The sequence below is a fragment of the Folsomia candida genome, unplaced genomic scaffold (assembly GCF_002217175.1).
Source record: "Folsomia candida strain VU population unplaced genomic scaffold, ASM221717v1 Fcan01_Sc013, whole genome shotgun sequence".
NCBI lineage: Eukaryota > Metazoa > Arthropoda > Collembola > Entomobryomorpha > Isotomidae > Folsomia > Folsomia candida.
This window is the reverse complement of record NW_019091205.1, coordinates 2,048,908-2,120,996: the sequence shown is the minus strand read 5'-3', so window position 1 is coordinate 2,120,996 and position 72,089 is coordinate 2,048,908. Positions and strand designations below refer to the sequence as shown.

Genomic DNA, 72,089 nt, shown 5'->3' with positions numbered 1-72,089 from the left:
TTTGGTAAAATTTATCAAACCGTTAATCGATTGTTGTGTCATCCTATCTTTTTTTACTCAATTTTGGGTAAACTAAGCATAATTTTTATTCAAAGAGTGGCACAGTTTAATACAATATTAGGCTAAGTATTCACCTTGTGTTTTTCACGTGAAACCACACTTATCGGGTGAAAAGTGAAAAAATTTCACCACCATTTCCCCTCACGGTATTCACCTCGGAAAATATTTCCGGTAAAAACTTTGGACGTTTTTTTGCCAGACCGAAATGTAGTTGGTGTTTTTTCGGCTGAAGTGAGCAGGAAAATCTTTCGCCTGAAAATCGTTTTCGGCCAATTAGTTTTAAAAATCGTTTATTAAACGTTTTAATCAATGTGTTTATAATTAAAGTAATTAAATGGTTTAATTCCCAGCTGGGATCGTGTCTGCTGAAAATTTCCGAAAGGTGAATACCGTGGCATTTACAGGCAGAAATTATTCAGGGAAGTGTTTTGGTTTTCTTTCGCCCCAATCTTAATTCTCCCGTCGAAATATCCCCGTTAAAATTTTTTCGGCCGAAAAAACTAAGGTGAATACTAGGCTTTAGGGTGAAAATTTATAGGAAATATACATACGGTTCTTTTCTGAACTTAAAAATTGGAAACAATGTGATTTATTTATCAGCCATAATTTAACACGCCCTATCCAGTATGGTGGCTGGAAGTACATACTTCTTGTCCCTTGTACATATGTACAGAGGGTAGAGCGTCCCGCTGATAACGATTTTGACCATTAATATCTTTGGCACTGGCGGTAATTTCAACTTGAAACTTCGCGAATTGATAGACACTAGAGTTGGCATTATAGGTGCAAAATTTCAATTCTCTAGTGTGAGAAGCAGACCTTGCAAAAAACCTAAAGTACAACAGTGATGATTTTTTGTGTTCCAGACATAAATTACCCGATGGAAGCACATTGAGCAGTTTTTGATAAGCTAAAAATATCAGGAAATAGAAAATTATGTGACCCCATGTCTGTAGTACACAATACAGTTTAAATTTTGATTGAAATATAACTGTGTAGAGTTTCAGAGTAAAAGTTATAGCAGCCCCCAAACTCTAAAAATGTCGCTAATTATTTCCAACTAACTCCATAACACGAAATTAAATATTTGTACTCCAAAATCTGTTTGTATTTCCATCAGTAATGTCTCCTCTAACTGCAAAAATAATAAACATGAAAATATTTCAACTATTGAGATTTATAAAATTCCATTTAACACAAAAAAACACTTTTCTCACGCTTTTTTTATACAAATCCACCTGGTATGGAATGAATTTAAAAAAATTTGGGAGATTTATGAGTTATTTACGAAAGCCCCATAGATGCCAAAAATTTTCATAACACCTACATAAAATTCAATGAACAATTCACAATTCTAGAGTGTTTCAAAAATATTCTGAAATTTGAAAAAATGCAGTTTTGGAAACGCTTTGGAACAGAAACATTTTTTCGTATGCATATATCTCTGGTGCTATTTACACTAGCGAATTGAAATTTTACACCCATAATGCTGACTATAAGGTGAACAAATTATAAAAATTTCAATTGAAAATTTCCAATAGCGCCAAAGAAATTAATGGTCAAAATCGCTATCAGCGGGACGCCCTCACCTCAGTACTTCTTGCAGGTCAACATAGAAAACACTTTCTTGTGGTTAATTCTAGCAAGTGGTTCCTTATGTATGCATGAAACATTAATTATAGAATTGCATTTCGAATACTTCACGATTTAAAGTATTCCAATATGATTTTACTTCCAGTTCTTGGAAGTCTCTGTAACTACCCGTCAGTTAACAAAATTTTGGAATTTGGTCTGCTCAACTTGATCAAAATGTTGCCCATCAGCTGTTGGTTGCTAGATCTTCTCCTCGTCTGGCTAGACATCGACCCACATTGTGTCCTTCATAAATTTAATATTCTTCACGCCGAAGTTCAGTCTTGTAATAATTCGCATACTAATTTTAATCCTCGTTTCTGGTGAAGTTGGAAAAGCGATGATCGGTCTACCTTTCTAGTTTCTTTAGAGAAACGCCAGTTTTTACACATTTTGTAAGCTAATTTGGTACTTTGTAGAAATTACGAGGTGTTTTTTGTCAAATACTTTGCTAAGCTAGGACTGGTTGGGAAAACAAACTTCGTAGGACGAAACATGTATTTTTACATATAGATTAAGTACATATGCACACGAATATCATTTTATTCTCTGGTTGACCTAATTAAATCCATTATTTCTTGTGCAATATCAAATTAAAGTTTTATAGCAATAATGTGGGCCTGATTTTAAAAGTTTTTATCCTAATTACAATAATTTCTGCGATCCTGGGCAGGGTAGCCAATGGCTACTAGCCATGTATGTAATCTGCTAAATACTTGCTCAGTGTATCGTACCCATGTTAGATTCTAGTATTTAAGTGCCTCAAACATAAATACCTACATTTCATAAATATTCATGTAGCATTGTTTAGGAATTATCTTCAGGAATAAAAATATAATGAAGCTTTATAGCTTTGAACTTGATACATATCCATAAATTAGTTTATATATAGATATATTTATGTATGTATGTACATATGTACGTATTTACATGCTTGTCACACGATCAGCTATGTATGTATGCATAGCGGAATACATAGCTGATCGTGTGCATGCTTGCATGTATGTATTTATGTATATATTTGAATGAACCTGATCATGTACATACGAGGATTGGGGTAAAAAGTGGAAATTTGCAATTTCAAAATCCAATTGATGTCATACTTCGTAGAAGTGAAGATTCATAAATGAATAAAAGGACTTATCCCTTCGGATCCGACGGTGCTCGGAAATTGTTTTTTGGGATGCGATGATTATCCGATGTAATCGATCGGATATTTTCGGATCGGATCGATCAACTCTATTGGTAAATCATTCTACCATTTCCAAAATGTGTTGATAAAATCCAGAACCTTTCTTACGTTTTCTCCCGCAAAATGTCACATTTGATTGATGTGATTAGCTTGATTCAATCTATCCACGCTATAAATTTTACAGCTCTGCAGCTAAGTGCGGTCAAAATTAAAATCTTCATATTTAAATAAACCGTAGTAACGTTAGAAGTAGCTCACCCTGTCATAATGATTTGCATATAACTTTCCACCAAAGGTACGGAATAAGGCGACAAAATAGATTATCACTCTCATAGATTCTTGCACCAATGGTGCAATAGAAACGGAAAAATATAGTTTAAAAATCAGGAATTAGTTTGTACCACTAGTGCAACATTAGCGACCAACGCACATTGTAATATTAGGCCAGGTCAAGTCCCAAAAGTCCTAGGGGGCGTAACTATGTAAATGTATACATATTTGTAATTCATGGGAGGCAGGGAAAACACTTTTTAAAAAATTTGGGGACCACACCCCCTGTGGGGGTGGTTGGCCCCCCAGGGGGTGTGGTCCAAATTTTTTTATATTTTTGCAATCAGCAACTCATATGGACTTTAGGTGCAAAATTTTGTGGACTTAAAAAAATATCTGACCAAAATATACCCTTTTATATGCCAAAAAACATGGGTTTTGGGGCAACTTTGAGGGGGTGTGGCGCATTCGGTCGGGACTTCCTGACCTAGTTCTTCCGGTTCCTGATAGTCATAGTGGAGTTCTATAGGCACCATAAAAAAGTCCGTCGGGAACCACCGACCAAGGAAGTTATTAGGTGTCAAACTTCTCAAAAACCTGTTCTGCGATTTTACAAAAAACGACAGTTGCTCTCAACGTTTAAGAGTTTCAGTGGCATATATAATTATTCTAAGCATGTACAAGCTTAAAAAACCCTAAATTCATCAAAGTCTTACATCACCCCAAAACCTTTGAAAGAAGTTTGTTACCATTTCAGTGCAAATCAATTATTTCAGGAAATAATTTTTTAGCGTTATTTTGTTTAAGCCCGCAGGGGAAATATGCGACGCCACCTATCCGTCCATACCGCTGCATGTTATGCAACGTATTCACAAGAAAGTTTTGAGGGTCATACGCTACCGATTTGGTTTTGGTCTAAAAAAAGCTCCAGAATGTTCTTCGTCTACTCCCGGCTATAAGTTAAGGCTGAAAATGTTTGAAGTAATGTATCAAAGTTTTCAAAAAAATTAATATGCATTTCGACCAACTTTAAAAAAATGTTTATGGCCGGGATTAGAAGAAGAATTTTCTGAAGCTTATTTTGAGACCAAAACCAGGTCTGTAGAGCCAGTGAGTGTGGCGCTCAAAATTTTATTGTGACCTAGGTCCTAGTTTTTATTTTTTAAACAACCGGCATTTCATCAATTGTGGATGAATTTTATTCATTGTTTTCGAAAAATGAACTGAATGAGTTACATTCTCAAACTTGCGGTTGTTTTAAAGTTAAAAAAATTTAATTAGCAAACGGCAAAGGTCGCAAGGTCAAATCTCACATAGCCCCATAAATGGGGTATGGTTGGAAAGGTCTTGGCAAGAGGATTTAGAATATATATACTTTATGGGGTCTGGGACCACCCTCTGATTATTTAGAGACCGATCAGCATTATTGAGTTTTTCTCGATCTAGTGCCATGTTAGCTCTCAATCTGCTCCTGTGTTAACGTCTATGTATCTGCAAAACTAAAACTCAAAAATGTTCACCGGCCTCTAAATAATCAGGGGGTGGTCCCAGACCCAACAAAGTATATATATTCTGAATCCTCTCATCAAGACCTTTCTCATGATACCCCATTTGTGGGGCTGTGAGCCTTGATCTTGTGACCTTTGTCCTTGATGCATTCAATTTTTTGACGTTCGAAAAAATTAATAATTCTCAATGGATCTGAAAATACAACTCATTCAGATCATTTTTCAACAAAAACGATGAATATTCATCTAAGATTGTTGAAATGTCAGTGATTTAAAAAATTATTAACTTTGCTCAGTCCTCTTAATTCAAAACACAGATAAGTAAATATGTAAAGGGTTCGCATTTATTTTCTTCCCAGTAAGTTTTCACTGCCCGCGCGGAGAAAAATTCAGGTACTATTTCTGAACCTGTTAATTTTGAAAATTTTACCATAAGTAGTTCAATACCATAGGTCGATCATAGAACACTGATAAAAAGTTTAGTTCTACAGCACTTCAACATTTTTTAAAAGTCTGAAAAATTTTGATGCATCCGAAAAACTGTATGACTACGGACGAGCACAAATTTTGCCATATACAAAAAACGGTCTAAGCGACGTAGTATGATGTCACCAACTATAAAAAACATTGATTAAGCTCAAGATTCACCAGGAAGAAGAAGTTGGGTACTTAATTGCTTGAAAGAGTAAAGTGACTGAAAACTAGCATCTGAATTTGTCTCCGCGCGGGCAGTGAAAACTTACTGGGGAGAAAATAAATGCGAACCTTTTACATACTTATGTATGTGCTTTGAATTAACCTCTTTTCACGTAAATACGCGATATGACGTATTTCAAAACATGTCCCTAAGAGACCAAATCCGTCATATCACGTATCGAAAAAAAATCCGTTTTATACCAAATTCATCATATGAGGTACCATGACGAATGTCCCTTGAGGACCAAATATGCCATATCACGTATTAAGGCACGAGGCATAAAAATGCAGATTTCTCAAATTTTCTCAAAATCCGAGTATTTCTTTGGTATTTTGTGGAAAACTCGATGGTAAAAAGTTGACTTTTTGGGATATTTTTCTTCACAAATTCTGGAATTTTCTCTATACCGACCAATGTTAAAAAGTGCAGTTTTCGTGATTTTCGCCAAAAAAACTCGAAACTTGGAAACTGGTATTAATAAATATTGGGATTTTACAGAAAATCATGGAAATTCAATTGGTTGCTACCAAATGTAGTTATGAATTCAATAGCGTACTCAACGGAAATTTTAATCGAGATAAATAAAGTTGAAAGAGGTTAAACAAAATGACGCTTAAAATTATTTCCTGCACACTGAAATGGTAACAAACTGTTTCCAAAGGTTCTGGGGTGATGTAAGACTTTGATGAATTTAGGGTTTTTTAAGCTTGTACATGCTTAGAATAATTATATATGCCACTGAAACTCTTAAACGTTGAGAGCAACTGTCGTTTTTTGTAAAATCGCAGAACAGGTTTTTGAGAAGTTTGACACCTAATAACTTCCTTGGTCGGTGGTTCCCGACGGACTTTTTTATGGTGCCTATAGAACTCCACTATGACTATCAGGAACCGGAAGAACTAGGTCAGGAAGTCCCGACCGAATGCGCCACACCCCCTCAAAGTTGCCCCAAAACCCATGTTTTTTGGCATATAAAAGGGTATATTTTGGTCAGATATTTTTTTAAGTCCACAAAATTTTGCACCTAAAGTCCATATGAGTTGCTGATTGCAAAAATATAAAAAAATTTGGACCACACCCCCTGGGGGGCCAACCACCCCCACAGGGGGTGTGGTCCCCAAATTTTTTAAAAAGTGTTTTCCCTGCCTCCCATGAATTACAAATATGTATACATTTACATAGTTACGCCCCCTAGGACTTTTGGGACTTGACCTGGCCTAATATTACAATGTGCAACGGGATACAAAATTTTGAAAACTTTGAAAAAATTGTATGGTTTTTTCTCCCGATATTCTGCATCATTGGTGCATAGGGCATCCCTTTCCCACTTATTTATTATAAAGTGTATATATTTTAGCGTCAATGGTGCAGAATAATCGAACAAATGGACGTGATTTTTGGGGGGAAATAGGCGGCCCAATTGTTATGCATCATTAATTTTTGGGGGGAAATAGATGGCCCAATTGTTACGCATCATTTTTAATAACCAATTGCTCGGTACTAACGGTGCTACTTATTCCAAAATTATAGTCCTATCTCGATGTATTTGCTGAATTAACTTGCACCATTTGCGTCAACGATTGTTTGATACCAGCCCTAGCTGCCAAATCCTAGTACCGAAAAACTAACGAAATTGAACACCATAATGTAACGATTCGGCGCCGAAATTTATCAATGGTACCGATCAGGTACCGATCTGGTTGGGTATCAACGTTCACTAACGAGCACCGATTATACACCTACATTTCGGTGCCAAATGCGCACGGAATATTCAGTACCAATGAGTAGGCAGTGAAATAGCGTTGATTTGGTGCTAACTGCGAAATTTCGGTACCTTTTCATTAACGAAGTAGCGTTGCATTTCGGTACCTTTTCGTCGGCGCCTAATCGTTACATACTGTGTAGCTCGGGAGTGGTGCTACTAAGTCCTGTAATAATGGAGCAGGGACTTATTAATTTGCACCAATTGATGCAAAAAACTCGTGAACACACAGACAGACGGACGGACGGACGGACGGACGGACAAGAGGAATTCAATAGCTCCCGGGCTACGCAGGGTGAGCTAATAAATGGATCAATTGTGTCGCCTAGGGGTCGTCCATAAATTACGTAACGCTAAAATCCCGATTTTCAAGACCCCCCTCCCCCCTATAACATGTGTAACAACATGTGTAGACACGATATAATTGGAACCTTAAACCCCATTCCCCCCCTCTCGCGTTACATAATCTATGGACGGCCCGTAAAATATTACTTGTTATGGCTGGCATCCAATTATTTGTTTAACAGGTTTATCCTGAAGACATACATATTCAAGACGTACCTGGTTAATTTATTTTTAATGGCCCAATGAGAAATTTTATTATGTATATAGTGGAAAATATTTACATGTGAAAACCCTTGTTATTTTCTTCCTTTTAAGCAAATAAACTAATGCAAATAAAATTAATAATGACCCAAAATACCTTTCGCATACAGACATTCATGTGTTTCTTTGGTTCAGTATCTCTCCCAATGTTCTACATGGTTTAAAAAACCATACTTTAGTTGAAATCCGGGGATTTTCAAGGTACCGGAACTTCTCTTGCTCCGAGGCGAATTTAAAAAAATATGCGAGACTGTCGAAATTTTTGTAGACAGCGAGATTTAGAAATGTCCTGTTATATGTAAATATACATTGACGTCGAGTGGATTTTGCGTGATGCCGAATCTAACAGAGAGCAAAAGGGATCGATTTTTCGGCTTTGTATTATCATGATTTGGATTAAAACCGCATGGATTATGGCGTTACTCCGCTGACGCTGGTAAATAGGTTCCGAATAAGAGGTCGACGCCAACATATTTTCGGCGGCGGCGACGCCAGTTTTTTATGGTTTTTCGGCGGCGCGGCGCGGCGTCGCAATGTAGAAGTAATAAGAAAACGATTTTTTCGGCGGCGTTCGGCGGCGCGGCGGCATACGACCGGCTGCGTCGACCTCTGTTCCGAATCAATCGATCCATATACAACAAGACAACTTGATTAAACCAGAACTTGTTGTTTTCAACATTGTATATACGTAAGTACTTGGCTTTATCTGATGCCACGCGTCAAGCTAAATTATTTTCGAATGGCAGAAGATTATTGACGCCAACACAATTTCGAGCTGCTCAGTAATCTCGCGTTGATTTTATGGAGCTGTCGTGGAAGTTTCTTAATTGCATTTTATTTACATCATCTGCTACGTATAACACTCCTGATATAATTGAATGTTGACTTAATTAAGAAACTATAAGCGTGTTGATCGTCGCAAGTTAATTATCGAATTCCTTCTAGAACAACACACTTAAAAATAATCTTACGCTTTTGGGTATTAAATACAGTCCATATTTTATATTAATTATTTGCGCGTAAACTATACTAAACTTAGAGTTAGGTTAACTTGTTACATACGGACATATGTACATAGTTGAACCCTGACTCGTGGTAGAGAGTCGTGTGGAAAGGTTTCAAACTAGTATTTAAGTTTTCCTGACTAAATCATCCCCACGGTTGACAGAGTAGAAATATAAAATTTATTTGAAATATGAAATGCCCAGCATAAATTGCATTTCGTGTATTACTATGCTTTTGTATTATGTATCATACATAATACAAAAGCATACATACATAATGTATGTATGCATTGTCGTGCATTTTTATGGGTTTTTATGTATTACTGTGAATATTTATACACATTCATATGTACAAATAATTTCGTGCGTAAATATTCCCAGCTATATTTCAACTAATTATGTACAGTTAAAGTCCAGTCAGGATTTTTTTTATCTCAAGCTCACATTCCATTTTTTCAAGAATAGGTAAGTAAATATTTCAAAATTATTTTTATTCCACTTACTAACAATATATCAGACTATATATGTACATAGTGGAAAATTGTAGAAAGAGTTACGACGAATAAGTCTACCACACATAACGGACGCAAGTTTGCTCGTTTATCGAACTTTTTTAGTATAATATGTAATTCGAAATTATAATAATTTGTTTTCGTATGATTTTAAATATCAAAACCGATGGTTTTATTCTCATGAGGACATTTATGCCACACATTTTTATTACCTTGTTTATTAGTGTATTTTATTGGAAGCCTGCCTATTTTACTAAAGCGTTGTTCCATTTGATAATTAATATCACGAAATATTGTTCTCGGGTGAGAATATATCCTACTCTTTGTGCGGAAACCGTGCAAACGTACTTGGGGCTTCACCCCATTCCCAGGGACAAACGTCCCCACACTCCTAGGTAAATATAATGTATACCACCCAATTTTCTCCCTTTCTAAAGCGACACTTAGCTATTTGCCGCTATGTAAAAACTTTCCCGTATGACTTCAATCCCAAAACACGGCGTTTGTTTAAAGTGCACGATCCAAAACTTGGCAAGCGTCATCAGATGATGTGCCTAATTAGTTTAGCATATATTTCCACCCTGTTTCTGGGCTTGATATTGGGAAACCATACGGCAGCAATGAAGGTGATAGGAGTAATCTTCATCATGGCGTACTGTTTACCTTTATCGGGACATTGGAACTTCAACTTGGAATTGACACCGATTCAAGTACTTAATTCATTTATGGACTTTGAAGCTAAGGTTTTGAGAGGCACGGCTTACAAACATACCTAGTTTAATGATTCAGTTTTATAATTCAAAGAGCTTGGTAGAACGTTACCAGATGCAGACTTAGTGCGCCTAGCGAAGCGACCTGGCATAAGAATTTGGATCTCTGGAAATATAGCAGACCAAGTTTATTAAAACCTTAGACTATTTAATAATAATATCTAGAGTGGAAAAGCCCATGGTAAATTTTGAAAATAACAACTTTTTTTGTTCCAATACAGACTAAAATAAGGGTGCAATAATTTTTGTGTAACAACTATAAGGTCAAATACTTATTTTCCAAAATAAATCATTTTCTCTCCACTTTGAGCGAAAAAAATGGTGACCGAAAATGTGCAAAAAATGTACACTTGGAGAATTTCATCTAAAATCCTAATTTTTGCATGATTTTTTTATGAAACTATGTAACATTGTTGTTATACAAAAGATTATTGCACCCTTATTTTTATCTGTATCGGAACAGAAAAATTTGCTGATTCTGGTAGCTTTTCTACTCTAATTATTATTGTTAAATACTCTAAGATCCTATCTATCCCTACTGGGATAAAGTAATAGTTTGCTCCACCTCCACTTTCTTCCTGTGAACTCCAAAAACCTTTTTTCTACATATGCACCTGGAGCTAGCGTGCTGCCACATTCTCTTGAATCCAGTCTACCTATTCGATATTTCTGACTCACTAGGATATTAGCTTTTAAATTTGTCCCGATTTCTGCAATTGGACAACATCGGGGATAATTTGGGGCATTTTTCTCCCGGTAGAAAAATATTTTTTTAGAAATTTTTACCAATTTTCACGTATTGACAGCGAGTTAAGTCTAACCAAAAAATAATTTTCTTTGGAGGATGGTGTTCAGGATTCCAAAATTCATTTGATAGAGTTTTTCAATTTTCATCACTGGAGTCATTTATGTATAATGAAGAGTTCAGGTTACCTTGTTACTCTTTGAGCTGCAACGTCGCTTAGAGAATCTGATTTAATATTCAGAAATTTCTTGACAAATATTTACACCAGTTGAGATGATAATCTCCGATCTGATGTTTAACACTATTTAAATTATCCATAACGAGTAACAATGTTAAACATATTTTTAAGTACGTTCAACTAATAAGTTGCATTCTTATCAACCTTGTCGTTCCTGCAGATCTTCACAAAATGAAAATGTCCCTTACCGCGAAAGCAATGGTGCTCTTCATGCATATGGGTCATTTCAGTATGTTTGCAGTTCCTCTTGCACCATTCGCTCTGACTCTTATACGACCGTGCACGCCTCCCTTTCTCCTATCAATCTCACAAAAGTGTGAAGAAATAAGCTGGTTTGGTCCTGCCATCTTTGTTCCATTATTCGAACTTTGGGTCTCTTTCCAAATTTTTCTCACAGGCACTCTGTGGATTTATTTTGGGATATTTGTCAGTGTCGTTACATTGCAAAACTATTTCCGGATATTGGACAGGTATGAACTATATATTTTAAAACATTTTTCGTGTCAGTTTTTCGTCTATTTCCACCCATGTCTTTTTATAATTAGTGGCCGATGATGGCATTTGATGTATTAGCACAATCATAAGCTTCCTCATTTTCCCCTAAAACTTTCCCCTAAACCATATACCTAAATTACCATACTTACTGCCAGATATTATTACATAATAAATTTTCCCATGCAACTCAATTTCAGCGAAATAGCAGTCTCGGTTACAACGGAAGACATAATGGCGGTTGTCAAAAAATATCGAGGAATACAGATCTTGGAAAAATATCTTAACGAATGGCTCAAGAAAGTACTCGTACCTACTCTAATTACATTCGTCCCAGCACTTCAAATTCTTTGTCAGTATGTCTGCATCCAGATGCACAATGTGATCCCTATGCCTGGCTTTCCTGTCGTGCCTCTGATTATAGTAGATACCATAGTGGTCAACATCCTCGTCTTCACCTTGGCATCATACGTATGCAGCTCATCAACCAGAGTACTCCTAAATATCAAAGGGAATACCCGGAAAGAGCTGCGACGGTCTGCAATCAAGAAAGATCTGAAGGCATGTTCTATCATGAAGATTAAGTTTGGTACAAATTTCGTCGACCGGGGGACTCCATTAGTAATTCAAGATTTTTGCTTGAGTCAAACCATGCAACTTCTTCTGATAAAAAGGGGAACACGCTAAAGGATCATCTGCAGGAATTTTAAATAAAGCCTTTTACAAACAAATATAACAAGTAGCGTCAGAATTACCGAAATTTCCTTTAAAATGACGCCATATATAACAATAATATATTCATTGACCTCGTCCTCAAGGTCACGAGGTCAAAAATATTAACGTGCTTGAACTCGCGCTCAAATTTCCCTCAAAATGACACCCCGTATGAAAATTAAAGTCGAACTTAATTTTGACCACACCCCCTCGTGCTCTGGGGCGTGGTCCGACTGACCGTATTTTCGATGTAGATCGAGAACAAAAAATTAGAAGCACAATGGCGAATACCGCGTTTGATTATATTGACTCGTTCTGGAGATATCCTGCTGATGGACTGACGGACGGACGGACAAAACGATCACAATAAGCAGTTGAAGCTACTTAATAATTATTTTAGTAAATATCTAGTTTGCTACGAATTCTTTTGACAAACGTTTTTTAGTATGTAAGAATAAACCAAATCGAAACCAAAAGTTTTGACATTTTTGGTTTTTTTAACTTCTTCTCATTATGTGAAGTATATTTTTCTTGGCTGCGCGCCGAATGGTTTGCGGCGGCGGCGGAGCCTCAAATAGGCCCGGCGTATAATCGGCGGCGTGGGGCTCTGGTCTGGTCATGCTTATGGTAACCGTCGATGACAGTGGAATTTATGGATCTGTATCTGTATTTACATAAATATGATAAATATCAAAAGCTAACATGGGTATGTATGAACATTCACGCATTCTTAGATAAAATTCAGCCAGCGCTTCGCTCTCATGGCGTGCACTGGGTAAAATTATGACAAAGTAGCCAAATTAACACGAAAATTTGTTATAAAACGTTGTAAAATATTTTACGATGACTAAGTTGTAATGGAAATAGAACAAATTTATTGTGAAAGTTCTATATTTAATAAAACCTAGCTTGGGCTATGCAATAGCATTAATAGGTACATGCATATTAAAATTTATGAATTATGTGCACTCTAAATACCTAATCCAATAACAAAGTACCGCCAGCGGTAATCATACATACGTATGTATGTGACTCCACCACCATGGTAATAATTTATTATGGGCTGTCTAATAAGTGTAAACATATTACCATACATATTACATATTACATATATGTACATATTATACATATTACATATATTTATCAATAGTCGTGACCAAATTTTTTACCATTCTGGTAGAGTAACACAGGGCCCTTACGAGGGGCTGCCAGGTGGGGGTTTTCCCCAGGGCCGGGCCCCGAAGGGGGCCGGGCCCTGGTGTCCATCAAAAAAATTGCACAGGCGATTATTTAAGTGTTTAGAAGATTTTGAGCAGTGGCGTAGCGTGCTAATGTTGAACCTAAAATAAACAATAACTGAGAACACAAAATATAAATTTATGCGCATATCAGTATCAAAATGGTTAAATAACAATTGCGTCAATTTGTGCACTAGATCATGTAAAATGTTTTGCAAAATATACATCTATCGATACATTCTGTTTCATTAGAAATTTTTCGTGTATATGTTTCATACCACTTCCATACTACTACAGGAAAACTCGAGCTGGCTCGGCCCAGCTGGTTAACTTTGGACCTCGAGCCAAGCAAATACTTTAGTCCGGTTCGAGATAATTCAGCTCGACTCGGTTATTATCGAGCCGAGTCCAGCACACCAAAAGCTCTCTTGGCCCTGCTAGTTAAGAGCACTGATTTCAAGGCCTCATAATTTCTGTCCAAACCTCAGATCGTGAACCTAAAGCCACGGCGCCGATCGGCCTTGACCTTACCGAAGCCTTTGGTTAACGATTAGTTTTAAAGATTTTCATTTTCAAAATAATAGTCGACCTCATGTCTTACTGAGGTCGACCTCAAAATCCTAAAACAGGCAGAGGCCTGAGGCCATCCTTCACTGTTCAGGCATATTGTGGCCTATTATGTAGGCTATTTCATTTTTACACGAGTGGCAACAATGGATAATTATGTATGCATGCATTTTTTAGCTGAAAGAATTAGAAAATATTCAGACTGCAGTTGATTTTAAAATGAATAAGAATAGTTTTTCAGTAACCAACACCAAACATAAAACCTAAACATTGACACTAATATACCTATCCTAAGTGCGCATCGATAGTTAACACACTAAGCAAACACCTGAAAAAATTGTGTGTGCTTTCTACTTAGGAAGCCTAAGTAATTTGTGTAAAAAAGTAGTTAGAAGTTTGTATGTTAACAATTGCACATGTTCTCATTTTCCATCTTTTCATTTACTCTGCACAGTATAACCAAAATTTTTTTGAGACGCTTCTCAACTTTCCCAGTCCGACAAACTTATTGCGGGAATTTATTGCCAGGTTTCTTTTCACCATCAAAATCCAAGCTTAAATTTGTTACAATTAAATTTCACAAATTCTATCGGTACTACTATCCCGCAATGACGAGGAAACATAAACTGGATAACCAGAAACCGATTAGTGATGTGTCGAAAGAACCCTCCGGAGCTCAAAAACGTAAGAAACAGAAAGAAATAGAAGATAAGGATAAAAAATTAAGGAAGCAGGCCGAGCGGTTTTTTAAGTCACCTACACAGCCTCATTCGGATATCTCAGTGGTAAGTTGTGACACTTTCTGAACGATTATTTATTGTAAATATTGTGGTAAAATTCATTCAAATTAGAATCGCTAAATTGAAAATTAATGAAATTATTAAGCAGACGGATTCGCCGGCAACAACTTCAACATCATTGCAAATTTCTGTAGATGATGTACGTTCGGATGGTTCACGTAATCAGGAAGCAATCGTGTCTGCTCAGGTTCTGAACTTTAAAAAAATTATGCCAAGCTCATTTTTTATTGAGCAAAATTAATTTGGCATCAAAGCTGACCAATAAATAATACTGTTCAAATGTATTTAATGAAGATTGATTTGGAAACGTCTTCTCTACCCGTTAAAATTCCTAATGAAAATATTGAAAATAAAGAATTTCTGGCGACCTCCGAAGTCGAAATGGATGCTGATGACGACGCTGCAATTTCATTGTTTGATCCGAGTAGTTGGCCCCAAATCCTGAACGAGGAAAATCGGAACAGAATCTTGCAGTCAGTGCCAAATTTTGAGTCTACCTTTACTTTCGTCCCAGTTAACAGTCACAAATTTTCGGGAAGATATTTTTCTGGATCAAAGAAGAATGGCGAATCATATTTTCGTGATTGGCTGAGATTCAGCAAGATTTCTAATAGCGCATTTTGTCTTCCATGTTGCTTTTTCTCCTCCAAATCTGGAAACAAATCACCATGGAGTAATTGGGGGGTTGGAAATATCGGTTTCCAGGATTTCAAACACGCGAAGCGGGGAGTTGAAGACCACGAGGACAGCCTTAGCCATTTCGACGCGACGCGGACATGGAAATGTTTCCTAAAAAATGTCAAGGATCCCACATCGCTAACAGGCACTTGTGTGAAAACCTATGATGAAAACATCAATCATTGGAGATTGGTTTTGCGTGGAATAGTAGACGCCGTACTATTCTTAGGTGGGTAGTCCTCTATCATTATATTTTACGTCCTAATAATTGATCCTAATATTTTTTTAGCCAAGAATAATTTGGCCTTCCAAGGTGGAAGTCAAAAAATAACCGATCCAAATTGTGGAAATTTTCTGAACCTCATCAAGCTGCTTTCGAAGTATTATGCCCCCTTGGCCGCCCACGTCGATCACTTACAAAAAAACAGCCCAAGTTATCTTAGTGCCATCTCCCAAAATGAATTTATTTTGCTCTGTGGCCAAAGAATTCGAACATAACTTGTCAATGACATTAAGGAACGAAAATATTTTTCCATTTTATTCGACAGCACTCCGGATTCCTCTCGACAAGATCAAATTTCTCAAGTTATTCGCACAGTGGAATGCAAAGAAATGGGTTGCCGAGTTGTTGAAAGCTTTATAGACTTTATCACTACGACCAATAAAACCGGGCTTGGACTCTCTAAAGTCATCCAGGAGAAGCTGGAAATGGATGGATTGGACCTGATGGATTGCAGAGGACAAGGCTACGACAATGGAGCAAACATGGCGGGCATCTATTCTGGAGTCCAAGCAAGAATTTTGGAAATAAATGACAAGGCAAAATTTTTACCATGTGCGGCACATAGCCTGAACTTGGTGGGGGTTAATGCAGCGGAGAAAGTTCCTCCCGCAAAGCTGATTCTTGGCGACGTCCAAAATATTTACTTATTTTTTTCCGGATCAGCATCAAGATGGGATGTTCTTCAATCCAAAGTCAAGCTAACCCTGAAATATCAAAGTAACACAAGATGGTCATCAAAAACCGCCGCCGTCTCTGCATTATATGACCAGTACCCAGAAATCGTTGACGCCCTTACCGAAATTTCAACCTCAGAGTCTTTCACTTCGGATGTGAATGCCAATGCCCTTAGCAGATTGCGGGACATGCTAAACTATAAATTTTTACTTGGAATCACTATTTGGAACCAGATTTTGTTCCAAATAAACATCTGTAATCTCAACCTGCAAGATAAAACAATTGATGTGAGTATAGCCAAGAAGAAATTAAATGTCCTCAAAACTTGGTTGGAGAATTTCAAGGAAACCGGATTTCAGTCATCCGAAGTCTTGGCGCAACAAATTGCCGAAAACATGGGAATAGAGATGTCAAGTGGATTTGAAAATATTCGTCAGGGAAGAGGGATAAATCCACGTTATATGGACCGTTCGGATGCTCTGGTTGCGCAAAAGCAAACCAACCATGAACGATTTGAAGCCGATTTTTTTGACAAATTAATGGAGAAGCTCATTTCCGAAATCTCCCGCAGATTCGACGCCTTTAAGAAGTGCACGGAGACTTTTGAATTTTTGTGGGGTCGCAACCTTAAAGAGATGGAAATTCAAGAGAAACAAAAATGCATGCAGGATTTGTGTCATGAATATCCTTCCGATTTTTCCGGTCCTACATTTTTAAATGAAGTTCAGAGTCTGGAGACCACCATATCTGCATTTAACGAAACTGGCAGAGACCTTCCTCAATTGGGACCCATGGATGTCCTTAACATTCTTTACGCCAATGGCTTAGCGTCTGCCTACCCAAACTGCGAGACAGCACTTAGGATATTTCTGACTCTGCCCGTCTCTGTTGCGTCAAATGAGAGGTCGTTTTCGAAGATGAAAATAGTCAAGAATTACCTAAGGTCGACAATGGGTCAGGAGAGGCTTAACGCCCTTGCGTTAATTTCTATTGAAAGAGAGGTTGCAGATGATATTGACTTCGATGAGGTGATTAATGATTTCGCTTCCCAAAAATGTCGCAAAATTAAGATTGTATAACCTTGAAGTACGAGATAGAGTGGTCGAAGTAGTAAATATTCTTTAATAAAGTCATACCTTTACTAATTTGGACGTCATTAATAAGCTTATCATCATATTGATCTGATTTAGCACACAAGTTTAGAATTAGAATGTTATGCATAAACTCATAGTAAATTATCAATGATCATGGTATCCTATAGAGATAAACAGTTCCAATGTTAGTTATTCAGTATAGGACGGGGCTGGAATGATGGGATTGGCTGGTTCACAGTTCAAATATCCCCATGTATTTGTGAAACCGCGCAGGTGAAGCCGTAGCCACTTACTCCACGTCGTCAGCTGCCCTACATCTCACTCCATTCTTCAACATCTCCTCTCCCAATAATATTTTAATTGACGTTGCGAAATTAAGTTTAATGACAGTGATAAGGTCACACCAAACCAAGCATCACCACCGTCATCATCGTTGTTATTAGGTGAGTTGGTTGGAGGCAAGATTGTTTGACAATTTATCATAATCCATTTTTATTTTTGCAGTGCTTACAAATACACTGTACCTGCCCGTGGTTCCTGTATGGTCAAGACGGACATTCAAATTAAACTTCCGTCCGGATATTATGGTCGAGTCGCACCACGATCAGGTCTTGCTTTAAAGAACAAGCTTGATGTTGGAGGTAATAATCAAGTTGATGAATGATAGGTTGATTAAAGGAGTGTTAGCAACTAAATTTATTTCATCTACTAGCTGGAGTGATTGATGAAGACTACCGTGGAGATGTGGGAGTAATCTTGTTCAATTTTGGGGACGCCGATTTCGAAATTAATGAAGGTGATCGCGTCGCACAATTGATCTGTGAGAAGATCTACCCTGAAATTGTAGAGTTGGAGGTAATATATAATTCAATACGTTTAAAATAACAACAAAATGCATTTTAAGAACGGCTTATAATCCTTAAATTTTGATTGTTACAGAGTTTGGACGAAACCAAGATTGTTTGACAGTTTATCATAATACAAGGTTACGACAATTGCTTCGAGAGCTTCAAAAACCTTCATTTTTGAAGCGCTAATTATTTGGGCCGTCGCTAACGGTAATTAAAGCACATAAATTTCTGCCAGAACGCCGAAATTTCCGATTTCACATTTTCTATCGGTATTTTTATATTCGATACATTTTAAAAAATTATGGGTCAAATTTTGTCCTCCTTTGCAATGGTATTTTTTATTAATTGCTTAAATTATTTGTAATTATTTTTTAAGCCTTGACCAACCACCTTGTCGAAATCATGGGAGACTGGACGGTACAAGATGAGGCGGTGGCTTGGGCATCGACTGCACGAGGAGAATAAAGAGTCGGCCTCATCAAACGCCTGCTCCACATTTGTGACCTTGACGAGCTGGAGAATGTGAAAACGGTTTTGCATCACAAAACTAGAAGGAGGGCCCGTCAACGCGACCAGGACGCGAAGAAATCAAAGTCTGACGATGGCGTACTGTTGGCCACCATTCCTCAAGCTGCGTCTTCACCGCTCTGGCTGGAGTTTAATAAGGTTCTGGTCCTTCTTCTTCCTCCTGTAGTAAAGCTTATTTCTTATACTCTTAATCTTCTTCTTCACCTCGGGGGAAAGCTTCTGATGATTCACCCCACCCCCCATCGGTGGAGACACAAACGATGGTGAAGACACGAAGGGAGGTGGAGCAATCGGCAAAGCTCCTTTAACAAGTCTGCAATGTTTTGGAGGTGGATGAAAATGTTTGCTGCATACAATCGTTTTAGGTGACACGTTTTCCTTATCGATGTCGAGAATGTCACACCACTCCTGACACCTTTAAAAATACTCAAATTAACGATCAGACGAATAAGTTATTTTGCATGGGAAACTATACCTCTTCGGGCACTTTGGCAGACTGAAAAAGTACGAATTGTGATCTTCTTCATTTAATGAATTATGACAGTTAGGAACGCAGCATTTTTTATTTCGGACCATGTTGAAAAGATGATTTGTTACATCCAAATAAATATTCTGACCATCTTGGTAGCCTGCGAAAAATAACAAGCGAATATTAATTTAAAGCCTGCTTGCAACATATATGAACGTGTGTCCACCATATTTATGTGTCTCCACCGTTCATTATTGTCTTAGTTCTAGATACACACTGATAGATTGGATAAATTGACTGGCGAAGACACGGATTTCTGGTGGATGCAGGGGTAAAAGATCACAAAATTGGGAAACAATCTGCACAAATGTTATATCTGCAATTCACAAAAATAAATTTGGTGGCAATTCATTTCCAGCCATGAGCGTGTTTTCACCATACATTATGTATATGTATGTGTTTCCACCGTTCATTATATAAGTTATTGTTTAATATTATGGCCGAACCTGGTAAACTTTAAAGAAGTTTCCGACAATTTCACACTGTTACCAGGTCACGAGCAACATCTCATGGTAATTGAGTCTATAATTAAACAAAATATAGTGCATTACAAAATACAAATTCCTTGGTCCTTATTTTTGGAGAGTTAAAGTTTGCATTTACCAGTTTGGCCGGCGATGACACAGATTTCTGGTGAGGGCACAGCAGAGAGGTCGCAAAATTAATCGATGAAAAATTGTCGTTAGCAGTTACCTATACCAATAAACCACAATAAATTAACATCGAAATCACTCGTAAAAATGAACGTGTCACCACCATATTTGCGTCCCCACCGTTCATTGCTAAAAGAAAATAGTAATTACTTGAGTTGAAGTTTAGAGCTGAACTTGTGGTGAGTTGAAGCGATTTATGTAATTGAGTGGATGTCAGAAAATTAATTTGTAGGATATTAAATAATCTTTTAATTACTCAGCTTTTGCGAGTTTGGCAGCAAGAATGATGGTAAAGGAGACACCTGATTTTGGTGCCAAGAAAGGAGTGAGATTTCCAAGTAATGGGGACATTGAGATTGGGAAAAATTGAGTTGTGCCACGGCCCTGTTTTTATGGGCGGATGCCCATAAAAACCGTCAGCCAATCACAGCATTTGGAACCCCATTTCCCTATACTGAAACAATAACCATATCTTCATCCTTCTTTAAGTGATCTGTATTCACTGGTAAATTATTAAATGGGGCCGGGCCAGGAAAAGTTCCCAGGGCCGGGCCAGGCAAGTTTGGGCACTGGAGTAACATACATACACAGGTATAAATACCACATAGTAATACATTTTAAACGGACTGTTTAGAATGCATCTTCGTTTACATATTTGTTTTAAGTATTTTGGTGCGTGATTGTCTTATGTGGATGGACTTATCGTAACCCTAGTGTTGCCCCAGCGAGTTTTCTTGCAAACAATTTCAAACGAGGTCGTTGTAGGGTTACCAGTCACTGCAATATATTTATCCGACCTCAAGAATGTCTGAAATCTTTCCAACCCTTGTTGGTTTTCTGCCTTGGTCCAAATTCCCCTCTCTTCTGCAGTTCTAGCAATTTCAGGTGTACTGTAAAACTCCATAGTTTTAATGACAAAGTTGCTGGTAGTGATTGGTCCTGCTTGTCCTGATCGGTCCGTTTCTTCTTCTTGCACTATCGCAGAGACTGCCGTATTCAATCCTGAGAGTAGTGCTTTGCAATAAATCTCTTTCAGCTTGTACCTATACATATATTTATTTCAAAAAAGTGCTAAAATTTATCATTTAGTCGAGGGAAAGCTTTTGGAAATTTAAAATCTTAATTATCATAATACACACTTAAATCTTAAGTTTCCATTCTGAAATGTGCAAATAAATGCACTCTGAATTCGATATTAAATACTAAATCCAGAGTAATTGTACAGTAAATCAAGCCATCGTAATTAATTTAGAATTGAGAGTGCATTTATTTTTTTTAAATGTGACATTATTTTCAAGGGTGTACCTGTAAAACCAACTCGATTCCAAAAAATTGCCTTGTTTTTCTTTTTCATTCAAATAAAACGTCTTCGTCTTGAATTCAATTCCAACTTGGGCACAGTTCTGACCATAGTCTATCTCGGAATGGTAGAGATATCTAAATCTATATTATAAGCTAGAAATGTTTGTCTGCAACGGAAGTGAAAGTAATTTTCCGTGACGGGAGTGAAAGTGGAGAAAAATTCCCTTGCCAATAGTCGTTTCCAGCTAATAATATAGATAAAATAAAAATAATAATTCGGTGGAATTATGAACAAGCCGGTTAATTTTCACAAAAATCAAATAAGCCGGTCGCCCGGCGGGAGACGTGCTTATTCGCTAGTATAAAATATGTGTAAGATACAATTAGTCACGTTGAACTTCAATATTTCGAAAGCTATACACTCTAAATAAAATTGCATTAAAACTAGTTAGCTGAGAAATTAAAAATAACTAATGACACAACATTTCTTCAAATTATATCCAGCCCTTGGGCAAATTTCATCCAATTGTTATTTCATGCTCTACTTTGCTAAACTTTGCGTAAATTTTACCCAACTTTATTCAAAGTGTAGCCATGATAAGCAATGATAAATATTATGGTTTGCATTTTTGACCACTCTAAGATAAATAAATAGTCTTTAAATATGTATGTATATATGTATATCTGAAGGTGCCCGTTAATACATATGTATATGTATATATGTACATAAATAATATGATATTGTTTCCGAGACATTACCGAATGTTGGATGTAAGATCGATATAAAATATCCCGTAAATTTTTACTCGCATGGCATTCTCTCCTAGGTAAAAATATCCAACAGATTAACTAAAATATTCCCTATTTTGTAACCGACAAAGGACTAGGATTCATTGGTCACCGGGGCCCTCTCTTCTGTGCTAGGATGGCTCTGCGTTCTCTTTTTGTGTGTGCGTGACCAATCTACGGTCAGAGAGATGGACGTATGAATAAATACGTCAGTTGCGCCGTCGTACAGAGCAGAAGGGGCACTTGTTACTTCCGGTCGTGCGCCAGGTTACACTCATGTCATAACTGGGTTATCTACACTGCAAGAAATAGGATTTAGGCAGGCAGGTTTTAAAGCTGCTACCGCTTGGTAATACCGGATTTCTACGTAAGAGTGTACAGTGTCGCAACCACCACCAACCCATCCAACGAAGAATTTGCCCGAGTATGTCAAGCCATGACCAAAGTTTCACCATAGACGCGCATCACCGCCCACGTGGTCCGTCATGTCGAACTTACCATAATTATTTTTATTTTTGAAATTTGTGCCCTCCTCTGACCTGAGTTACATTGGAGGACTTTGTCCTCTGTGATTTTTTCAAGAGCGGTACGCTCCTGATACTCTTGGTCGTCAGAATAGTAAATATCTTCAGGTGGGATAAACATGTCGGAAATTTGTGAGGAAACCCGTCTCCATCGGATTTTATACTCGGGTTGCCGCATGATGATGTTTAAGGGTCGCTGGGAGCCACGAAATAAGCTGTAAAAAATATATATTTGTAAGTGTAACACGCAATATTAATCTGAATGAAATATCAATCTGAATTCACGCAATCCTTTGTAACCTTGTCAAATCAGGGAAATCCGTAAACACACAAACTCTAAAAGACATTTCAAATATTTCTGAGGAAAATGAGTTTACGAGTTTTTGTAAACTTACATCAATAGCATCTTTATATTATGAAAAACATTATTTTACAAAGCGATTGAAATAGTTTTGTAAAATGACAAGTCACCAATGACTGCGTGAACTGCCTTAATATTCATTTAGTACATTTTTATATGTACATAGGTATACACAAACGGAAACACTTACGTTTTTCCACTGTTTAACCATTCCTGAATTTCAGTTCGGTTCATCGCTTCTTCCATAATTTCCCAAGGCTCTCGATGTTCCGAGACGGTTGCAATGTAATTTTTCTCTTCCTTAATTGCATCATGTACTTCTTGCCCCGTAATTTTGATTGGTTGTGTTAGATGATAAGTCCAAGTTTTTATTGGAGATATGTCATAATCTGAGTACAATTTGGCTTGTTGCTCCCTGTCATGCACAAATTTGTTAAGTTTCCTTCCAAATTGCGACTGACCTTCCAGGGATGGAATAAATTTCTGCTGAATTCCCCACGTGATCGGATTAAAGGATGAGTTTTCACGTTCCTCTAAAGGAATTGTTCTCCATGCCCACTCCCGCTCCTCGGGTGGTGGGGTTAATTTTACATATATACCGACACACTTGGCCATTTCGTTTTGATATTGGTTATCTAATTTTTAATGTTTTCAATAATGATTCAGATAAATATGTGTTACTAAAACATGTAGTGTTGCTAGCTAAGTGTTGTTTAAAACCATTTGTTCTCGGTTTATATAGTTTGCTGCATTACGTAATATGAAATAAGTTAGTGAAGTAAAATTCATTACATGATACATATCGACAGATTCACTGCAATGTGTAACCATCTCCAAAAAAATTTCGATGGCATGGCAATGAATGAGCCAACCAGTTTGGCATGGACTTATGTATATGAGTAAGAATTGCATGGTTTAATATTACGTATTACATACATACATACGTGTGTAATCTGTCCATAAACTACGTTACATATTACGCTTCTTCTTTATAGTTGCATGGATTTTACGCAGTCATGTTCACATTCATTTAACCTTAGCTTTTGCTGGAAAACGCTTCAGGCTGGAAATAATTTGAGTCATACAGGAGGAATCATGCGTCTGTGTTAATATAAATTAGCATGCAGAATTTGCCAACCTGTATAAACTATGTATGCAGTTTGAGATTAAACTGAAAAAGAAAACTTATGTGGAAAGATATATTGAAGGGTTTTGTATTTCCTTGAATTTCTAAGATTTTGGATAACTTCTATTTGCATAAGTTTGAATTTTATTTCATTCAAGTTTATTTAAATACAGGTTATGCAAATATTTAAATATGTAAATATTTATATACCTGTGTCCCATAAATTGTTTTACATACATATTGATAAATCGATATGTACATATATACATAAAATTTGCTTACTTAAACATACATAAATCCAACTGGAACTCAAACTAATTTTTACATACTTACAATGCAAGTCTTTTACGTGTACAACTCAGATCTGGTTGGGACCAATTTTATTTTGTTCGCCACAAAAAATAAGCATACCCGTATCTTTGCATTTTTCATAATGCGCTAATTTGAGCGCGGGGCGCGAAGTTTATTTTTCAGCCAAAACCTAGGTTTTTAAAAATTCTATAAATTTTCGAATTTTAGCCCGAATCCAAAAATTCGAAAACATGTCTCTTCAGAATGACTTACCTGACTTATGAAAAATCCAATTGTCTCGAAATTTGATTTTCAAAATTTTTTGCCAGTTTTTGAAATTAATTGAAATTATAAACTCTTTCAAATTTTTAATTTTTCAAAAAATAATGTATGTGGATTTTTCATTAGTCAAGTAAGTCATTCTGAAGACAGATGTTTTCGAATTTTTGGATTCGCGCTAAAATTGGAAAATTTACAGAATTTTTAAAAACCGAGGTTTTGGCTGAAAAATGTTTTAAAATTCGCGCCTCGCGCTCAAATTAGCGCATTATGAAAATTGAAAAAATACGGGCATGCTTATTTTTTGTGGTGAACAAAATAAAATTGGTCCCATTGAGATCTGAGTTGTACAAGTAAAAGACTTGCATTGTTAGTAGCTTTATGTGCAATTCCAACACCATTTCATTGCTGCTTAGACTGTAAATTATTAAGATACTGCGTTCAAAAAAAGACAAGCTCAAAATTTTATAAAATAAAAAAAAATGTATGCACATGTATTTACATGTACAACTTTCTTCTATACACTCATCACGGTGGTTACATTTAGTGCTATTTCTTTTCCGCAAACCGGACCCTCCAATCCAACAATAATAATCCGTAATTTTCAGCTCCCTCATATTGCTATAAACCTTCTCACTAAAACGTTAGCAGTGCATTTATAGTGTAATACAGAATATTCCAAACAATTTCCACCATCCAAGACTTCGAAAAGGTGCCAAAGGGTCCTTCCTTTATTCCCACGGGAATCAGTGACCGGACAAGCTTTTTCACATATTTTGAGCAACCCTCAAACACCTCAATAAACTGACCGATTTCTCATGTATTTCTGTCCCATGTGGCAACATCGTCACCACAATAGCAAACCCGATTAAACTTGTTCCCGGAAGTAGTACATACAACGCGAACGGAATCCTTCCTTGTCTTCGGATAGTTATATAATTCGCCAAAATGATGATACTCATACCAAGAAAGATAAGTGGCGCAACGGCGGAGTAACAAAAATTTCGGTTACAGGTACCAATCCAAAGTTGCAATTCTTTATACACTTCGATTACTCTGGTTTCAGATGCTTCAAACTTTTCGATGATTTTTCGGCACCGCGCTATGATTTGGGTTGACGCGATCAAACATATTAACGCCAAGGTGGCCAGAGCACAAAGTGATTTCAGAACTTCTCCACCAACGTGGGTTAAAATTCCTATGCGAATCCTGATTAAGACAAATCTGAGACTAGATGTCTGCCAAGATTGAACTTGACTGATAACATAAAGCGGATCTATATCTAGCCAAACGACGAGAGGAATTAAGAAGGGCGGGATGAATGGCGACATCTTTATGAAGGTCAGCAGGCCGAACTCCAAAACCCGATTGGTCGGGGGATGATGTTGAATTTTTCCCAAAACTGAAACACGTATATAAGACAAATTAGTTTTCGAAAAATAAAAAAAAATCAAACCAGAAACCCAGATATTAAATCCCGCTCTGGGATTAAATGCATTAAATATTACAAATGCGTGTGGAGATTACAGTAATTAAGCGTACAGCCTTAATTTGGAGTTTTCTACACGCCTACAGACAAATAATCCTACCTTTTTGAAAATTAAATAAACTTCAAATTCTATATTAAGAAAATTAAACTAGATTAAGAGCAACCTTACCTTGATGATGAGAATAGTTTACCCGAAAATTAGTTTAGCCGGTAGTTTAAATACTCCATAAAAATTGAGGGTGCAATTACTTCTTAAAAACAGTAGCATTGTTTTTAAGTAAGGTTGTACAACAAGAAGTATTTAAAAGTCCTTTGACCCACATAATTTACTATGCGAAACACTAACGATTATGTGGATTAATAAAAAAAAAACGGTGTTTTAATCAACGGTTGCTCCTTACCCGCAATTCTCAGCTGAAACAAGTTAATAGGATTAAACATCGGACAAACTAATTTCCCCCGAAAAGCGAATAGGAAACTGGTCGGGATGAAGATGGGGAAGAGACAGACGATATAAAACATGGTGAAAATCCTTCGAGTCTCCATATTACTTGTCATAAGATTAACATTATCGGAGAATACGATTTTGTGTGTTAGAATCAGAAAAGTTATGAGAGCATACGCAACATATAGAACACAGGAAAACTTGAGAATTACACGTTTTACAAAGGATTCTCGGACAAAGTATAGTTTTCTTTCTGTCACAGAGAAATGCAAGGGAAGAACGGAGAAGCGTTGAAATATGGAAATATATTTTCCCAAAATTGCCCATAGTCCGGGTGAAAGCAAATCATTCTCCGTGAGTGGGAGGGGTTTATGTAGATTGAACAATTTTTTAATTTCTGAAGAATGATGAAAACGTAAAAAATTACGAGGCATTTTTCGGTTAGGATTATTGGCTTGGTAGAATTGTCGAACTGTTAGAAACGTTTGTCAAAAAATATTGAGATACTTTGAGACGAAAGAAATACATTTATTATTCAAGGCTAAAATATTCATATGTATGTACATACATACATAGAGGGGTCGCCCCGGGAAGTGTTGATGTGGAACTTTGACCTACAAATGGTCAAAAAATGATTCCAAAAGTCTCAAATTTTGGTATAATATGTCGAATACATCTGACGTAATATATCCGTAAACAAACGAGACTTTAATCCATTATCCACTTCGTATTTAGCCTTTTTAGTCGCGGCCGCCATTAATACTTTTCTGGAAGACTTTGCAACTTCATTGCTAATTTTTTCCAACCGGAACTGAAATTTTCTTAAAATATCGACTGTTTCACAAAGCAGGGAATATTACTTCTTACAAAGAGTCCAAAATGTTTCGATGGGGCGAAGATAAGAGATATTTGGAAGGTTTTCATTTTTCAAAATAAAACTACCATTTGATCACCATACATTTTGACGCCAACCAAATCGGAAATTTCTTGAGAAATTTTTAAAAACATTTTTATTTCGCGTCGGTTTTCACTTGAGAGATATATTTGCCATGAAAAAATTCCCTTCCCGGAGTTTCTGGAACGTTTTTAAGGACGTAGGACTCGTCGTCAGTGACCAATTTTTTTGAGAAATTTTGTTGTAAAGCTTGGGACGTTTTGCTTTTACCATTTTCCTACGACCTTCCGTATGTTTTGTATACGGAAGAGAGATTTGTTTGTACACGCTTTGACCGAGAACTTATGTGCCTTAACATGATGGAAGTAGTTTGTATTTATCTTTGACCTTTGGGCCGCATCAGGCATGAACGTGGCACGACATTTTCCAAAAATAAATGCAATCGTTTTTTACTTTCAAGTTGTGATTTGGATGGTTTTTTCTCATGGTGCGTATTTAGCGTTGACATTTTCGGATTCTCCATACTTTTTTATGTAAGTCTTAATTTTTTCACGCCCACCCCCTTCTCCGTTGAAATATAGTCTTCTTCGAGTAGTTGTCGCTCAAATTATGGTACTTACAAAAACTCGATTCGCGAGTTCGTCGCTTTGAAATGGTGTAGGAAATTTGTGTTTCATAGAAAATTTATGAAATTTTGGGGGTGTGCGGGTAGATATATTTAGCACATTCTGCACAAAAATCAGATTTCTAAACCTATTTTTGACGACTCCGCTGTCAACCTTCGTAGTGATCGAGTTCCAATAGGACCCACTCTATTACGTATTACGGGATGAATTTGTTGTTAACGATGTAAATAATAAGGTTAAATCGTTACACATATGTATCTACAATACATAAATTGATTTTAGTTATTTACTTCAGAAGACTAATAAAGAAAGAAATTTGGTGTAGAAATCTAGTTTTTAATTTTATTCGGGCTTTACTCAATTGTATACCTATTTGTTATTTCAAAAATAAGTTGGCTATTTTCAACCGGTGGACATTTTGCACTAAATATGAATTTACATATAGGGATGTACATAAGTTCTATCAGGACAAATTCTAAATGCATTTGTCCTTATGGACAAATTATGGTAAGGAAATTAGCTATGCATGATACTGAGTATCATGCACAGCTAATTTGACGCAGTTGGACAAAACACATCAGTTTCATTTTCACCCTTATTTAGCCACTTTTCTACAGAATTTCATGTTTGAATAATTAGTCAAATTTTGTAAGCAATTTGCCTTTGTCCTGTACGTTAAGTTCTTTTAAATAATTCGTTGCATTTTTCTACATACATATGTAATTACTTGCCAGTTACTGAAAAGCATCCGTTAGCAAGTTTGGTACAAGGGTCATCAGGCTTATAAAACCAGTTCGAGCCTGTCATAATTAGAATTGTTTCCGAGTTTGTCAAAATTTGGTACACATATTCATTAAACATTTGTAATAGTTTTAGAAGATGTTGGAAAACAGGCAAATTAATCACACTGTAAGCAAAGGTCTCACACAAGGCTTTTTTAAAGCTGACATCTCGAAAAGGTTTTATGTTTCAATATCAAATATACTTTCATATATTAATATATAACTCGTACCTGTCAAATTTGCGCAAATTTAGAACAAGCATTATACATAGTTCTACATAATAAGAGGCATTTAAGTCTAAAATAATTCAAACTGACACAGTTTGGTTAATCTTGAACGGTTGCAAATATGTATACATAGTGGGGTCATAAGTTCTCGTGAATGCATTTCCGGTAATAAATCCCAAAGTATTAAAGCTATCTGTTCGAAATTTTTATGGATTAACAAGGTATTAATATTGTTTAGAAATCATAACTTCTTTGTGAAGATTTCGTCCACGGGCAATTAGACAAGACATAACTCGTGACGGCCACAGGTCGATCGAGGTACGCGCCAATTTTCGTGCAAAAAGTATTTCAGACTTTTCACCGTTGGCAGAAAATTTAATAGAAAAAGGCCAGATATTTGTTGTACAGAAGTCTGACATCCGTTTAAGTATGCGGAAGTCAATACGAAGTCATCACCGTGGTGTGAATGGGAGCAAGTTGGCTGGAGAAATGAAATCTCTGTTTTTTACCGCAAAGGGTACAAGTTGAAGCCAAGAATTATTTTCAGAGTATCCTAGAGACAAACGTTAATAGCCTGAACCCTGGACCCTCCGAAAATCGCCATTGGACCTTTCAACAAGACTCTGCTCATGCGCAAGGTGCAAAATTGTCCAAAACTGGCTTCAGACGAATTTTCATGACTTTTTTTCATCCGTAGAACGGTGCTCAGTATCTGCAGACCTTAATCCCCTAAATTATGACTGGTGGTGAAAATTATAGGTACAAGTATGCTCTAAATTTCACCCAAGTGTGGAAGGGCTGAGGTCGCACTTACTGAAGATCTGGCGCTTTTCCCTGGAAATCCGTGCGTGCCGCGATCGAGCAGTTTTCGCCACGACTTATGTCTTGTGTACAAGCCCATGGAGGAAATTGTGAAAACGAAGTTATGATTTCTAAACAAGATTAATACCTTGTTCATCCACAAAAATTTCTATCAGATAGCTCTAATACTTTGGGCTTTATCACCGGAAATGCATTCACGGGAACTTATGGTCGGACTATGTACTCACATATTTTAAGAAGTCAATTGACAGTGTATCCAAAAACTGTTTACAAAAAGTTCCAATTTTCCATGTTCTTACTTTTAGAGGAACGCAATGAGTTGAATTTTTCCGGCTATTTGCCATGGGTAAATGGATCTAAAATGGCATCCTAGATTTTCGTCCATAAGAAATCGCACATATTAATTAATGACTGTATTTATTACAACCTAAAATTCCAAATCTAACAAGGGACACTCACGACCTGTCGTTTGAGTCCAGGCTACCCACTATGTTTTTTAGAATCTACTAGGACCCCACATGAAGGATTCATTTATATTTCCGTGTAAAACTCATATTTGGCGTCGTGCCGTGGCGCCAAACTTAAAAATTTGCATTGTCGACCAACTTCAAACCCCCATAACTTTTGCAGTTTATGTCGGATTTTCAAAATTGTATGCTTAAAATGATCACAAAAGTCGAAATTTTTGACAAAAAAATAAAAATAAAAAATTTCTAATTTTTGAAATATTTTTAGCATTTTTTCGACGAACCCCCATTTCTAAGAAAATTACGAAATTTTGCGAAAAGTTAAAAGCGATAATTTCGGGAAAAAAATCATGGGATAAGAAAATTGAACTCCTTGTCATGATTTTTGCCAAAAATTTTGAAAATCCGTCCAGGATTTCAAAAGTTATGGCGGTTTAAAAAATAAAAACATTCAAATTTGGCGCCACCGCACGACGCTAAATATGAGTTTTACACGGAAATATGAATGAATCCTTCATCTTGGGTCCTAGTAGATTCTAAAAAACATAGTGGGTACCCTGGACTCAAACGACAGGTGGTGAGTGTCCCTTGTAAGTACAACAGTCGTAACATTGATGCTACCTACAATTAGTCCAGCCTTGCTCCGTGTGTCTACAAAACTTAAACTCCAGACCAGAATAAACTTAAACATGAAACACTGTGTTACATTTCCATTATTCAAAAGCACTTACGAATTTATTTAACTCCGAACCTCACCCTGAAACTGAGCTAGTTTCACCCGGATTGTGGGAGATTTTCGGAGAGTTTTTAATCGTTTTCGGACGAGTCTCGCCTGTCCCTTGGGATTTTTCCCTGGCCCACAGAAAATTGTCCATAGCGAAAATGTCCTTTTGGAAACGTCGAATTCTGAAATTTTCAGCACTCGTCCTGATCGCCTATACTTTGACTACATTCAGCCTCTTGATCCACAAGCTACTATTTAGCAAAACAGATAATCATAACACGCAGGAAACTGCTGCACGGACATTCATGATGTTTTACATCGTCTGTCTATTCCCAGCCTTCATAACGATGAGTTTTATAATCGCTTTTCGTGGGGAACAAATATGTCCAATAATCAATTCGATTACATAATTTCAACCAGCAATATCAGGTAAGAAATTACGCATGCAGTTTTTAAGCAAATTTAAATTTCAGTGAGAATTGTTTTCTATTCTGGATCCCGTGAAACATTCCGTTTAAATTTGATAAATTCTAAGTTTGATAAGTGATCTGTGTGAAAACACTGCCAAAAATGCGCTCATACAATCAGGCGTAAAACCTTACAGCCACCCTACTATATATTCGTCACCAATTCCAGTCGCGGCACCAAAAAATGATCAAAATTTTCCATGCTGCGTACAACCTGACCTGCTAGGAGACATTATACGACTAGTGCGAAGCTAAGGATTTAGTGCTCCACTCATTGTAGCCAAATTCGATAATTTGTCGATCATGTGACTGGAATTGGTGACGACAAACAGGATGGTAGTAAGATTTGGAACCTGACGGTATTTATATAGTTCTTCATTAATTTGCAGCTTTAGGAAGAATCCGACAGACATGTTTAAAGCTTTTGCATACTCTTGCATTTCCTGGATTTTTCTTTACTTCTATGTATTTATAGGTACATAAGTTTGAATTTTATTTTATTCAGGTTTATTTAAGTAAATATAGGTTATGGCTATATTTAGCTACATATTTATATACCTGTGTTCATAAATTATTTTAAATATTGATCAATCGATACGTGTATCCATAAAATTTGCTTATCTATGTAGGCATACATACGTACATAAATCCAAGTATTACTCAAACTAATCTTGAATTGTTTTCTTAATCGTTTCATGTGCAATTTGAAGGGATTGTTGTTAAGGGTCGTGGTCCTCGGGGGATTATGCCTCTGGGGGACGGGGGATGACTCCTCGTACAGGAACCTCCGGAGATCCCACGATTCCCTTAATCAAGTCCTTCTATTTATTTTAGGGATGAGGGGATGATTGATGATGCTGCTGAGAGAGGGCCGGATGATGATGATGAGGAAGTGGGCAGAATTGGCCACTTTTGGGGTGTGGTGGGGGTCGCTACAGGGATCCCACGGTGAGAACACCAATAAGGTCGGATAGGGGACCTCTTCAGCTCTGCTGGGGCCGATGGTGGGAGCACCACCACAAAAGGGGGAGACAGGGGGAGTGGTTCCGTCGGGCACTTTGTCGGAACTCTCCAACACTGTTCAATGATGCACCAAGATAGTTAGCGTGTTCAGAATTGCGTACGTGCACTACAATGAATCGAGGATGAAGATTCACTATCACCCAATAAATGTTAATGTTCCCAATGCACGGTTTCCGAATCTTTTCTTGAACACTATTTATTGTTACTAACTTTATAACACTATCAAAATCTTAACAAAACTAACTACTAAATGTGTAATTGTGTGTGTACTTTAGTGTGTATATAATTGTTACAAAAAGAGAGAGATATATAAAAATTGTAAGGAGTTCCCAGAAACTTTAGTGGGGAACTTTTAGCGAGTCCGCAGAGGCTGCGAGGAGAGATGTGCATGCCTGAGAGAGGGGAGCGCGACTGCCACGAGAACGGCGTGGTCAGGCAGGAAGAAGAAGCAATGGCGGAGAGACACTGGAGCTGCAGAGTGGTGGTTTGGCCATGCTCCTGTGGCTGAGTTGGGGGTGAGGGAGGGGCGACGAAGTTTGACGACGCACATCGATGCTCGGTGTGCGTTGTGTAATGAGAAGGGGGGCGAGCAACTATTCCGTCCCACAAATTCCAAAACCAAAATAATGCGTGCCAAAAATATGAAATTAACAATTGGCAAAATTTGCGAAGAAATATATGTATGCATGTATGCATATGCACGTATTTATATATACGTGCCCGTACAACTTTTTCTTTTTACACTTATCAAGGTGCTGACAAGTAGTGCCATTCTCATGAACGGGACCCTCATATCCAGCAATAATATCTCTATTTATCCACCACAAATTATGTATGTAGCTACCCCAACACTAAAAAGTTAGCAGTGCATTTATAGTGTAATACAGAATATTCCAAACAATTTCCACCATCCAAGACTTCGAAAAGGTGCCAAAGGGTCCTTCCTTTATTCCCACGGGAATCAGTGACCGGACAAGCTTTTTCACATATTTTGAGCAACCCTCAAACACCTCAATAAACTGACCGATTTCTCATGTATTTCTGTCCCATGTGGCAACATCGTCACCACAATAGCAAACCCGATTAAACTTGTTCCCGGAAGTAGTACATACAACGCGAACGGAATCCTTCCTTGTCTTCGGATAGTTATATAATTCGCCAAAATGATGATACTCATACCAAGAAAGATAAGTGGCGCAACGGCGGAGTAACAAAAATTTCGGTTACAGGTACCAATCCAAAGTTGCAATTCTTTATACACTTCGATTACTCTGGTTTCAGATGCTTCAAACTTTTCGATGATTTTTCGGCACCGCGCTATGATTTGGGTTGACGCGATCAAACATATTAACGCCAAGGTGGCCAGAGCACAAAGTGATTTCAGAACTTCTCCACCAACGTGGGTTAAAATTCCTATGCGAATCCTGATTAAGACAAATCTGAGACTAGATGTCTGCCAAGATTGAACTTGACTGATAACATAAAGCGGATCTATATCTAGCCAAACGACGAGAGGAATTAAGAAGGGCGGGATGAATGGCGACATCTTTATGAAGGTCAGCAGGCCGAACTCCAAGACTTGATTCGTCGGTGAGTGATGCTGAATTTTTCCCAGAGCTGAAACACGTATGTAAGAGAAATTAGTTTTCTAAAAAAAATCAAACCATAAATCCAGACATTAAATACAGCTCTGGGATTAAATGCATCAAATATTACAATTGCGTGTGGAGTGTACAGTAATTAAGCGTATAGCTTTAATTTAAAGTTTTCTACACGCCCACAAATATGTAATCTTACCTTTTTGAAAACTCAATCAAATATATGAAGAAAATTAAACGAAATCAAGACCAACATTAACTCGATGAAGAGTAAAGTTTATCCGAAAATTAGTTTGGTCGGTAGCCTACTCAATAAATATTGAGGGTGCAATTACTTATTAAAAACACTAGCATTTAGGGTAGAATTAACAGATCGTATGGATGACATTTTTTGAAGTGGTTTATTCACGAGCTTTCAGGGTTCAACTGCCCCCTTCTTCAGGTGTAAAAGTGTACAGGAAAAAATTTTTAAATTTCATGGAAGATTATATTTTCAAAATTAGATGAAGTTGTTGACATCAGTGAGGTCGCTGGGTAACCGGGATAGTAGTTGGGCGTATAAGCGTTGGCGCTAGGGACAGGAGTAGCGATGTCCAGATTGGGTTTATTTCCATACCTAAATCTCGATTTATTTTATTAATGGTGTTCCTGATCAGCAATCCCTCCTTGAATTTCCGGTGGAAATATCGCTCCTCCCTATGAATAAGAGTTGCTGACTCTGTTTGGATCCTGTGATTATTATTCTCAATTATGTGTGTTGCAATCGCAGATTTAGTATTCTTCTTTGTTAAATCTCTAGCATTGTTACACACTTTATTCATGATAACCACAATAAATATGCATGCAAAAGTCTTTTGACCGCATAATTTATTATGCGAAACACTAACCATTACGTACACTCGAAGAGACCCGGTAACTAACAATGGAGGTCTCCCAATGTATGCTCACCGATTTGGACCAAATTAGCGTCAATCGATCACAAATATAATTAGTACGAAATTTGCAAATGGCAATATCTGCCAATGCGCAGGTTTGGCAGAGTTATTTGCATCCGATGAGGGAAAAATACGCAGCGAATTTGGAAAATGAAAAATTTGCCACCCATGGGGGTGCATTTTCTCCTCTTTTTATGCAAATATCTCCGCCAAACCTGCGTATTGGCAGATAGTGCCATTTGCAAATTTCATACTAATTATCTTTGTGATCGATTGACGCCAGTTTGGTCCAAATCGGTGAGCATACGTTGGGAGACCTCCATTGTAAGTTATTACCAGGCGGAGTATCTATGTGACTCTACCGCATGGTATTTAATTTATTATTAAGTGGTAGACATTATGTTACCAAACCAGTAATAACCACGGTCGCGAAGCTTGAAAATCCCACATAATTTTCTAACACTCAATAATAAATTAATTACTATGCGGTAGGCACATAGATACTCCGCCTGTTAATAACTTAGTTACCGGGTTTCTTAGAGTGTATATTAATTTTTTTTAAATATGGTAGGTGCTTTAAGCAACGGTTGCTTCTTACCCGCAATTCTCAGCTGAAATAAGTTAATAGGATTAAACATCGGGCAAACCAATTTCTCCCGAAAAGCAAATAGGAAACTGGTCGGGATGAAGATGGGGAAGAGACAGACGATATAAAACATGGTGAAAATCCTTCGAGTCTCCATATTACTTGTCATAAGATTAACATTGTCGGAAAATAAAAGTTTGTGTGTTAGAATCAGAAAAGTTATGAGAGCATACGCAACGTATAGAACACAGGAAGACTTAAGAATTACTCGTTTTACGAAGGATTCTTGGACAAAGTATAGTTTTCTTTCGGTCAAAGAGAACTGCAAGGGTAGAACGGAGAAGCTTTGGGATATGGAAATATATTTTCCCAAAATTTCCCATAGTTCGGGTGAAATTAATTCATTCTCCGTGGGTAGGAGGGATTTATGTAGAGAGAACAATTTTTTAATTTCTGAAGAATGATGAAAACGTAAGAAATTACCAGGCATTTTTCGATTAGGCTTGGTAGAATTGTCGAACTGTTAGGAATGTTTGATAAAAAATATTGAGATACTTTGAGACGAAAGAAATACATTTATTATTCAAGGCTAAAATATTCTTACGTATGTACATATGTCTGCATGTGTAGGTAGATACAAGTATATTGGTTTACGTATGGACGTATGCATGCTTATACATAATGAGTAGTGTTACGTCTGGTCAACGAAAACAGCAAACTGTCCAGAATACGTTAAAAAATCCCACTTTTTCTCACCCTTTTAACCTCGTTGTTTTCAAATTCTTCAATTACGGCATTTAAATGAAATGAAATCATTGATAATTTATTCCGCAGCTGCAAGGTGCATAGATTTTTACTGGGATTTTTATTCTCGAGCTCAAACACTATTAAAAATTGGGCGTAGTCGGACAATCGTTTTTTCACGCTTAAAACCAGTCGAACTTATTTATGCCAACTATGCAGGCATCCACGTGTTTTGAATAAGAAGATGAACCCTGTGTTTTCAGGCAAATCTGATTAGCTTATTAAATAAGAAGGACTCTTTATCTGAAAGTAAACCAGCCTTCGGCATCTGGCTAATTTTTTGTATTTGGAGAGTACAAAAAATATAGTAATTTTATCTATCTACATATTATTCATAAAATGGTTTGAAAGTTATAAAATAATGCAATGTTTTAATTTTTAATGAGATTAAATATTAAACCCATCATTCGGAATATTTTTTGGGTATAGATATTTTCCCCTAGGAATAATATAATTATATCCATCAAAATCGTTCGAAATTATGAAATACCTATATGTATTGGTACTTACATCAAAGTAAACTATATAATATAATTTTCAACATAATATGCAAAGTATGTACAAGTCCGATCTCTAATTTATGTGTAAATGAACACCATACGCTATGATACCGCAAGTACATATGTTATACACATGTCTATATAAATGATAATACCGGCACCGGTAATAACCATAACATACATGAGCGTATAACTTTTTTTCTTTTTTACACTTATCAAGGTGTAATTTCCACCGCACCTGCAAGTTGATAAATTAATTGCCTAACAAGATATTGCTACCCCAACACTAAAAAGTTAGCAGTGCATTTATAGTGTAATAAATAATATTCCAGACGATTTCCACCATCCAAGACTTCGTTAAGGTGCCGAAAGGCCCAACCCTTATTCCCACCGGATTCAGTGACCGAACAAGTTTTTTCCCATATTTTGAGAAACACTTCCCCCTCAAACACCTCAAAAAGTTGACCGATTTCTCATGTACTTCTGTCCCCTGTGGCAGAATCATCACCACAATAACAAACCCGATCAAACTGGTTCCCGGAAGTAGTAAATACAATGCAAACGGAATCCTCCCATGTCGTCGGATGGTTAAATAATTCGCCAAAATGATGATGCTCATACCAAAGAAAATTAACGGTGGGACCGCGAGATAACAAAAATTTTGATTATAGGTACCAATCCAAACTTGAAGTTCTTTATACACTTTAATTACTCTAGTTTGAGAGGGTTCAAAGTTTTCAACTCTTTTTGTGCACCTCGTCATGATTTGAGTTGTCGCGGCCAAAAATATTAACGCCACGGTGCCCAGACCGCAAAGTGATTTTAGAACTTCACCCACAACATGGGCTAAAATTCCTGTGCGAATTGCGATTAAGACAAATCTGGCACCGGATGACTGCCAATGCTGAACCTGACTGATAACATAGAGCGGATCTATGTCCAGCCAAACGACGAGAGGAATTAATAAGGGCGGGATGAATGGTGACATCCTTATGAAAGTGAGAAGACAGAATTCCAAGATTTGATTGGTCGGGGGTTGATGTTGAATTTTTCCCAGAGCTGGGAGGCATACGTGTATAAGAGAAATTAATTATTAATACATTCAAAAAAAATTAATTAGGAACCTAGTAACTTCATAGAAATCCCACTCTGGGAAGAAATAAAATAAAATATGCAAAATTCATAAGAACTGTGTGGTGATTAAGCCTACACAATTAGTTTTAGTTTGCCAGAGCAAATAGTATAATAGTACCCTAGTGCCCAGATCTTAATTTATTACTGACTTAAATTATTAGCTTTAAAAAAATATAGTACACTTTTAGAAATTCAGGGTTAAAATAACACCAAGCGGTACATATTCTTGGTGAGAGCGGTCCAGGCAACTACCCGCTACAACTCGACCAAGGTGGCACTGATAAGAAATATACACTCAAAACAAAACCGTATCAATATATGACTTAACTGCCTTGGTTACAATTGTGATTCCGAATGAATTTTTTCCGTCCGGTCATAACATTATACTACCGGTATCAAAATCATCATAACTCGGATTCAACATTTTAACCAACGCGGTGAAGTCATATATTGACACCGGCGGTGTTGATTTGACAAATTTTTGTTTTGAGTGCAGCTATATTAAAATTCAAATAGCTGTATGTTTGTATTCAAATTTTACCATATCCGGAGCAAGTTTTTACATGCCTACATAGATAATTTCAATACCAAGTGGAGCTACTTCAACAACGAGAAATCAATACCAGCCTGACCATACCGTATTTCTAATAATCCAAATTTGTCATTCAAATGTTGCTCATTACCTGAGACTCTCTGATGAAATAAGTTAATTGGATTAATCATCAAAGAAATTAACTTTCCCCGGAAAGCTATTAAGAAACTGGTCGGGATGAAGATAGGAAAGAGACAGACGATGTAAAACATGGTGAATATCCTTCGAGTCTCCACACTACGTGTCATAACATTCAAATTTTCGGAAAATAAAAGTTTGTGCGTGAGGAGCAGAAAAGTGAAGAGAGCATATGCAATGTAGAGAATGCATGAAAACTTGAGAATTACACGTTTTACGAAAGATTCTCGGACGAAGAATAATTTTCGTTCGGTTACAGAGAAATAGAATGGGAGGACGGAGAAATGTTGAAATATTGAAATATATTTTGCAAGAATTTCCCATAATCTGGGTGAAAGTAGGGCATGGTCCGTGGGTTGGAGGGATTTATGTGAAGTGAATATATTTTTAATTTCTGAAGAATAATCGAAATGTAAAAAACCCCGAGGCATTGTTCAGTTAGGATTCTTGGCCTTGTAGAAGTTCCGAACAGCTTGTAAGATTTGAGAAAAGATGTGTTAAGAGCTTTTGCGACGAAGTAAATATGTACATTGTTATTCAAGGCTAAGATATATTTATGTGCAGTGTAGGTAAGGATATTGATTTATGTATGTTTATGCAAAGCAGGGTTGCATATGTATGGTCAACGTTATTTAAGACAATTGAAAAATAGACTTTTTACAACTCCTTTAATGCGATTGTTTTCAAAATCTTCAAGTTCGGTATTAAAGTAAAGTGAAATCATTAATTATTACATAGATTTTTACTAGAAATTTTGTGCCCACCTCACACACTATTTAAAATTGGTTATGGTCGTAAACACTTTTTCACTATAAAAACCAGTTTTGCCCATTTCATGCAAACGGTGGAGAGATCAATGTGTTTTGAACGGGTAAGTAAATCCTTCGTGGGACTGTTTTTCGAGGAAAATTACATTAAGTAATTAAATCAGCAGAATTATTATGAAACTGAGTCCATCCCCCGGCATGTGGGTATATTTATTTTATTTGCTGACGTTTCAAATAATTTTATCAACGTATTATATGTACATAAAATAGTTAGTAAGGTTTATATAAACTAAGGGGTAAAGTGATCCCTAAATAAAATTATATCTTAAATCCCAGGTACTGCTATTTACAAATAATATTCTGATTTTTTTATGACATTAAACATTAAACTCATCCTTCGGAATGTGGATACATTCTTTCATTAGCTGACCTTTGACATAATTTTATCAATGTTTGTACATACGACATATGTATAGTTTAGTTGATTTGACGTGTGGAGATCAACTGTGACTGAAGGTGCAACTACAATTATTTCCACCCCAATTAGTTTCCGAAGTATAAAAGGGTTCAACAAATTTCTGGGTTGAAAGGAAAGAACCGTTTTAAAAGGGTGGAAGCATACTGAAAGGATTCTGAAACCATGTACATATGTAGATAATTTAATGCACAATGCGTAAAGGTTGCTGATTTCAGAGGTCGAGTGGGAAGAGCAACCCGTGTGGATCTTGCGTCAATAATAAAAAATTGAATTTACGGTTTGCTACGGCCTTGAGCGTAGCCTACCTAGGTGGGATCGTCGATATTTTTGGAGAATTTTAGAGTAGATTAAACTAATTGTTTTTTCTTTGCTGGCTTTATTCGGTTCGAGACAGGATGGATCGACTAAAGAAGCAGCGTACACCCATTCGAGCCATGATGACTAGGACGGTCAACGAGCTGGATGAGGAAATGACGAAAGACGATAAAGATAAGGACGTCCTGATTGTGAAGTTGAAGAAGTTGATCGAGCTTACCGACACCGTGGTGGATTTGGATAAGCAAGTTTTGGATGCAATTTTGGACAATGAAAACCTCACTGAAGAAGATTATTTAGAAGAATCAAGATCAATTGAAGGATACAATGATAAGTGTAGATTTGTGCGCCACAAAGTTGAAAAGTTCCTTGGTCCAGAACGATCAGCAAGCCAGACAAATAGTTCTTACAGCACTGCTAGTGGAGGACTTCTTAAGAAGAATTATAAGCTACCAAAGATCGAGTTAATGAAGTTTGACGGGGAGATCAAGAACTGGCTGGAGTGGTGGGCGCAATTTAAGAAGATTGATGAAGATGAAGATTTACATGTGACGGACAAGTTCCATTATTTAGTGCAGAGTATGGTCAGCGGGTCAAAGGCCGCGGATCTTATCAGAAGCTATCCGAAGACGGATGCAAATTATCCGAAAGCTATTGGAGCATTAAAGGAAAGGTACGGGAAAGATGACATCCTTGTTGACCTGTATACAAGAGAGCTGGCACAGTTCTTGTTCGAAAAAGAGAAGTTATCATTGGAGAAGTTTTACGATCGTCTTCAAACGCAGCTGCAGGCGTTGGAGTCGTTGGGAGTGAAGTCTGAAAGAGATACATTGTTTCTTCGCCCCATTATTGAGACCAGTCTCCCTAAGGACATTTTTAATGCCTGGTATCGATCTCCATTGTAGCAGGAAGATGGTGCGAAAGTTAATCCACCAAAGTCAAGACTCGACTATTTAATGCAGTTCCTCCGACAGGAAGTGGAACGAGAAGCAAAGCTGAAGATGTTTATTGGAGGTGATTCTTCTGGCAAGTCCAAGAAAGAAAAATATGAAAATCATGGAAAGAAGAAAGATTCAATCCCAACCGCAGCAGGATTGTTCGTGGCGCAGAGCAGCAATTGCGTGTTTTGCTCCAAATCCAACCATCCAAGTACCGAGTGTTATCGAGCGGATAGGATGAGTTGGTCAGAGAAGAGTGATCTGATAAGAAGCAAGAATTTGTGTTATCGGTGTCTGAAATTTGGACATCGTAAATCAGACTGTAAAGTTAAGTTGAAATGTTCATCTTGCGGCGAGCCCCATGCAAGATCAATGTGTGCAAGACTTCCGTCAAATCAAAGGAACAATACCGGAAGAGAAGAGGTACACAGTGAACTCCCAGTGACAGCAGCAAATGCCAACCACTCATGCAGCAAAGATGTACTGATGAAGACGTTGTTGGTGAAGATTGCTGGTCCTAAAGGAACAAGAATAGTGAGGTTGCTGTTCGACGAGGGAAGCCAGCAGAGCAGCGGTGGTCAGAGGACGATCTCTGCAATCGGAAGTCCACTCGTGGGAGAAGAATGGACTCGTAACGTTCTGTTTGGTGGAATTTTGACGGAGCCGAGGAAAATTAAGAAATTTAAAGTGCAAGTTCAAAGCCTCGATGGGAGATTCAAGAGAGACATTATTTTTAGGGAGTCCCCAACTATTTGTGGAGACATTCAAAGAATTCCGGCCGGTCCGTGGATGAATGAGTTGGAGAAGAGGAAGATTTTTCTGTCAGACTTTGAGATGAGCCATGTGGACCACCCGGACATCGAGTTATTAATCGGAAGTGATTATTGGGGACAATTTGTGTGTGGCAAACCATTGATGTTATCATGTGGTCTTGTCGCAGTGGAGACTGTTTTTGGATGGACCCTGAGTGGACCTGTCCCAGGAAAGGAAGTTAGCATGGGAGTAATGTCAATTCATCACTCATTATTTAATGCAGAAGCATATGTTCAGGATTTATGGAAGCTCAAGACTCTGGGAATCAATGATCCTACCGAGCATAGAACCAAGAATGAAAAGGAAGAAGAAGCAAGAAAGCATTTTTTGAGGACAGTTTCAAGAACTCAAGAAGGAAGACACGCCGTGGCGCTTCCCTGGGTTGATGAAGAAAGGACCATTCCCGACAACAAGGTCGTCGCGGAGAAGAGGTTAATTTCCACTACGACAAAATTACGAGAGTCAGGAAATTATGAACTTTATGATAAAGTATTTCAAGATTGGGAGAAGGAAGGATTAATTGAAGAAGTAGTTGGAGGCGTGGACAGGCCTTGTCATTACCTGCCACATCGTCCAGTGTACAAATTAGAGAGTAAGACAACTCCAGTTCGTCCCGTTTACGTTCCTGTAAGTATGGAAGAAACCCGTCACTGAATGATTTGTTGGAAAAAGGACCGAACTTATTGGAGCTCATACCTGCAATTTTGTTGAGATTTCGCGAAAAGAAAATTGGTGTCATTTCTGACATTAGAAAAGCATTTCAAATGATAGAAGTAGCGAAGCCGGATCAAGATTTCCAGCGTTTCCTCTGGTGGGATAATAAAGAGAATCCAAGAATGAAGATTTATCGCCACAAGCGAGTTGTTTTTGGGGTCAAGTGCAGCCCATTCTTACTCGGAGCTGTTATCGAGTACCATTTGAGCCAGGTTACTGGAGAAGAAAAGGAGTATGCAATTAAACTGCTGCGTTCTCTTTATGTTGACAATTGTGTCACATCAGTTGATACGGAAGAAGAATATGAAAAGTTCAAGAGTTTAGCAGTCAAGATGATGTGCGACGCCAGGATGGAGCTTCGTCAATGGGAACGTTCCTCCTCTGGGGCCGCTGGAATCAGTTTCGAGCAGTTTGACAAGGATGAGAATAGTCAAGAGACAACTGTAGTGCTCGGACTGAACTGGGACAAGAAGAAGGATGAGTTATCAGTTTCCGTCCCGAAAGAAGAACAGATTGAAAATATTAGCAAGAGAGTGATGTTGTCAAAAGTGCAACAATTTTTTGACCCGATGGGATATTTGAGTCCAACCACTATCATCCCGAAGTTGTTATTACAAAAGACCTGGACGGAGAAGAATTCATGGGATGAAGAGTTGGATTCACCAATTAAGAAAGAATTTGAAGATTGGTGGAATCAGGCTCAGCTATTAAAAGAAATGAAAATTCCGAGGTGGGCGTTTTGCTTAAGTTATGAAAGCAATCGCCAGTTTCATGTATTTTGTGACGCAAGTCAACATGCGTATGCCGCCGCCGTTTTTGTACGAGTTGAAGATAATGAACAAGTTTCAGTCCAATTGTTACAAGCTAAGGCGAGAGTTGCCCCCATGAAGAAGGTAACAATTCCGAGACTGGAGCTATTAGGATATACTATTGCTGCCAGACTTTCGAAATCAGTGAAGGAGGCCTTGTCCGCCGAGACCCCAACTTTTTACTGGAGCGACTCGACGACAGCGCTGGCTTGGATAAAGCGCAATGATGAATGGGGAACATTTGTGGGAAACCGAGTTAAGGAAATATGCTCCCTCAGTAATTCCATGGAATGGAACCATGTGCCGGGCGTCCTCAACCCAGCCGACCTGCCTTCAAGAGGATGCAGTCCTTCTCATCTCATCAATTCGAAGTGGTGGGAGGGCCCGGATTGGCTAAAGAAACCGAAATCGGAATGGCCATCAAGTAAAGCTGAAGCGGACGATGAAGAAGTTCGTGCCGAGATGAAAAAAGTGTCAAAAGTGTCACTTATTGCGACGTTGCCATCTACTCCCTGATATGGAGACATGTCATGCTCTTTTGCGAAGAATGTTCGTATCATCGCGATGCTGAAGCGTAGCATCCGTCGATTTAAAGGAGAGAAGATATTTGGCGACTTGGAACAGGAAGAAATTGAAGAAGCTGAAACTTTTATCTTCCACAAAATACAAGAAGAATCTTTCCCCATGAATCAAAATGTGGTGGAGAATCTGCAAGTTGTTCGAGGAGGAGACGACTTGCTCAGAATTAAGACCAAGATTACGAACATGCCAGAGAGTGAATCATTCAGAAAGCCAGTTTTGCTGCCATCAAATCATCCTGTGGTTTGGCAGTTAATCAGATCGGAGCATATTCGAAATATGCATGCAGGATTAAGCATTACGATGAGTAAGTTAAGGGAGCGTTTTTGGATAATCCATTTACGACAAGTTAAGAAGGTGATCCGGTCATACGATAGCTCATTTTTTTCATGAGGCCTTGCCGCATCCAATAAAAAATATTGGAAAGTCGAAAAAAAATTATTCATGGAGTTTTATTTTTGGCCTCTCATTTTGAATCTTTAAAAAAATGCTGACCTTTGACCTGTGTGTGACATTAAAAATCGACGACGCGGAAATTGTCCGTTGATACTTTTGACATTTATTCCCGAAGTTCGGAATTTTAGAAATTGTGGGATCATATCGAAATAAAAAATATGTCCTTGCATCTACAATTTAGTTACATACTGTACATATAATACGAGGGATACTTTCCCAAACCAGCGGATTGTTACATAATTTTGAAAAATTATGAGGCTCATCCCAAAAATAATCATCGGAGGAACGGCAAAATAGCAAAAGTTTTCGTTGCAGTAATCAAGCCAAATTTGCAATTCTTTATAAACCGAGATAACTTTGACTGGAGAAATACCCCGGTGGTTGATTAATTTTTTGCAACGTGCCATTATTTGAGTGAACACGCCTAGAAGCATCAACGCAACGGAGTTGGAGGGCAAACAAACATTTTAATACTTCACCACAAACTTGCATTGGAATTATTACTCGCAACGCAATTATTATTATGTTAAGTATTGATCCTTGGAGAACGTTGAGTTTGCTGAGAAAATAACAAGGGTCCAAGTCCATCCAGATTACAGTAGGAATTAAGGCAGGCGGAAGGAGCGGGGAGCACATGATACAGGTGTGAAGAGCAAGTTCCAGCATTTTGTTGACAGGGGGAAGATGTTCCTGGTTGCTAAAATCTGCGGATAGGAAAAGGCAATTAGCAGGAAATATTGGTGCAGATGAGGTTCTCGTTTAGTTATTGAAGCGAGCAGACGTATTAATTCTGAGCTCCCATTAAATTGAGTTTTTCTCTACGTAAAAGTACAAGCCATACTTACAAAGTTATATCATTATAAAGCTAAATTCAACGCGATTACCCCCACATAAGAATTTCTGCTGTAAATTCATAGTACTTCGAAAAATGGGGAAAAATCAGAAATATTCACTTGTACATAAGACCCCAACGAATAATATAAGTAAAAACGCCCACAAAATTCAGTTACTTGATAATGTGCAACTCGATCTACAAGAATTTGCACAATCAGCGAAAGAGAAACTCGAGTTCTTATCAAGTAGTTTTGTTAATCACGCAGAAGAATTGAGCCACATAAAGAAGCAAATGTTCAACTTTAAGAGTGAACTGGACAGATTCATAAATAAGTTTATCGGATTGGAGCAGCAAGTGAAGAAGAATGCAGAAACGATTCTTCGTTATGAAACCAAACCAAATGCAAATTGTGATCGACAATGCAACATCATAATTCATGGATGTGAATACTATTCTGCCAAAACTGCAATGAAGGAGACGACAGATTTTCTTTCCAATTGTTTGGAAGTGGATGTCACTGTTAAAGATGTCCGTCCGTTGTCCAACGGTAAATCAGTGCTGGTGAAATTGGCATCAACCAAGCAAAAAAGTATGGTGTTTAGAAACTGCCACAAGTTAAAAGCCATCCCTGCCAAAATCTCAATTGTGGAGGACCTAAGTAAAGAGGAACGTGCAAAGAAGAGACGACAAATACCAGCATTCCTTGAGCAAAAGAAAATTGGAAACAAAGTCTACTTCCGAGGCGCCGACCTGTTCGTGAATGGGACTCAAATCACAGAAGAAATTATAATTTCACCCTATCATGACGTCAGCCATTCAGTCACAGCCCAAACTAAAAATACGGAGAAGACAGAGAAATTGGACCACGCCAAGTGTGGACAGCCCCCTATAGAAAAGACGTTCAACCCGAAAAAGACGATCAACTCGATACACATTACTTGGAAGGACCACATCTCAAAGACGTTAAACCAAGTTCAAAATTATCCCAACCAATTTCGGATGACGGCGTAGCCTACATACTTTCATTTCTGGATGCCAACATGAAATCACTGACGAGGGAAATAGATGCTTCCCTAGTGAAAATGTATAATTTCAGAATTGGAGTTTTATGATTTTCTTATGAGGACTTGAAAAATGGAGATTTGCTATGTGTAGTATTTAATGGTTTGATTTTTGCAGTTATTGTCATACTAATTAGCATAATCGGTTGATCTTGTGAATAATATTGCAAATTTAATTTGGAATTATGAATTTAATTTTGAGGATCTGCAGTTAACTGACTTGAAAATACCGAGGGTAGTCCACATCCGTGAAAACGTTTTTGACCTTTAATATCTTTGGCGCTAGTAGAAATTTTGAATTGAAATTTTTACAATTTGTTCACCTTATAGTCAGCATTATAGGTGCAAAATTTCAATTCTCTAGTGTAAAAAGCAGACCTTCAACTAACCCCACAGTAAAACAATGATGTTTTTTTTGTTTCAAACATAAATTACCCGGTTTAAAGACATGGAGCAGTTGCTGATAGGCTATAAATGCCAGGAAATAGCATTGGATTGTGTGAGCCCATGTCTGTGGTACACAATGCAGTTTAAATTTTGATAAAAAAATAGCTGGGTAGAGTTTCAGAGTAAAAGTTATAACAGTCCCCAATTTGTCAAAATTTCGCTAATTTTTCCCAAGTACCTCCATTACACGAAATTAAACATTTGTAGTCCAAAATCTGTTTGCATTACCATCAGTAATGTCTCCTCTAACGTCCAAAATAATAAACATAAAAACATTTCAATTATTGTGATTTATAAAATTCCATTTAACTAAAAGAAAAACTTTATTCACGCTTCTTTTTTTGTACAAATCCACCTGGTATGAAATGAATTTTTAAAAAATTGGGAAATTTTGAGTTATTTATGAAAGCCACATAGATGCCAAAAATTTTCATACCACCCACATAAAATTCCATAAACAATTCACAATTCTAGAAGGTTTTAAAAATATTCTGAAACTTAAAATTTATGCAGTTTTGGACAGTTTTAGAAAAGAACTATTTTTTCGTATGCATATATCTCTGGCGCCATTTGGACTAGCGAATTGAAATTTTGCACCCATAATGCTGACTATAAGGTGAACAAATTGTAAAAATTTCAATTCAAAATTTCTACTAGCGCCAAAGATATTAAAGGTCAAAAACGTTTTCACGGATGTGGACTACCCTCAGTAGTATCGTTTATGGAGCAGTGAATACTGACTGTTTACTTTTTACGTTTATAAATTATGGGGTAGTATTTAATGGTTTGATTTTAGTAATCCACCACTTTGAGTTATTTAATTTGATCAATTGAATTCGTTCGTATTGACCTAATTAGTTGAGATGGAATTCTGAATAATAATGCTCTTATTATATGTTTATAAATTTGATACCTAACTATGTCTGATGGTTATCTATTTGATTTTAGTGCTTGAATCCTGCAAACAATGACTTTAATTTTTAAGTGAGTTTTTCCTAACCTATCACTGTGTTTTAATCAAGTTGTCTTATTCTTGTTATAATGCAAATGTTTAAGAATCTGTATTTTAATACACACAAACCTTATTTAGTAGAATGTTATTAAGCGAGAACCCCCAGGATAATTTTGCAAGGAAATAATTGTCATTGTAGTATTATTGATTTGTTATTTAATTCCTTACGATGTAATTTAACCTGTAATTCTATGGACCATGAGCCTGGTAAGAATTGTCATGAATAAATTATTATTATTATTATTCTTATTATTATTATTATTATTATATTATGGTGCAGATGAATTTTTTCAATGATTCTGGTAAATGATTGTAAATATGTACAAGTATAATCCTGTCAGTTGAGATTAATAAAATTTATCTTGTGATATGGGGATCTTGTGATATATATCACAAATAAATGCCCCATATGGGGCATTTATTTTAAGATATATATGTGAACATATGAAATGCAAAAATGGTATTAATTTTATTCAGAAATTGATAAATAGCTGTGCATGAAAAATATTGGAAGCTTTTATGAAAGAATGGTTAACTGCATAACAAATATGAAAGGTTTTTATGCTAAAATAATTCGCTATACGACAAATATTTGCATGTTTTGTGAATAAATGGGGAGAACATATTATGACATAAAATGGGAAAAATATATTTAAAAATTCCCAACAAATGTACTTATTGCATAAACGCAAATTATGTATACTAAGAAATTCAACAAGGTTCTGAATCGTGAAGAACACATTACCTTGTAGCCTTGCCTGAAATTCTACAATCGGATTAATGATTAAGCACACCTGCTCGCCTCGATAGGCCACAACGTAGCTTGTTGGGTTGAACATGAGAAGAATGAAGACCACGTAAAACATGACGAAGGTTCGTATAATGTCAATCCTGTTATGATGGTCACTCCTCATTTCAAAGTTTGGTGACAATAATTGTTGTACTAGCAGCACGCTGACGACGGATATCATGATGGCGGAGAAAATCGGTGAAAACGCGAGGACTACACGTTTTACGAATGATTTTCGAACGAAATATAACCTTTTTTCGGTTTTACTGAAATAGTAGGGAAGGATGGAGATGTACTGAAAGGTAGAAATATATGTGGCGAAAATTTCCCACAATCCGGGTGAAAGTAAGTCATGCTCCGAAGGTGGGCGGGAATTATGTAGGGTGAAAATGTTTCTAATTTCTGAGGAAAAATGGAAACGGAATGAATGTAGGGTCACCATTTTGAGAAGATTCAAAAATTTTTCGAAATTATGGGCATCCGTAGTATCTTCGAAAAAATCTGATCGACTGTGATAGCGAATAATACGTATTCGAATTGTACTTTTGAATATGTACACTCTTAAAAATAATGTTACCCATTTTGAAGAATAATGGCACACTAAATTATAAATCAAGTAAACTATACTGACTCCAGAATAACGTTAACCTGATAAAGAGTAAACTTAACTCTGGATTTTGTATAGTTTATTTAATATTATTGAATTTAGGTAAATTAAAATAGGGTGACATTATTTGTAAGAGTGTGCACATGTATTGCTATTGATTTTTGAGCAAAATAAGGTTTAGATTGTTGCGAGGTAATTTATTCCCACGTTTAATGCCGGATATTATTAACTTGGGAAATTAAATTACCTAATTGGACACATACATACATAAGTATGCGTCAGCAAACACATATTTTAAAATTCAGATAAGCCTTATCGAAAAAAGAGATAGGTAAAAAAATTAAAAAGTAGTCCTTAAGTGATGCTACGTAAATGACGAAATAAATTTTATCGAGTAAACATTGCATGCACTCAAAAAGCTGTAAAACATGCAAGGTGCAAGAAATTAAAATTGGCGCTACCTAGCGACTTATCCCGCAAAATTACTTATTTGTAATAATACTAGCTTATTATATTTACTTAGCAAAGATTAGCCGTCACCTTACAAAATTATGAATGCCACCTTATGGGTTTAAATATGTATGTGTGTATGTAAATACTTATCTTATAATATGACCCTAATTTAATTCTATGAACTAAACCTTCTTTCGTTTAAGAGTTCCATTTCGACGAGTTTCTTCCAATTCTTTGACCAAGAGCTCCAACTCCTCGTGTAGAATTGAAGTGTATAAATCAGCGTCACCCATACTTCGGAAGGCTTCATCGCACAGAAGCACACTTACATCCACCTGGTCGCCTCGTGTAAGAGGGGTCAACACGACACCTTTTAAATTTTTTGTTATTAATGAAATTTGACGAGCAACTTGTGTGTGATATTTAAAGTTTAGTACTCAGGATGGATTTTTCGTACGAAAAAGTCTAGAAAAATCGAGAAAAAGAACTTTCTAATTTATTTGAAGAAACACTCACACTTGGCACATTTTGTAGTGAAGTTTAAGTAAGTAATTCCAATAAAGGAGTGATTTTACACAGGTTGAGGAACCCCTCATTTCGCGCAAAAAATCCGTCCAGAGTACTAGGCTTAAACATTAATTTTAAGTTCTTGCCTCTGTAAGCCAAGTTGTCCTCGAAATGATCCAAGAAATATAGGTTTGTCACCCTAGCTCCAAGAATATTGTAGTCCAGCGGTGAAAATATGAAAGGATTAAACATGGTTACATACGCATTTTCGTCAAGCTTGACCTTTGCGATAATACAATTCGGGACAAGTAAGTCCAGATTCATGTCTTTCAGTAACATTATAGTTGAGGAAAACTCCGACTTTTCAAAATCCTCTAGTCGGTCATGAATCGTCTGTAATTGTTTTAGCCGATTCCTTTCTCTCAATGGAATAGCAATGGTGCACAAAGATCTGTAAGGATTAGTTGAATTGAATTATTGAGCTTATCCGTTTTATAAGTAATCTTTTTTACGTACATACTGTATGTACCTAGTTGTATAGGCTCAAGTGTCACCAGCTGATTTCAGGAAAACTACCGGTCAGAATTAAAAACGGGTAAGTACATTGCAAAGCCCATGCGATTTCGATTCCGAATCACTTTGCCATTTCAAATTATTCGAAAAAATGACCGAAATAGAAAACATTGAAATGAGGATGTCAGCGATTTTTTGCTCACTTCAAGAATGAGCAAAAATTCTTCAACTTAAAAATCTTTAAAATACTTCAAACTCAAGTCTGATGTAGCCAGGTGTATACTTAAAATGTGAGTACAACCTTGGGCTACAACAAAACGTAAACCACACCCACCTAAAAAATCTTTAATTGCCCCCAAATCTTTCAAAGCCAGTTCCTGGCAAATGCACGATATATTTGTTAAAAGTGACCCCAGTGACCCAGAGGGTCGAAATAAAAAATCATTATGCAGCGCATAAACAACCTTGTGGTCAGGTTTTTGAAATGCGGTAACCATCATACGCTTACTACTTCTCAAAATTGAGAAAGATTAAAAACCCCAAAATTTTTCTTGTGTGGTACGCGAAATTTGTTCTCTTCCGAAGACAGTTTTCCACTTGAGATCTTTCTTGCTTTTAACGTATATTATCACCGTTAATCAAGTTCCCTATGCGCTCCATATATGTGACTTGCTTATCAAAAAATCAAATCCTCAAAAATGTCATCCCTGGATTTGCATGGAGTAGGTTAGTCCCAAAAGGGGAAAAATTCCACTTTTCTACAGAAATCAGCAACCAAAGCCAACCATGACGCGGAAGTTGACCTCTTGCATGGTGTAGAATCCAGGATACATGTACTACTCAAAAATAATGGTAGGACGTTTTAAGCGGTAGTTGTTCCAAAATATGATGCAAAAGTTGTCAAAAAGCGGTTTTTTCTCAATTTTGTGACTTTCACACACCGCATGGAAATGAAGACAACAAACAGACCACACCCCTTTGAGTAACGACTAAGGGCTTAAATTAAAGATAATCGCATGATCTAAGTCCCCCAAAATAATAAAGGTTCAGAAAAAATGATTACTCATATTTCCGAGCATTTTTCTATGAAAACTAGTGCGTACTTTTGGCAGGGTCTTTTTGTCTCTATTTTAGTTGGCCGTTTTCGCATAAGATATTAATTTTGATGATTGAGCATTGTTTCTGGATTAGAATTTCATTGGCTTTCCAATGAAGGAAACCAGAAATTGATAAATAGAAAATTACAATATTTACAGCGTATTGCATCACTGACACTTGAGCCTTCCCGTATGAAAATGGCATGGCGAATCCTGCATAAACCGGCACAACTTCCCTGCACAGTTGATTGTGCAGGAAACTATATGCCGAATTATGAATAACTGGCATGAGATTTATGTCGAACATGTTCTGTATAAAAAACCAAGGATAATTATGCACAATCCCTATAATATTTATGCCGAACATTTTCTGCATGAAAAATCCGACCTAATCATGCATAATTTTCGTGTCATATCTTATATGCATAAAATTATTTGGCAAATTATGACTTTGAATTATGTGCTTATTGTGTGTAACAAGGTTCAATTGTATTCATAAGTTCGGTAACTATATATAAATTCCCATTTTCATCATATTGACATACAAACTTCATACGCTCTACATCAGTTGACAATTCGAACCTAACATTATTGCTAACTGATATAATTTTATTCGACTTGGTGAATCTTTACACTCGGCTACAACACACTTTTTCACGAGCAAAATCGCGTTTGGGACACCAAACAAATTAAGTAGTTTAAAAATCACATACAATTTACCGTTAATTTTAACAATAGAGTTCACCCGTTTGATTGTATCACTATTACTGGAATTAAAAAATTTACCATATATTATACATGATTTGTAACTCAAACCTTCACTGTGCATGTACCCTAATTTCTCTAGTTTCTTTCTCTCAGTTGTACTAAAAATGTATATTTTTTTTGCTCTCAAAAGAGTGCAATTATCAAGGGGACAGGACTTCCTGGAGTATTTCTTATTTTCCATCATTGAAAAATGAAAATCTTTAGCTATGCTATTTTGGAAATTGACTTCCCCAAGAGAGCAAACTTTTCGTGCACATATAATTCTACTAATTATTTGTGACCCTACTTCTCTGGTACCGCAATAGCTATTTGTCAGCACCCCATTATAGTTTTCGAACTGAAACAATGAGTAGCTCCACAAGGGTCCCCAGCGTCGCACGCAATCAGCAGCGTGAGTTAGTAAGTGGATGTTAAAACTACAGTAGCTCTTGTCATATAAACTAGGAGTCAATAAACAAAATTCTTTAACTAATTTCTCAGCTTCGTTAATTTTCTGTAATGTTACATTATCCTGGGATAGGGTTGAAATAGAAACAATTAACTTGGCGAAGTGTTTCAAGTAACAATTTGGCAAAATACCTCGCAATAATGGAATTGCAATTATCATCCAAGTTTTCCACTCACTGGCTTTCCAATACGTCACTTCCTTAATTTCTCTCATATTTCGTCTACACTCATGTGGAATTTTACATTTAGCAATTCGTTGATTAATTTCGTGCGCTTTTGTGCCAATATAAAATGGTTCAGAGTGGTTTTTTGACTCTGTCCATGCAAAAGCGAAAGTGCGAACAACTCCAAGCAAAACGGTATGCATATAGTCAAAAATAAACCCTCCTACAATATCAAAATTTTGTAGATTAACAAGAGGAGATGCTACTTTGATTCTAAAATTAGACGCAATTTTAGACCCCTGTTTAAGTTTGTCTCTTAGCTGGAGAAGATGTTTCACAAATATTTCTTTATCCCGTTTTACCGAAATTTCAGTAGGATCAAATATCCATTTATGCCTCGAGTCAGATATTTTCAAATTTTGTCCTTTAGCAAGGCACCATGGACAGCTATATTCGCCGTTGAACTGGTTAATTCCTTGAATTTGGCATCGAGCAACGGAATCCGCAGCAAACAAAGAGCAAAATATTTTACTGGTCATCATTTTGTTATTCGCCGTCCAGACAATTCCTTCCGTAGATAATTGTGCTGCCTGTTTCATGAAAGGATTTAGAAATAGACTAAAATTGGGCTTTCCTTTACCTAGCCAAAGACCTCCCAAAATCGTATGTTTTCTACGGAGTGGATAGTCAAGTTCATTAATTGATAAAAGAAGTGGCCACACACTAAACCCCGAAGAGTTAAAAATTGAGACACCATCCGTATTTAAGCAGGTCATACTTTTTTAATTTTAATTTCTTGTAGTCAGCTCCGTCGACGATGTCACTTATTACGTTGCTAGCATCAGGATTGTTGGCACGCTTCACAAAGGTCTTGATAATCGAATTTGAAATTGCTTCTCTTTCTAGAAGTGATTTCAATACAGATCCAATATCGAAGGAGACAAAATAATTCCCATCCTTGATTGCCTTATGCACATTAACTTGTCCACATTTGATACAATTATCCGAGTTTTCAATAATGCACTGACATTTTTCACAAAAGGGTATCTTCTTTGCTAAAGTGTAGTCAGGTCCCAGCATCTTGTTCAACAAAAACATTGACGACGGGATTGATGCTCCAGGCGGTAAGTGAAAATTAATTAATGTTAGCAAATCGGACATTGCAGATTTACTGAGTTTGTGGCGGATGGCGAATCCCAGTATTAACATACAACTTTCTGTTGTTGTAAGTTTTGCCCCAGGAAATATTTTGTATTGTTTGTTGTGGTGCTAGGATAATTAAAATATTTTTAAGTTATAGAATTGAGCGAAATATTGATTATTTTGATAAATTATCTCATTGGTTACTTTATTTTGATCGTAATCGTCCTCATCGTCGTCGTCGTCTGAAGTTGTACTGAGGCCAGATTCGGAAACTTCCCCATCTTCGTTCATATTCTAACAGTGTAGTTGTAATGTATACTTAACGGCTAAAATAGTTGATATACTGTATCATAATTGGTATTGTTATATTACCAATTGATGTAACGACGGGTGAAGATTGTCATCCAAGTCCTCATTACTTTTCCCCACCGATGTGTTGTGGCATTGCAGGTTGGGTTGAGTATTATTATTTAACCCAACACGATCAACCGCCGACTAATTTAAGAATAATAATTTATTTTACAAATTTTTCATAACTAGATTGGAATTTACCCAGCGACGTTTTATCCTGTGCCGGGTCCTTATTGGTATACTTATCACTTTCGCGCATCCTTCACGAGAGCCAAAATAGCTTTTATAATTTCTACGGGTTGACATTTAGTATTCAATTATTGCAGTAATTAACTTTAAAATGTGACTACTTGTGGCGATTCGGGAGTTACTTTGGACATACTAAACTCTGCTCTACAAATTCTGGGAATCTTTGGAAGCAAACCGGTGTGGATGGCAACTTAACCAACAGCTCGCTCAGAATTTCATTCTCATTTACTAAATATCATTACACGATCCCAATCAAAATGACCTTTATTTTAATTGAGTGGTCCAACGAACGTCCCAAAAAGTATTCAGTTGTATCCTCCGAGAAGTTAGAAGATGGAACATTGCGTGCTAATCCTCACAATTTACTGGGACAGGTTGTGCAAGTTATTTGGAGTCGTGGGAAAAGCTATCCTGGTTTGGTTTTAAAAATTGGTAAGTCTAATAATTGGTTCTTTCTAATTTTCTAATTTTTTCTCATTTAAGTTATTAACAATTGATTGTGCATATGTTCATGTTGACTAATATTTTCTAGCAAATGATGAGGCAGTCTTATCTGATGAGGCTGATTCATTGGCTATTGCTTGTTCTGCCGCTCAAGCTGTGGAAACTGGTGAGCATTCTGGCATAAAAAGGAAAAATACAGAAATTAAATCAAAGAAGGGTAAGACAACAAATTTGTGCATCAGTACAATTGCAATTAAAATTATGCTGGATAGTTTTGTCCTATATTTTTTCATAAATTCAGGCAACAAATCCACGACGGCAAAACGGATTCGCGACATAGAAGAGGTCGTAGCCAATCTTGATCCTTCAGCTGATCTGCAAGATGCCCAGTCACAAGATGAAAATCACTCTTCTGGTCAGGAGCAGATCCCCGAAGGAATAGATGAATCAGTGGATTATTCTGGTATTTATTTTCTAATCAAACTTCCACAAATGCGAAGGCAATAATGTAATAATGATGAAAATTAATTACATTTATTATGCAGAAAAATATTTGAAAATGAAGCAGAAGTACAAGGCTTTGAGAATAAAATATAAGGACTTGAAATCCTCAGTCAAAGAAGCGTCCGAGGTACACATTGTGTCCATTATTTTCGTCCTTATCAGTGTAGAAAAACTTTTTTTTTTCCGTTTGATAAGAACTTATTTTTATCCATTTTTATACATTTCTACGGGTTATTTTATTTTAATAGGTCGAAATTTACCCTAACAGTGGTGTAACATTGCCCATGGCCGATTTGACTTCAATCAAAATGGTTTCGTCAAAACCTACTGTGCTAGCACGCAATTTATTTAGACGGCTGTTTACGACAGAAGAACTTTTGACGCATTCTCTTTTGGGGAAGAAGTGCAACGCCAACAGCAATGCCGCACCTCCTCTTCCAATCATCGACATACCCAAACGGGACGCTGTGATCAGTAAGATATTACATACATTATTGAGTATATTGGATTTGTAAATTGTTAGAAAGATTTATAAAGTCTATATTGAACTATTCTGCTTCACAGAATTTGTTCTGAAAGAGCAAGGACTTGATGGACTTCCAAATTCTGGTCATGCTGCCGAAGACAAAATTTTCAACAAAAATAAGAAGGTCGCAAGGAAGGAGATTATTAAATCATTATCAGATTTTTTGAGGGAGGAGCAGAAAAAATTCCGTAATTAATTTCAATTTGATGTAATGAAATATTTGAAAATTTATTTATTTGAGAAAAATAAAATCATTGGGTAAAAATACGCTATGCATAATTTATTCTGCATAAATAATTCTTCACGAAATACGGCCAATTTGTGCCACGAAAATATTGTACCCAAATGTTTATGCAGAAAATGTTTGTCATACTCTTTTATGCAGAAAATGTTCGTCATACTCTTTTATGCAGAAAGAATTCTTCCTGAAAATCGGCCAATTTTAGGCACACAATTTGTGCAGGATTCGCCATATAATTTATGAAGAAAATGTCGGAAAATTTTCATGCGGGTTTACAACTAGGTACGTAAAAAATATTATGTATTTAACATACATATGTACATCACCCCAACAATTATCCGTAGTATGTCGCGTCACCAAAAAGTGCTTCAGATCTTAATTCTAAATTTTTGCATCATTTTTTCATTTCTATTTTTGAAAAGGGTTAAGGGTGAAAATGTTTTTGCCTAAAGGCTGATTTTTAAGCTACTACTACAAGTAATTTTTCTCCTTACTGGTTTTAAGTTTGTGTTAATAGCCCGAGCTATCTTGAACATTTCGACATGCTGTTCACTTCTAGCACGATTTTTTTGAACAAAGGCAGTATGAATTATTGAATAAACTGAATTAAAAAAGTTTAACATTACGCATGTGGAAGAATTTTGACAATTCGTTAAAATTCCGCTTACTCAAAATCATTACTTTGTTTACAAAAATGGTACAGAAGTGAACAAGTTGTTGGAGCGTAAATAATACCATCCAGGAAAAAAAATCCTACACTCTTATAAATAGGGGTACGATTATAACCAAAAAGTAAACGTATGTAACTCAACCGCCGTGGTTAAAAATTGGTCGTAGAGTCGCTACACTTATAACTTACTAATTATAAAGTTTCACAGACTTGGTATTAAATTGTCACCAGAGCTAATAAATTTATAACCAATTGGTGAAAAATACAACAGTGGTAGAGTCATACACGTTTACATTTTGGTAATAATTGTAATTGTAACCCAATTTCTTGGAATATACTGGTAGCTGCAAATGAGCTTTTAAGTCAAGAATTGCGTCACCTAACCTTTTTGACATTTTTCAAGCAAATGAGGGCATTCAATCACAATATTTCTGGACATTGTATCTCCAAAGCTATGAATTAAGATCTGAAGCACTTCTTTGAGGCGCAGAATACTAAAAGATTTTAAACTTTTGCTCATGGTGTTGATTTAATTCGTACCGATTTTTCGCAGTTATTTGAAAAAATTTAACTCAAAAGCGGTGAAAACTTGGGTTCTTCTGCTGAGTGTTGCAATATGTTATGATTAAGACTTATCTTCATAAGTTAAATGCGTTAAGTTAAGTGCGTAAATTTGGTTTCAGCCCAAGCCGACATTATCAGGATGAATTAAATCAACACCCTTTACATACGTAGATTCTTACACATGTGTGCAGAGATGACCATGGTCGGCAGGGTGATTCGATGCCGGTACTGGGTAGGAAAGTGGACCATCACTCCGAACAGAGTCGCCATCCCATTTGTCCAATTTGATTAACGTTATCCTTATCGTGCTTGCATGGAGGGACATCAGAATTGGAGAAATCCTGCACACAGTCTGTCCCGATATGCGTTTCAGTGTCCTAAAGTCTAACGTAGTTTTGGCCCATACTGGTTTCAGTGGAGGGCGTATGGGTCGTTTGTTTCCGACGGGGCGATACGGATGAATGTTTAAGTTTAATGTTTTCATATGGTTTACATAATTCAAAATGAGGACAGGGAGTTTGGCGAATATTTTTGCCTGCAATGATTTTTTTTCAAGAATTTCAACGTGTTTTTTAATTACTTGTAAAATTATGCATGTTCACCTTGTACAGTAGTACACGTGGTTTTGCAGCGTCTGGAACCCGATACATGGTTTGATTGTTGGTTAAGAGGCCGACTAGAATTCGAACAGAATACGCGTCGACAAGGCCGTGGCTGATTTTTAAAATCATTGTGCTCCTCCCCATCTGATAATGCACATGTCAAACATGTTTCTCACTGATTTTCTAAAAATCAAGTACTACAGGGTGTTAATAAAGTCCGATCCCATTTTTCCTGTAAAAAAGTGAAGGCTAGTATAAAAAAAACTACCCGTGATACTTACAAAAAATGTTCGACATATTTACCTTAGTATTTGGTCTTGTTACCATTTACTTTAACCATGCCCTCAACTCTTTGTTTAAGGCTCTGTGCTAATTTTTCCAATGTGCCTCTGGAAATCGAATTCCATACATCTTGAACTTTTTTTTACTAGCTCTTCCCTCGTCCGGGGTTGTGGCTCTTTGTATACATTTTCCTTAAGTATGGACCACTGGTTCTTCAGGGGATTCAAATCTGGGCCGTTAGCGGCCCACACCCCCTTGCTCCAGACCGTTGAAACTTGCGTCTTGATGAGACTCAAACTCGCTTTTGCTGTATGGGCTATAGCACCATCCTGCATGAAAACTATTTTTCTTTCATTCGGAAATATTTCCTTGTTCCCCATGCTATCGAAATAGATAGGTAATATTTTTTCCATATAATGCTTTGCATTGACTGATTGGCCTTTTGGTATGATATGTAGAGGGGTCACGCAACGTGCACAAAATCCACCCGCTACCATAACTTTAAGCCCGAATTTTGGGATCGCTCTTGATGGTACATCCGATTTGTTTTCTGTCCTGTAACGAACATTTTGTTGGTTCAATTTTGGATATAGTTCAATAATAGATTCGTCAGTCCAAAGGATGTGACTGCGCAATTCTTCACCAAGTCTTTTTTCACTCAAATGGGCACTTTTCTGAAGGAGTTCTTCAAATTTCAGACGGTCATCGATATATTTTTGTGACATGAGAGGTTTTTTTGGTTAGTTTGTAAGCTGTGTGACCCCACTTCGTAGTTTTCACAAATTTTTGCACGGTCACACAGTTAATTTGCTTCTTCTTCTCTTTATAGCGTTTTGAGTCATTTAACTCCCTTGCTCAATTACGTAATGAACTACCGGTTTTCTTGCAAAGTCTGTTTTTAATCATTCTTTTTGTGGTAGGTGACACCTTTCTGGGTCGCCCTGGTCGCTTTTTGTCGTGGACAAAATTTTTATTCTTCCATTTCCAAACAGTTCTGCGGCTGCAGCCCAATTTTTGCACAATTTCTGTAGGTTTAAGCCCCTGCTGATGCAATGTTTGTATCTCAACTCTAAGATGCTCATGACTTACACGTTTAGTTGTTCCTCCCATGGTAAAAATTTGAAATAAATAACTTCACTGGTTCAAAAGTTCCAGCTGAATTTGTAACAACCACGCTCCAAAAAATGCATGGGATCGGACTTTATTAACACCCTTTATAACATAAACATCAATTAGTGTAACACTTGAGCACTTTTGCAAAATGCACGGCATTATGCAAGTTTTTAGTTGATAACGGCGCGTATTTTCAATATTTGAAAGCGGAAAAATGATTGGCGCATAGTTACCGAAAATAAACGTTTTTGCCAGCTTAACACCTTTAATTTGACAATTCTGCAGAAGTGTCACACTAACCGTTGTTTGTCTTTAGTTACTTCATTTTTTAGTGCAGGTTTTAAAAAGATCCGTGAGAAACATGTCTGACATGTGTATTGTGAAGCAGCACAATTTCCCATTTTGGAACTGGGCCTTGTAGATTGGACTTGTCATGTGAGATACGACTCAGGGCTTCATTTTCAGTTTCTACAGAAATGTTTCCATCATATTCTTCCTCTCGAATGTGCAGATTTAGGTCAAGTGGCACTCGCATTCGGATTCGGAAGCTGTAGCCCAGCACAGCGGCAAAGGTGGAGTGGAAGACTGGAAACTGCATAAATAAATATGTATATCATAATCTGCATATAACACAAATTAGTTTAGTGTATCGATTAGTTGTGTATATGTACATGAGTTGGCCTTAAATGCGCTATAAATTCTTATCTATTAACTTGTGAAAAATTAGCATTTCTGGGCGTCTTGATAAATTTGGGACGAAATAGGACAAGTCAAAATTAAATTTAACTTATAATTTTTAGACCAAACTGTTAATAAGCCTTAAATGAAGGAGAAATCCGGCGTAAATGTGGACAAGTTGGCTCAAATAATTAATTCACAATTTTTTATTTCATTTATATTGATATCATTGCACCATATATTTAACTATGGCTTCAAAAAAAGCTTAAAAATTCAATTTTGCACAAGTTAATGACTGTGTATAAGAACTTTAATGTATGTATCTTCAATTCATTTACAACTCAACAATTGCACTGCAAGTAAGTAATCCTGTGCAATTCATTCTTATTTATTTAAGAAATACGGTACATCTATTATATTACGATTGTAAAAATCTTATCAACAAAACCTTCACGTGCTTCCCATCCTTAACGAATATTTCTTCAAAGTGAGCCCGAAGTTTTACCAGGTTGATTATTCCATCGCTGACAAATGCATAAGATATCATACAGACGAAGTCATTGTCATTTGCGACAAACATGGCGTCCGTAAAAGTCATGGGATCAAACAAACTTGTCCCATTTCTGTATCTGAGTTTTATGTAGAGCAATACAAAACTTTTCCAACATGCTAAAAATACTATAGTTGAAGCTACCAAAGGAGACACAATGAGCCAAATTATAATTCCAGCAATTATTTGCGTAAATTCCTGAAAATGTTGACGCGACATTATCGATATGTGTATCACTATTTTTATTAAAATGCTATCATTGGCAGCCAGTGGAGACCGACAGACCTAGCGCCAGATGAAAAATATAATGTTACGGGATAATACACATTGGTTGGACCGTATTCGCCGTTATTGTTATTGCCAATATCCATATTTTATAGCATTTCAAAAAACGCTCGATTCAGGTTATAGAGGGAAAAATTGGGAAACTTTTAGTTTTTGTAGGATCCCGATATATTTTTCAATGGAGAAATTCACTCCTCCATTCCCGAATTTTGCGACTTTCAGCCCCTCCCCCTCAGACAAGGGGCGAAGTAGAGCCAAATTATTTGCACCGTTACACTCCAAAAATCAGCTCTACAAATTGCACAAATCTTAACAAAATCAAAATTATTTGTATCTCTCTAAATTCCTGTCTTGATTATTGTTACTCCCCTGTAAGTATGTATATATAATTCTGTTTTTAGCCAATAGAATTCAATCTACATTGAATAGACATAAAATTGGTAGTAATTAGTTTTTCAGTCGAAAATGAACAAATATGAAAACTCGTAACGTTTCATGCACTATCCGATTTACTAATAATACTTACTTACATGCCAAACCATACATTTTTATATGTGCATCCGGATCAAAATACATGCATACATGTATTTTTTCCCTTTCATTTCACACCTGTAATAATGTTAGCAACCCAACCGTAGGTAGCAAAATAAACTGCATCTAATTGTGCAACCTTGTATAACAAATAAACCTGTCCAATAACTTAATCAATGTCAATGTCAGGCAAATAATCGTTTGGGATTTCTGTGTTCATTATCCTTACACAAGAGCACATTCCAGTCAAATGTGATTTTTACAGAGGCAAGAGCTTATCGGATTCAGTGCATGTTGGGGAAACAATATGTCTGTAAGCAGGGTTTCCAGTGGGAGTATCACTGTGCTAATTACCAGGAATGACGAATTCCACGAGGATTGTGTATTACCACGAGGTAAATACATAAAACTAGAACCAGTTTTAAATCTCTGGGAGAATATTTTTCAGGTACATATTTACATAATGCGAAAAATGCATAACTGCCTCACAGGATAACTAGTAAATTAAATTGGTAATTAATTAACTAAATACTTGTGATAGTTGTCTGTAGTTCAGTATAACTAGGTCGACCTGATTGGAGATATTTGAGAGACTGTTTTTCTGATAACAAAAATGCAACGCGACTTGGGATTTAAGTTCAGGGCTGGTTTTGTTACATTTATTGTTATGAGTTAGCCTAAAGAATTAGTAAGTATTTAAGGTAGCTAATATTAATATTAAAGAGTTGATTACCTAATTATATCAATTAATGGATATTAATTACTAGCGTATAATCCCGTCCCTCACTGGGCGAAAAATAACTTTCCCAGTTGGTTATTCACCGTGAAGCGATTAATTGGTTCAAGTAAGAAATTCAGAAACCCTGGTCTGCAATGTATAGATTATGAAGTATAACATGGAAAAATTTAAGATGAGATGATAAGCAACGGGTTAAATTTATCATTCAACAATCAATCACATTACTGCATTGTTTCTGATAAAAAACTTGTTTTAAATAGTTTGTCTCGTGATGGGACAAATTCCAGTCGGAGAGAAGATTTGGGTTTGGTTTGGTCTGGTTGTTGGTATATATTTTGTTGTGAATTTACGAAAATGTTGGCGATTAAATTTGCACTGCTTGTCTGCCTTGGCGTCTTCGTTGCTGGGCGTCCTTCTGAGGAGAAGCGTCTCATCAAAGTGAGCGAAGATCAAGATGCCGTTTGGATGAGTGAGGAAGAGATTTTTATCCTGATAGAGAAAAAAACGCATTTTATGGATGTAACGGGTCGCAACTTTCCAGCGGAGAAGCCAATCGTGGCCAATGGTAATAAATCAAGTCTTGATTAAGTGAGATAAAGAAAAGCGTCAAATCTAGTTTTTCCAAGAAAACTTAAACATTATGGAGATTGCAAATTATGATTGTCATATCAAATTTTTTATTGAGAAACCTACTGGTTGCGTGAGAACTTTTAATTTGCAATCTCGAGTCCAATTCATTTCTAAATTTATTTATTATATTCCAAATTCATAACGTTCCAGTTTTTTACCACAAATTTTTAAAATTTTAAGTAAATTTTGACTTTTGGTTTGATCAGCTCTCCCAACGACAATCCGCTTCCAAGACTTCGTCACCCCAATCCTGAGCGGGATTAATATCCCCAGAATGGAAGCTTTCGTCGATGCCTTTGACGACTTCCCAAACCGATATTACAACAATCAGAATGGTGTCACGTCTTCGGACTGGCTTTTCGTGCAGGTTGAGGAAGCCATCGCGTCCAGCGGGTATCAAGGGGTCACCAGTGTCAACAAGGTCTTGCACAGCTGGCCACAAAACAGTGTCATTGCAAAGATAGAAGGTGAGTCGAGCAGAATTTTTAAATTTTATTGGCGCAGGCGAATATGTAGTAAATTACAAAGCTGGCGCTATCGCCCTCTTGCGGGGCTATGTATTAGGCGCCAGTGTTGATTTACTGTAACATTGGTCCGATTCCACCCCTAAATCGATCCAGATAGGACCCATGTTGTGAATGGTTGGACAATCCAGTCGGATTACTAATATTAGTACGAGCCATACAAATCAAGATTAAATTTAACCTCTTGACACAGGTTCTGACCCAACTTTGAAGTCCGAAGTCCTTATCTTTGGCGCTCACCAGGACACGATTAACTCGAGAAATCCTAGCGCCGGGATTGCGCCGGGATCAGATGACAACGCTAGTGGGAGTGTGACCTTGTTGGAGTCACTGAGAGTCCTCCTCGCCGCTGGTGTGGTGCCAAAGAGATCGATCGAGTTCCAATGGTAAGTGATTCGTTACATAAATTTTGAATATTTGAATTTTGCGCCGACATCAAACAATATTGCAGGTATGCCGCTGAAGAGGTCGGCCTCCGCGGGTCAGGTGACATTGCGCAAGCCTACTCCAACCAACAAGTCAACGTCATTGGCATGGTAAACTTTGACGTCGTGGGGTATCGCGCCGGTCAAAATGAGATCGGACTCCTGACCGACTATACGAATCCCACTTTGACTAGTTTTCTTAAACTTGTCATTGACGAGTATTGCACGTACCGATGGGTCAACGACTACTGCGGATATGCCTGCTCAGACCATGCTTCCTTCCACGCATACAATTTTCCCGCATCGTCACCCTCCGAGTTTCCGCTGAACCCGTACATGCACACGACAACGGATACCACGGACAGAATGAGTTTTGAACAGGTGGCTGAATTTGTCAAGTTGACGATTGCGGCAGCCATTGAGATCGCAGAACCGACCGGAGTTTGAATAAATCTAATGTGACAATTATGTAGAATTATTTGGCAAAATTGGTAATTATAAAATTTTAGGAAATAAATAAACTTTACGCGCATCTAAGCACAATGATTTAATCACATTTATTTTCAAGTATACATAAATATTACTTGCACCAGGTTTCATGAATTTAGAGTGTTTAACTAAAAACAAAAATTTAAATTCCCGGTGATTTTTTTTTCAACCGAACAAATACCAATTAAAATAGTTTTTTTGACTTGAACACGGATTAAGTTTAACATAGTTTTTTTTAAATTCGATTCCGATCTGTAATATACAGAAAGCTTATGAATGCTCCTCCACAAAGGCCGCCACCTTAGTCCACATATCTGCCTGATATTCCTCCCCCCAATTTCAGTAGGTTTCTTGTTCACAAATTTATCAAAAAATATAAAACGCAATTTACGAGCAATGAAGTTGCTACACAACAGTAAACAAGCCATAGAGATGGTCAAATGTGGCAAACATCGAATTGGGATGGTCGCTGAGCCTAGGGAACCTACTTAAAGTTGAACTTTTGATTAGTTTAGGTTAGTTTTTAGGTTAGTTTTTAAAGTTCGACCAACTTACAGAACCAACGTAAATAAGTGCCACTTATTTACTCTGTGTAACTGATTTCATTTGTTCGGCCTGTTTTATGGTAATCTTTTAAGAAAGGTTGAAATTATTTAAGCTGAGTTAAAGGACAGGGCGCTGAATGCCGATCTGGGACCAAGATTTATTGTTCATTTTTTTTATTTATTTTTCTTCTTAATTTTAAAGATAATTATGGCATACAAATAACTCAGTATGCCAGAATTGAATAAATAAATTTTAAAAAACAAACTTAGGTGAAGGACGCGCTTAAAATATTAAAACAAGAAGCATTACAAAATGTCATAAATCGTTTAATATTTACTAACTTTTACTTCACCGGGGGCCGTAAAGCGTAAAATTGTTTACTCTCAATTGTTTCGTGTACACTGTAAATAATCTGGTAATAAACATTACCGAAAAGCACAAGTATACGACTCTACCAAAGTGGTAACGATAAGTTGTACCCTGTGGTAATGGCTTGGTAATAAAGTTTTACCATCATGGTAACGAATTTTTACCACCTGGTAAAATATTATTACCAAATTTATTACCAAGAAATCATTACCTGCGTGACTTTACCGGATTATTAAGAGTGTAGTTTTGAGCTCGAGTAAATTTTTTAAATGTAATTTTATAGGTAAGTCTATCATACTAACAATGGAACCTTTTTTCAAGCTGTCAAAAAATCAAGCAAGAAATTAGGAGTCGCATGATACTTATATTTCTGTTGAATGGCCCCTTTGAAGAAAAATATTGGGTGTCAAAGTTCGCATTCCTCCCTGGTTTTCGCCCGTGGAGGAAAAAGCAAAAGAAAATTTGCTCAAAAATTGAACTTAACCGCCAATATTTTCTTCAAAGGGGCGATTCAACGGGAAGAAAAGTGTCACGTGACTCCTAATTTTTGGCTTGATTTTTTTTACATAACTCACTAGTCGATCCCGGTGTAGCTTGAATAGAGGTTCCATTGTAAGTTATTTTTTTACCATCTTCAAAATTAAAAAAATAAAAGCCCTCGGCCCCATATCGGTATTCTGCGCCCTGTCGTTCAGTGAAGTCCCTGGACGGTTAAAATTTTACGTTAATGTCTCAGGTTGAGAAACCTTATATCTTTTTTAGACCAAGTCAGGGCTTATGGAACCGTCATGTCCGTCCGTCCGTCTGTCTGTCTGTCTGTCTGTCTGTCTGTCCGGCACGATAGAGCCAAAACGGCTGAACCGATTGACTTGAAATTTTTACCATATGCATATTGGACAAAGTTAGGAAACGAGTTCGAAGATGGATGAAATCGGTCCAGTGGTTGACCGGTGGGGGTCATCGGAGTGGGTGGGGTATTATGCACCAAAATTTCAAAATTGTCGTAGAAAGCTGAAATTTGGTACAGAGGTTGCTAATGGCTCCTAATAGATAAAAATGACTTCAAGTTGGAAAAATTTTCATATTGAGGGACCCTACAGGGTTACCCATACCGATTTTTCAAAATCGTCATACCAAGCTGAAATTTGGTAGATAGATTGCTAATGGGTCTTAATAGAAGAATATGACATGAAATTGGTAAAATTCTTATCTGGAGCGACCCTATGGGGTGACCCATACCGGTTTTTAGAAATTACTTTCAAAACATTAAATGCGGCATGGTGATACCTAATGGCTTCTCACGAAAGGATATGAAGCTAAAAGTGAGCAAATTTTAACCAGAGTGACCCTGGACGAGTCAGGGACTCGGTCCCTGACTTGGGCTATATGGAGTCTGCACTGTAGGTTATAAATACACCAAATTGAAGAAATATCAGATTTTGCCGAAGGTGATCCCTAGGAAACATGTTTTTGGGTGTTTTCTAATAAAAATTCTCCGGCCGTTAATTCGAATCGAACGTTTGTGCGATTAAAATATCGAGAACATGTTAGCGCAGAATATTAATCTAATTATGTATTGTATCTGTAAATTTAACTTTGAAAACTTGTCGGTTTTAAACCATTTATATTAATGAAATTGCCCCAAATTTAGAAATTATAAAAACAATTCAATTAGCTCTAAAACATGCGTTTTCCAACTCAAAAGCAGTTCTAGACAAATAAATAAAAGAATATGTGTCAAAATTCGAAACGTGACACTAGACTAAAACAAAAAAAAACTTGACCGGAAAAGCAATTACTGCTAGATCCCCAAAAAGGCACCCTCGTTTTTATAATTATAGCAATGTACAAATCGTTTTAAAAAATTAACTCTGCATTAGCGTGGAAAACTTAAATCGCTTTAAAGAAGTGTTGGCAAAAAATGCAAAGTAGATACCACGTGAAAAATTCCACCATAGGGGCGCCGACGCAATCTTGCCCCGGGAGCAAATTTCCAAGATCGGGCGCTGGGTGACTGGATCATATTTTGAATACTAATTATGTGCCAAAAAATGGCATTCAAATTAACTGGTCTGTAATTATGTAAAGTTGCACGTGTGGGACTCATGGTCGCACTTCAGAAGTCTGGTTGATACTGGAAATTAATTTGATTCAATTCAATCTGTACTCGTCACAAAGCAGATGAACAGAGTGAAATATACATGCTGTATGTATTTCGGGTCACTAATAAGTACGTGGTAGCCAAAAAAATCTGACCATTCTAAAAACAACTTCCTATCTGCGGACAGAATTTGCTGAAACTATTTTCTTGTGGGGTTGTTATTGATTTTTTCAGACAACCTGTCCTAAACCCTTATCTTCATGTCACACGTGCCGAAAAAATTGTAAATAAGTATGTACATACCTATGCACGAGCATTTGGGGAGGGTGAAGGTGTGTCAAAAATCACTCGAAACTTCCTCGATATTCCGTTCACTTGCTGAAGAACTGGAAACCAGCAACTGATGAAACCCATCCTGCACGATCAACTTTACCCTCCCCCACAACATGATAAGAAAATAATTCCCGAAAATCTGGTAGTTCGACAAGGCAATGTGTAGCGAATTTCACCTATCGATTTAAAAGATTTGGGACGAAAATCTGTTGTTACAATATACAAAATCATTAAAAACTAGCAACCATAATTCTCCGTTTTATCTTCTTTCTCAAGGACGGTTTTTACAGTTAGGTTTTACTATTGATGAGGTTAGGGATCCATTATGTGCATAATTCTGCATATTATTCTTCCGAAATCGCTCTGCATAAAGCCTTTTGAAGGAAAATTGTTTTCTGAACTTTTACTCGGTTTCTACACGGTGTTACTTATCAATACCACCTTGTGAGAGCCATATATGAATACCGCTTAGTATTATGTTAATACTGGATTTCCAAGAGTGTATGTAATAGGAGGGTTTGTGCGAAGAAATCGACATACATCAAAACTTCTTATGTATTGTAGATTTTACCCGCGATAAAAGACATTGCTTAGGTAAATATTTTTACAATTCAGAATTTGTCGAACACAGCTAGTATAAACAATTGTAAATAATAATAATAAGCTGGAATGTCCACCATGGCAAAAAGCTGATTAGGAATAATAACCACTGCAGTTAGAAAAAAAAATGTTTAATTGGAGTTTTAGGTACATAGTTTTTGTCATAGTAATTTAAAGAATGGGTTAATTCGTTTCTGCAATAAGCGATATTTTTGTTAGCCGATTGTCCACACAATGCTGGGAAATTAACTAATAAAAATTGTTTACCAGGACAACTTTTCAAGACAATAAGCACATACACATAAATACGAATGTATGCGGAAATATTAGAATATATGTAAATATAATTCTTTGTAAGTATGTACAAAAGTATGTCTGTATCTTATGCTTTCGTTAACATATAATCCAGGCAGATTATCACGAATGTTTAATATTTATATCCGTAATATTTTTCTTGATCATATGACATGAATTGCTATGCAAGTACATAAGTTACACACGCAATATATTAATCGCTTGTAAGTACATACATAAGTAGGTATCTATCTGCAATTCTTTGCCGCTTTTCCTTTGACATGTCAAAGGTTACAGCGACTGTGGGGGTGGTTTGATAAGTGGTTTGATAAGTTGTGGCGGAGCGGAGGGATGAGAGGATGCGTGAGTTGTTGTTGGTGGTGGTGGTGGTGGAAGGGAGAGAAGGAGCGAGAGAGTGTGGAAACCGGTTGTTGGTGGTGGCGGTGGAAGGGAAGCGAGAGAGTGAGAGCGAGCGAGTGAGAATGAAAACCCGGGTCAGCTGCTGACGCTGAGTTGTGTGAGGATGGTGGGTACGTACAGCGTGTGTTCTGTGATGGGTTAGCATATGTCATGTTGGTCGCTCTTTGAGCATTTCTGGAATAAGATTTACAAGCATCTGTAATGTGAGACTTTTGTTTATGTTAACTTAACATAACGGATCTTACGGACGTGATGTGAGTCATTTGTTCGCCATGTCGTGCCAGAGTTGTCTTGAAATTGAGCATAAAAAATACTGGATTATTTTTGAAAATCATACAAATTCCTGCGTTGACATATTGCCAACGAGTGTGTGGATTGAACAGATTGTAGACACGGTGGCCATGTGTCCCGGAAGACCTGCTAATCAGGAAGGAGGGGAGCATCTCTGGCCTTTGTTCCTATGTAAGTGTGCATATAAATGAGTTTTTGTTTTTAAATGAGTGAGAATGACCTCAACAAATTTCATGTGTGGCATAAGGGAATCATTTTTGTACTTTGTTCCAGGTGTTGGAGTTATGCTTCTCCTGCTACTTCGTGCGTTTTTGCGAACTTGCGGCGCCCATAACGTGCTGAAATTTGCGCATCTGCCCAAGTGCCGAACCAAATGTTGTTTGTAAAGACTTGCTCTTTCAAACTAATAAGGTCAAAAATTATCTGGGCTGAACATGGTTTGCGCCTCCATTGTTAGTTTTGGATAAATTCGAAATCTAATGAATGAGCTGGATGCCACTAGAAAAAAATTGGGAATTTTAAAAACTTCAACAGAATCAAAGATAACATTGAAGCAACGTCGAACATTACACATTGAACATTTAACATTGAAGTATTTGAAATTTGTAAGTTTCTTAGGTATTCGTCATCTAAAAAAATATTGGGATGCACAACAATTTTACATCATTTTGTAACACGCACATAGTTTTGATCCTAAATTTTGACTATAAAAACATACATAACATGCAATAACTAAATAATAAAAATTTCGAGATATTTAAAGAAGAATATTAATGAATTTCAGAAAATCAACAATTTAGGATTTGGATAACGTCACTAATTTTGAAGGGGAATTGAGTTTCACGCCGTTTAAATAATTTTGAATTTCAGAAACCTAAATTAAATGAGATATATCTTTTCGGTACATAGGAGTGTATTCAAAATTTCAATAAAGTTTGACATCATTGAAGAAAGAATTGGAATTTCATAAATATAAAAAGAAACAAAGGGTTTTTTAAATCATGTCTACAAAAGTTTTGCCTAAGAAATTACAAAAAATTTGAAGAACTCATTTCAAAATAATTCAAATATTTCAAAAAGAATATCGAGGAATTTTAGAAAAAGAAAATTTTGCATTTGAGTAGATTAATTAATTAAAAAACAATCCTTTGAGATGTGATTTCAAAATGATTAGTTTCTGTTTATATAAAAAATTGAATTTAAAATTTTCGAAAATATAAAAATTTAAATTATTATAAATTATTATTATTATTTAAATGTTCAAATTTTAAAAAATCTAAAGAAAAACAAAGGTAGACTTCCACTTTGTTTGTCACTGTTGACTAATAAGTTTGTTAAATCAGAAAATTTTTGAAAAAGAATGGCGAGGCATTTTAGGAGAAGAAAAAATTTTGGATTTTCGTAAATTCTGAAATTCTGAAGTCACTTGGACGCCGTTCTAAAAAAAATCAATTTTAATAACTTATGTAATGAAATAAAGATTACTTGGGAGGAATTGGTAATATTTGTGAAAATCGGGATATCCAATTTTTCTTCAAAATTCAAAACACAAATCCTAAATTTCGGATGAAAAAATGGGGTACACAGATTTCGAAAACTTTGCATTTGTTAAATTGGTTAAATTAGTTAAATTGGTGGAAAATAATGGTCATAAATTCAAATTAGGTATTCAAATTAAATTTCAGTTTGTGACAAAGATTTTATCCCCTTGAGTTGCAGACAAAATTTTAAAAAAACTTCTTGGCAGGACGAAAAAAATGGAAATTCTGAAATATCTGAGGGTTTTGTAATTTCAAAAATAAATTGGGATCTTAATATTTGTCAATATATCTAATCGTAATAAAAATATAATAAGAAATTGGGTTATCAAATTTGCAAAAATTTGCAATGTTTTAAACAAGGCATCAGGGAATATTAGGAAAAAGTTAGGATTTTATTTATCAACCATCTTGACAAGGAATTTAGTTCGACGCCGTTACAAAAAAAATGAATTATAAAACC

At 36.7% G+C, this 72,089-nt stretch overlaps 5 protein-coding genes and 1 long non-coding RNA gene across 10 annotated transcripts; 5 read left to right on the top strand and 1 right to left on the bottom strand.

Moving 5' to 3' along the window:
* The first annotated feature begins 13,146 nt into the window (after nt 1-13,146).
* LOC118432964 (zinc finger MYM-type protein 1-like) lies at nt 13,147-17,842 on the top strand. 2 transcript variants are annotated; one of them, XM_035856337.1, is made up of 2 exons: nt 13,147-14,994; nt 15,102-17,842. In XM_035856337.1, the coding sequence occupies exon 2, from the start codon at nt 16,098-16,100 to the stop codon at nt 17,520-17,522; it is 1,425 nt and encodes a 474-aa protein (XP_035712230.1). In that variant the 5' UTR covers nt 13,147-14,994; nt 15,102-16,097; the 3' UTR covers nt 17,523-17,842. The 2 variants fall into 2 exon arrangements, with proteins under 2 accessions (XP_035712230.1, XP_035712228.1); XM_035856335.1 differs by having other exon boundaries at nt 13,147-15,714; nt 15,775-17,842.
* LOC110855535 lies at nt 14,616-15,983 on the top strand. The gene is made up of 4 exons (XM_035856523.1): nt 14,616-14,792; nt 14,896-14,994; nt 15,102-15,714; nt 15,775-15,983. Exons 1-4 carry the CDS (start codon nt 14,616-14,618, stop codon nt 15,981-15,983), a joined length of 1,098 nt encoding a protein of 365 aa, XP_035712416.1.
* On the top strand, nt 17,691-18,201 carry LOC110855534 (deoxyuridine 5'-triphosphate nucleotidohydrolase-like). Its single transcript, XM_035856522.1, has 3 exons — nt 17,691-17,721; nt 17,811-17,934; nt 18,042-18,201. The coding sequence occupies exons 1-3, from the start codon at nt 17,691-17,693 to the stop codon at nt 18,199-18,201; spliced, it is 315 nt and encodes a 104-aa protein (XP_035712415.1).
* Nucleotides 18,202-18,706: 505 nt separating this feature from the next.
* On the bottom strand, nt 18,707-23,785 carry LOC110855758. 4 transcript variants are annotated; one of them, XR_004836060.1, is made up of 7 exons: nt 23,265-23,785; nt 21,404-22,928; nt 20,049-21,141; nt 19,892-19,967; nt 19,612-19,761; nt 19,392-19,545; nt 18,707-19,331 (listed from the first exon to the last, which is right to left on the bottom strand). It is a non-coding gene; the product is annotated as an uncharacterized LOC110855758 (long non-coding RNA). The 4 variants fall into 4 exon arrangements; XR_004836059.1 differs by having other exon boundaries at nt 20,049-22,928; XR_004836061.1 differs by having other exon boundaries at nt 19,631-19,761; nt 20,049-22,928.
* Nucleotides 23,786-40,664: 16,879 nt separating this feature from the next.
* On the top strand, nt 40,665-44,374 carry LOC110855533. The gene is made up of 3 exons (XM_022103937.1): nt 40,665-41,393; nt 41,490-42,962; nt 43,061-44,374. Exons 1-3 carry the CDS (start codon nt 40,665-40,667, stop codon nt 44,372-44,374), a joined length of 3,516 nt encoding a protein of 1,171 aa, XP_021959629.1.
* An 18,966-nt stretch (nt 44,375-63,340) lies between these two features.
* Nucleotides 63,341-65,182, top strand: LOC110855617 (probable leucine aminopeptidase 1). The gene is made up of 4 exons (XM_022104026.2): nt 63,341-63,631; nt 63,903-64,163; nt 64,414-64,606; nt 64,672-65,182. Exons 1-4 carry the CDS (start codon nt 63,421-63,423, stop codon nt 65,090-65,092), a joined length of 1,086 nt encoding a protein of 361 aa, XP_021959718.1. The 5' UTR covers nt 63,341-63,420; the 3' UTR covers nt 65,093-65,182.
* The last annotated feature ends 6,907 nt before the right edge of the window (nt 65,183-72,089 follow it).

Bases quoted from the DNA above. Each gene is read 5' to 3' on its own strand.
- LOC110855534 (XM_035856522.1), top strand. From the start codon at position 17,691: ATGGTATCCTATAGAGATAAACAGTTCCAAT. The intron at 17,722-17,810 runs GTTAGTTATTCA...GAAACCGCGCAG, and splicing joins TAGAGATAAACAGTTCCAAT to GTGAAGCCGTAGCCACTTAC. The intron at 17,935-18,041 runs GTCACACCAAAC...TTATTTTTGCAG, and splicing joins AGTTTAATGACAGTGATAAG to TGCTTACAAATACACTGTAC.
- LOC110855617 (XM_022104026.2), top strand. From the start codon at position 63,421: ATGTTGGCGATTAAATTTGCACTGCTTGTCTGCCTTGGCGTCTTCGTT. The intron at 63,632-63,902 runs GTAATAAATCAA...TGGTTTGATCAG, and splicing joins GAAGCCAATCGTGGCCAATG to CTCTCCCAACGACAATCCGC. The intron at 64,164-64,413 runs GTGAGTCGAGCA...CTCTTGACACAG, and splicing joins TGTCATTGCAAAGATAGAAG to GTTCTGACCCAACTTTGAAG.
- LOC118432964 (XM_035856337.1), top strand. From the start codon at position 16,098: ATGGGTTGCCGAGTTGTTGAAAGCTTTATAGACTTTATCACTACGACC.
- LOC110855535 (XM_035856523.1), top strand. From the start codon at position 14,616: ATGACGAGGAAACATAAACTGGATAACCAGAAACCGATTAGTGATGTG. The intron at 14,793-14,895 runs GTAAGTTGTGAC...ATTATTAAGCAG, and splicing joins CTCATTCGGATATCTCAGTG to ACGGATTCGCCGGCAACAAC. The intron at 14,995-15,101 runs GTTCTGAACTTT...TATTTAATGAAG, and splicing joins AAGCAATCGTGTCTGCTCAG to ATTGATTTGGAAACGTCTTC.
- LOC110855533 (XM_022103937.1), top strand. From the start codon at position 40,665: ATGGATCGACTAAAGAAGCAGCGTACACCCATTCGAGCCATGATGACT. The intron at 41,394-41,489 runs GTGAAGTCTGAA...TCTCCATTGTAG, and splicing joins AGGCGTTGGAGTCGTTGGGA to CAGGAAGATGGTGCGAAAGT. The intron at 42,963-43,060 runs GTAAGTATGGAA...TTTCGCGAAAAG, and splicing joins TTCGTCCCGTTTACGTTCCT to AAAATTGGTGTCATTTCTGA.